Here is a 72089-nt window from a genome sequence, read left to right as displayed (position 1 = left end):
ATAAATGCCTACATCCAAAAAACAGAAAGATCACAAATAAACAATCTAATGAATCATCTCAAAGGACTGGAAAAGGATGAGCAAACCAACCCCAAACCCAGCAGAAGAAATAACAAAGATCACAGCAGAACTAAATGAAATTGATAACAAAAAATCTACACAGAAGATTAATAAAACAAAAAGTTGGTTCTTTGAAAACATAAACAAAATTGACATGCCTCTGGCTAAATTAATGAGAAGCAGAAAAGAAAGGACTCTAATAAGTTCCATCAGGAATGAAAAAGGAGTAATTAAAACTGATGCCATGGAAATACAAATTATCATCTATGAATACCGTAAGAACCTCTATGCACATAAACTTGAAAAAGAAGAGGAAATTGACCAACTCTTAGAAACACACAGCCTCCCTAGGCTCATTCAGGAAGAAATAGAAATCCTGAACAGACCAACGTCAAATACTGAAAATGAAGCAGCAATAAAAAAAAAACCTTCCTAAAAAGAAAAGCCCCAGACCAGACGGCTTCATACCCAAATTTTACCATACCTACAAAGAAGAACTGGTGCCTATCCTGCAGAAATTATTCCACAACATTGAGAAGGAAGGAATCCTCTCAAACACATTTTATGAGGCCAACATCACCCTGATACAAAACCAGGAAAGGATACAACAAAAAAAGAAAACTATAGACCAATATCTCTTATGAATATAGATGCAAAAATTCTCTACAAAATCCTAGCAAATCGAATCCAGTTGCTTAATCTTTCATGACCAAGTGGGCCTCATCCCAGAGATGCAGGGATGGTTCAACATACGCAAATCCATAAATGTAATTCACCACATAAATAGAAGCAAAAACAAAGACCATATGATTCTCTCAATAGATGTAGAAAAAGCATTTGACAAAATTCAGCACCCTTTTATGATAAGAACACTTAAGAAAATAGACATAGATGGGACTTACCTAAAAATGCTACAAGCCATATAGGACAAACCCACAGCCAACGTCATACTGAATGGGGAAAAATTGAAAGCATTCCCATATAGAACTGGAACCAGACAAGGTTGCCCTCGATCACTGCTTCTATTCAACATAGTTCTGGAAGTCCTAGCCAGAGCAATCAGATAAGAGAAGGAAATCAAGGGCATCCACATGGGGGCAGAAGAGGTCAAACTATCCCTCTTTGCTGATGATATGACCTTATACCTAGAAAACTCCAAAGATTCTGCTGTGAGACTACTGGAACTGATAAACAAATTCGGCAAAGTCTCAGGTTACAAAATCAATGTACAGAAATTAGTAGCATTCCTATATGCCAATAACAGTCAAACTGAGAACCAAATCAAAGACTCAATATCCTTCACAATAGCAACAAAGAAATATAGGGATATATTTAACTAAGGGATATATTTAACTAAGGAAGTAAAAGACTTCTACAGGGGGAACTATGAAACACTGAGGAAGGAAATAACAGAGGATGTAAACAGGTGGAAAACCATACCATGCTCATGGGTTGGCAGAATCAACATTGTTAAAATGTCTGTACTACTCAAAGTGATCTACAGATTCAATGCAATCCATGTTAATACCAACATCATTTTTCATAAATGTATAAAAAAATAATTCTATGCTTCATATAGAACCAGAGAAGACCCCGTATAGAAAAAGCAATCTTAAGCAAACAGAACAAATTGGGAGGCATCAATATACCAGACTTCAAGCTATACTACAAGGCTATAGAAACTAAAACAGCATGGGACTAGCACAAGAACAGAGACATAGACCAATGGAATAGAACTGAGAACCCAGATATAAAACCATCCTCACATAGCCATCTAATCTTTGATAAAGCAGACAAAAACATACGTTGGGGAAAAGAACCCTTATTCAATAAATTGTTCTGGGAAAATTAGATAGCCACATGTAGAAGACTGAAACAGGATCTGCACCTTTCACCTCTCACAGAAATCAACTCACAGTGGAAAACCCACTTAAACCAAACCATTTACTTAAGCTGACACCTTGTCCTCCCCACAGGACATGTCTGCAGAAAGAACTTCTTGTTTTATATAGATTTTTTTTAATTTGCTAATGTAGTATTATGAACTACTTTATGACCGTCTGAAACTAGGAATTATATGAATAAAGTACAATGTCACATTATTATTTTTATTTGCCTTTTTAAATTATTAGTGAGGTTAAATATATTTCCATATTAACTTTCAAAGTTCTATTTAATGATTTTAACTGGTTACTATCCTTCCAGTATCTTCTCCACCACACTGTGACCTTCTAGAGAATAGACCCTATGCATCACTTGTCTCTGTATCATTTGTGCAGTGCACTAAATGAGGCATCTTATACCAACTGGGTGTTGAGTAACAGCATTCCTGCCTCGTGCCAGGCACAAATGCAGGGGACAGAATGGTAGGCACCTCAAGGAGGTACATTCTAAGCCCCATGATGCCTGGATTTGCTGGGCCACTCATTGAATGGAGAACTGATTTGGTTTGGTGACTCAGGTTCGAAGCCCAGCTCTGTTGCTCACCGGCTATGTGGCCTTGGGCAATGTTGCTTCATCTCTCTGGGTCTCAGTTTCTTTCTCTGCAAAATAAGGACATTTTAGACAAGCTCCAAGATCCCTCCTAATTTTTATCATGACATGATATTTGTGCAACATTTATAAATTTTAGTTATTGTCAAAACTCTGTTTTATTATTTTATGGATTGAATTAAGCAGGGCTGTTCAACAGAAATATAATATGGGCCATGAATACAAATCATATATGGAATCTTAAATTTTCTAGTAGCCACATTTGAGTAAAAAGAAACAAGTTGAAATTAATTCAAATAACATATTTTCTTTAACCCAATATATCCAAAATATCATTTCAACATATGGCATTAGCCCCATTTCAAGTGCTCAACAACCACGCATGGTTGGAGAGGATAGTATGAGGTAGGGTGTAGGGGAGGCTGGCCTCTGCTGCTGCTGCCCTCTGGTGGATGTACAAATGAGTGGCATCTCACAAAATGGGTGGGATGGGTGCAAGGAAGCCACGAGCCTGGGTGACCTACAAACTGTTATTATAATCCCCTTTACTCCACTCTCCATACCTAAAACACTGATAGCAATTTTGATTTTTTTTTTTTTTGAAAGGGAAAAACAAAAACCCATTCACTTTCTTATGGTAAAAGAGCCACCTTTGATTTACTAGTCAAGGTTATCATATTGAATCCAGCCACAGTAGAAGGAATGAAATACCATGGGCAATTCCTTATTCGTGAGAAATACGGGCTGTTCTGCCGACACTTGCTCAGGCCAGGAATTTAACTAGGTCATCCCTCTGTCTGAGTTGAAAGTCCAGTCAATGAATGTTTATCTGGCATCCAGAAAAAAGGAAGCATAGACAACCTGAACTATTTTTGCTCTTCTTTATAATGATAATTATGCTCAGAGTCATTCAGAAAGCACACTGGAAAGCTCTGTAGGGCCTTCCGCATCATCAGGGAGAGAATTGATTGTGTCTGGTGCGTTCTGACTCTTTGTAAATTGGTACCAAGTTTACGACATATGTTGTCACCTGCTACTAAGCAGAATATTTGATTTGTCGGAACAATTCATTTTAGAACAGAAGAAAGAGCATGGATTTTGGAGTCGGACTTGGATTTGACTCTTAAATATATCATTTGCTACATGATCTTGAGTTTAAAATTTAATCTTTTTAGACTTCAGTTTTCTTATCTGAAAAATGGGAATAATGACTCAGTTTGCAGTATACTCTTAGTATTGAATGATCGTTATTTATTCAATACATATTTGGCACATATTAATGCCAACTGTTCATGGCAGGTGTGTACATACATACCCACACATACACAGCCATAAAGAAAATGGAATCCACCTTTTTTTCCATGGGACTTTTAGCCTGGGATAGAAACAAATATTTGAAAAAATGACTAATATTTGGAAAGGAAACATGCAGAACACTATGGAAGCATGAAGTTGGGAACCTTATGGGGTGCGTCTCAGGCAGGGCTTCCTGAAGTATGGGGAAGTGTGGAGAGACAGAGCAGTGTTCTAAGTACACAAAACAGCATGTGCAAAGGCCCTGAGTTAACAAAGAACACAATTATTTGAGGATCTAAAATCAGTTCAGTCTAGAACAATGAGAACAAGAGAGCAATGAAGTTGGAGGCCAGCAGGGTCAGATTCAGTAAGTTCCCATGAGGGTTTAGTCCTACATTTGGAGGACACAGAGCTGTTGGTAGATATTAAACAAGAGAGTGACATCATTGTATTTCTTTTGTAAATCTTTCCGGCTACAGAGTAAGACATAAATTCAGTTATGATGGAAAGAACAAAGTAGAGGCTATAGCATGAATGTAGGTGAAATATGATGGAGTTTGGTAGTGTGATGGAGAGAAGGGAGTTAATTTAAGCAATATTTAGGTGGAATAAGAGCATTAACCAGACTGTTTTTTCTTCATGAATTGCTCAGTGGCACATGGCTGGTAGGTTTTGCCTGGTGCTGTGCTGTTCCTAAGTAACACAGTTCATTCAGCAAATACTTAACTGATGTTCTACTACATGCTATGTATTGTTCTAGGTGTGGCGATACCATGGTGTCTTAGACCACTTTGTGTTGCTATAAAGAAATACCTAAGGCTGGGTAATTTATAAAGAAAAAAGGTTTATTTGTCTCATAGTCCTGCAGGCTGTACCAGAAGCATGGTGCCAAGCTGCTTCCACTCATGGCGGAAGGTGAAGGGGATCCGGTTTGTGCAGAGATCACACGGTCAAAGAGGAAGCAAGAGAGAAAGGGAGGAGGTGCCAGGCTGTTTTTCCCAACCAGCTATCATGGGAACTAAGAGAATGAGAACTTACTCCTGAAGAAGGGCGTTGATCTATTCACGAGGGGTCCACCCCCATGACCCACACACCTCCCATGACACAGTTCCAAAGCCACTTAAACATTTTCAGATATCTTGATAGCAACACCCCACTCTCAGTACCAATTTTCTGTATTTTTCCATTTTGTGGAAAAAGGAATACCTGAGGCTGGGTAATTTATAAAGAAGAAATCATTATTTGGCTCACAATTCTGATGTCTGGAAAAGTTCAAGATTGGGCATCTGGTGAGAGCCTCAGGCCACTTCTACTCCTGGCAGAAGGTGAAGAGGTGCTGGTGTGTGCAGAGATAACATAGCAGGAGAGGAAGTGAGGGGCAGGGGAGGTACCAGGTTCTTTTTAACAACCTGCTCTTGAGGGAACTACGGAGCGAGAACTCACTCACTGCTGGGGGCGGGGGGCATGAATCTATTCATGAGGGATCTGCCCCCAGGACCCAAACACCTCCTATTAGGCACCATCTCAGACACTGGGGATCAAATTTCAACATGAGGTTCAGAGGTGACAAATATCCAAACCAGAGCAGATGGTAACAAAAGCAGACCAAAATTCCAGCCCTCATGGAACATATATTCTCTTGGAAATATGGCTAAGAACAATATATGAAGTTCAGGGCTTGAACACATACTAGGCACCAGCGCCATGCTGGCTCCTTTACACCGCGGTTCTACGAGTGTGGCACTACCATCCCTGTATCACAGATAAAGACACTAAGTCTTATAGAGGTTCCTGGGATGAGAAGATGGTTCTGACTGGTTTGGTTATATATCAATGGTAAGTCTCTTCATACTGAATATCCTTTCACATCATTTATAAAGTTAGGGTTAAGATGTCAATTTCACTAGTCTGTTTTGTAGATCAAAAAACATGGAGTATGCAAAGTGCATGGTGCACAGAATAATTAGCAATCAATTTTAGTTGCTCGTCTTCTTCCATTTCCCTGTCAAGACAGATAACAGAGCAGCTCCTGTATCTACAATTAAGAAAAAATATTACTCATGGCTTAAAGACTCCACCAGTTATTTCCACTCCTCCACCTTTATTCCACATAATCTTATGCCATTCCTTCTTGGTCCAGTTTCTTACCTGAGCAACACAGGCCTCTTGGATTTCATGTTTCTGCCAAGAGATATGCACAGGGACACCAGATTCTCTATTTACAAGCAAGGACCACAGCATTAACAAGAAGTATTTACACTCTGGGTTGAGAAACCGGCAACTCCAATGAACTGCAATGAACGAAGGGCTGACTGTAATGCCTGGTTACAGCCAGACATAAAACCCATTATCAGCTCATTGGCTGTTTGGACATAAAACGGCTTGGTCCCACCAAGATATTTCCCCACCATGGGGATAAGTTTAATAAGAACTACGGATGACACTAAAAAGCACATTTATGTCCTATAACCTGCAGAAAGTCTTTATTGCATATAGAATAAATAATAGGCCACTGTGAATTGCTGGTCTGTAATTCCACTTAGGAGGTTTGGGGCATGGAACACAGCGGGGAGAAACTGCTGTTTTAAAAACCAGGCCCTGGCATTGGAGAGGCAAAGAGAGAAGATAAGTTTCTGTGTAAAAGCCATGACGACCTGCTGGCAAGCAATGGCCCAGCACAACCACATTCACGAGGGCGCGGGCTGCCCTTGTACTCAGCAGCAGATGGCCTAAGGCAAAATGACCAAGCAATACAAACATTATCTCGCTCAGTACTTAATGATCTTCAAAGCCACATCATTACCTGTCTTCTACTGGACCCTTGCAATCACCATAGGAGATTAACAAAATTAGGACTCTTATCCCCATTTTACAGACAGGAGAACAGCGTTAACGTGGGATGGCCGGCATCACAGCATCTGCTGTGTATCACGTAGAAGGAGGGCCTTCCTGTAACCTCTCTGACCTCACCACACTCAGTTCCCGCCAAGCCACACCCTTGCTGCTTCTTAGTTGCTGTAGGTGTGTTTTGGCCTCAGAGCCCTTGAACTTGTCCTTCTCTCTACCTGGAGCCCTCATCCCCCAGGTACCAGACTAGCTTCCTCCCTCAACTCCATTCAGATCTTTGCCCAAACACTCAACTTTTCAATGGTCCTTCTTGAGTCTGTATTTCCATTTGTATCTCCCCCCCAACCCCAGTCCTCCCTATCTCTCTTTTCTGGTTTGTTTTTATCCATAGCACTTATCACCTTCTAAAAATCTATATATCGTCTTTATTTATTTGTTTATTGTCTACTTTTCCCATCAGAATGTAAGCCCTACAAGGGCAGAGAATTTTGTTTGCTTTGCTCGCCACTAGAAGCTAGACCAGTGATGGGCATATACTAGATGCCCAGAAAATACATATTGAATAGGCGAATGTACAAATAAATGAGTTAGTGCTATAGGGAGTAAGAGTAAGTGACCACAGGCCTTCGAGAGATTCTCCACTGCAACTGGTTGCTGTTCAGTGCTGTTCATAAGAATAGCAATAGCAGTGCATGCTTACTGAGTGTTTACTGCAAGTGCCATGCACTGTGTTAGGCACTTTAGTTGTGCTGGTGTGTATAATTGTCTTAATTACCTCATGAGACAGGCATATGCCCAAAGTCACACAGCTAGACGGAGCTGGAACAAGTGACCTGCATGCACAGAGCCCACATGCATCCTCAGCGTTGGGTTCTATGGCCTTCCGCATCACAACCTGACTGTCCCATTTTCTGGCTCTCAGGCTCTGCCTTCTTATCAGTGTTCCAGTGTGAGATGCCTCCTGTCTGACCCTCCAGATCCACGCCTCAGTCTTCTCCACTCGGCTCAGGGCCTCAGGAGGTGGATCCATGTGGACTACTCTTATCCTCTGTCTTCCCCTTGGGGCCAACGAAGTCTCGACAAAAGACCAGAGGGAAGAAGTTAGGGTACTTCCTCTCCTGGCTCCCTCCCTGTGTGGTCAACGTGGGCTGTCTACCCTGTTCAACCAGAAGTCACGGCTCTGCTCCAGATGGCTTCTTCACATGCCTTTCTGGTTCTGGGTCCAGTACCTGCTCTTCCACCACATGTGCCAGGTTCAGGGGTGGTAGCAGCCTGGCACTCGGCTCTATATTGCGTGGTTTCCCCATACCCTGCTCCTTAAACAATTCCTTCATTAAACCCTCCCTGAACCACCCTAGTCTAAGTGTGCCATCTGTTTCCCTCTGGGACCCTGACTGATGACACTCTTCATAAACCCTGAGCTCTGATTCTTCCCTCTGGCCCCACTCAGCCTGGTTCTGCCTCCTTCAAAGGGAGTCTGTGTATCACACGTGTAAGTGCCTAGCACAGTTCTTGATGCACTATGAGTACTCATGAATGTTTGTTATTTTTTATTATGAATCCTTTCATAATCTGGTTTGCCTTCTTTTCACCCTCATTTCTACTCCCCTTGGCCACTCCCACTCTACGGGGCTGAATAGTATCCCTTCAAAATTCACATCTGCCCAGAACACCTCAGAATGTAACCTGATTTGGAAATAGAGTCCTTGCAAATGTAATGAATGGAGTTAAAATGAGATCATGCTGGATTAGGGTAGGTCCTAATCCAATGACAGTGTCTTACTAGAAGACAAAACAGAGACACACACAGAGAGACGACAGCCAGGTAATAACAGAGCAGAAACTGGAGTGTTGCAGCTGCAAGCCAAGGAAGGCCAGGGACTGCTGGCATCCACTAGAAGCTAGGAGAGGCAGGGAAGAAATCTTCCCTATAACTTTCAGAGAGAGCATGGCCCTGCCGATGCTTTGCTTTTGGACCTCTAGCCTCCAGAAGGGTGAGAGAATAAATTTCTGTTGCCTTATGCCCACCCCCGACCCCCACGCAGTTTGTGGTACTTTGTTACGGCAGCTTTGGGAAACTAATACATCCACTAACTGCACATTCTAGCCCAGCCTGGATTTTGAGTTCTCACAGTAGACGTGCTGTTTCCTTCCTCCAGGCCTTTGCATACCACACGCTGCTTTTACCCTCTGGCTGGGAGCATTCTCTCCCCTGCCCTCCCATTGAGCCACCTTGTCTAGGAGACCTTCCCTGACTATCCAAGTCCAGCCCAGGGAAACCCCTCCTCTGAGTTGCACGATGTTTTCCTTGTATTGCCGCCGTCACAGAACCTATCACACTGTACAGCAGCACATTGTGCTGTAGGATTTGTGAGCACAATATGACCCAGTCTAATTCTTAGTTGTATCAAGGGTGCGTAGCGTGTATTAATGCTGACTAACGCTCATTGAGTGCTTCCTATGTGCTCAGCACTGTTCTAAGTGCTTTATTTGAATTAACTCATATACTCCAACTTACTACCCTATGAGGTAGGCACTATTAATTTTCCCCTTTTATAGTTGGCCACGATGGAAAGCACGGGCGAAGTGAGCCAGTGGCCCATCTGCATTATTCTTGGCATTCTTCCAGGTGTACTTTGCAATTCCACCAGCAAACCCCACTGTATGATTTCAGTTTCCAAGTGCAAATCCATCTTTGCCTTAAACTCATTTATGCCACCCGCTCCCACTATATCACCCACGCTCGACTGTTGCATGGGCAATAACTCTCTGCCAGCCTCTGAACGGTTTTCCCCATCATCAAGAAGGCGCGATTGATTCAAAGTGTTAATATTTGCTCACCACCGAGACCATCCGGGGGCTTCATTACTCATAGCAATGCCACCCGCTGGAGCTCCAGGAGTGCAGGACTCCTGAAGGCTGTGCGTGAGCCAATGATGGGAGTAGCGGGCTTCTTGGATAAGCAAAAATCTCATCGCAGAAAGATATGCGTCCTCTCCCCTAACTTGGGCTTTCTGGCATACAGATGAGAAAAGGTTTAAAGTAACGTGAATGGGAATTGGATACCTGTCCATGCTACTGAGTCCTAGAGTTCCTGAACCCCCTTCATTCATTCGACTGCCATGGATTAAATATGCCTACTTGCCAGGCATTCCGCTAGATGCTAGGAACGCAACACAAAACAAGGCTCCCGCTCATCCGCCTTCCTGTTCTCAGGTAGGACCACACATGCTGCATCCATGGCCATCTGCTCTATCTTATTTCCTTTAAGACAACTGGACTGACTCACAGAGAAAGTAAGCAATATAGCAGGGCCATTTGCAGTAAAAGTCTCAGCCCTCCCTACTTGCTCCAAACACAGCCCTTCCCGTCCCCCTCACTCTGTCCTGCCTCTTAGCACTGTTGCTGTTTAGGACCCTCCTCTTTCTTCCCTGGGCTGTTCACTGCCATCACACCTTCCCTGGAAGTGGCATGATGGAGTGGCCATGTGCATGGACTCTGAGCCGGGTAGTCTGGGTTGAATCCAGCCTGATGTATTCTAGCCAATATAACATTCTAGTAATCATAGGGAAGTCATTGAAACCCCATGACCCTCGGTTTTCTCATCCATAAAATGGTGATGAAAACGATAGCAACAGCTTCAGAGGGTCGTTGGGATGATTTAATGCATTATCAGGCAAAGTGTTTAAAACAGTGCCTGACACACAGTAACTGCTCACTAAACATTTTAACTAATTCCATTATAAATGTTGTTATCACCTGGTTGATACCTGATACAGGCATGACAGTGCCACTGTAAATCTGGCCATTTCTTTGTGTTCTGTATGTACGTAACTTTAACTGACAGTCATCGGTCAGCCACTGGGTCCTGTGCTGAGAGGTGTGAGGGCTGCAGAGGCAAAGGCAACACAGGCTTCAACTTCATGGAGCACACAGTCCAGTGGGGCAGACCAACAAGACACAATTACAAGGCCACATGAGGTGGTTCACGCCTGTAATCCTAGCACTCTGGGAGGCTGAGGCAGGAGGATCCCTTGAACTCAAGAGTTCAAGACCAGCCTGAACAAGGGTGAGATCCTGTCTCTATTAAATATAGCTGGGTATCATGGCACATGCCTATAGTCCCAGCTACTCAGGAGGCTGAGGCAGGAGGATCACTTGAGCCCAGGAGTTTGAGGTTGCTGTGAGCTATGATGACGCCACAGCACTCTACCCCAGGCAACAGAGCAGGACTCTGTCGCAAAAAAAAAAAAAAAGAAAGAAAGAAAGAAAAGAAAAGATACACAATTACAAGTAGTCCAATGCACTAAATGTGGTGCTTTATACGCTGATCATTTTTAATCCTTCCAATAACCTAATAGAGTAAGCACTTCACCCCCATTTCACAGGAAGTCACAGGCAGGCTAAGCGATTTCCCCAAGGTCACATAGCTAGGAAGAGGTACAGAAAAGGTCCAAAGGCAGGCAGTCCGGCTCCAGACTTTTGCTCACAGTATCCATGCTATGCTACTGTCATGCACTGGAGACCCAGATAGAAATAATGGAGAGCATCAGGAAGGCGACACAAAGGAGGCTGATTTCCAGCAGATGAGAAGGGTAGTGCAGGAGGAGAGCACGCTGAGCCAGCAGGAGCAGCCTGGGCAAAGAAGTGGGGAGCACACGTCCAGGGAAGTGTGGTCTAGGGATGCTGGCACTGGCATCTGCGAGGGGAGGGCCCCGAGGAGTGGGGAAGGAGGTTGGGTAGGGAGCTAAGGAGTCTGCAGGAGGAACTTGCTAAATTTACAATGTGGTCACATCTGCAGTTTAGGAAGAAAACCCAAAGCCAAACTCTCTCCGGGGTGCTATGTGCTTTCTCGGTTCTCTGCTAGCCCTCTAAGGTAAGGAGCAGGGAGAAAGAGAGCCAGAATCATGCCCACTGCTTCGTCTTGTGGTCTGTGCTGCATGTAGACAGACCAGTCTTTCACCTTTGGTGTCCTCCTTGCTGCAGAAACCTGGAAAACTCACTTCACCTTTCTGAGCCTGTTTTCTCCCCAGAGTAACGAGTGATGGTTACGGTCACCTTGCAGGGTAGATCGATAGGAGGGTAAAGTGAGAAAATGCAGGCACTCAGGGAGGGACCATTTTTTTTCTGAGGGCCCTTCCTTCGCTGCCCTTTCCCCACCTTGGAGGGATGTGCGGGGTCTCCTGCCCAAGTGCCCATCAAGTTCTAGATTGTCAACAGAGAAATGCATCTCAGGTTTCGTAAGTAAGCGCACACAAGTCCCAGGGTAAACTGCCAATTCTCCACCACCTGGGCCAGGAGCCGTGGGCTGTTAGACAAAAGGAGACATTAGCCTGAGCAGCTTCTTTCCTGATTACCTTTGCTCACACGTCCCTTCCTGCTGTGACATCACATTCTGATGTGGAGCATCTGGTTCCTCGGCGGGGGGATGCCACCTTCTAACTGTGGGAGGCCACTGTTTGGGGAAGTTGGCCAAGTCAGAGGCTGTCTGCCTCCCCGCTGCCTTCTCCAGTGCTGCCAGAATGGAGGCAGAGGAAGAAGGAAGGGCCCTCGGTCCTCACTGACTCCATCCCTCCCTGAGGCAGGAGAGAGAACCAGCAGTGGCCAGGGGAGAGGATGCTCAAGTCAGAGATGGGCTCCAGAACACCCTCGCTGGCCCTGTCCCTTCACACACATGGGCCTGACATCCCAGGCTAGGAGACGGTGTAGGCGACAAGTCCACAGGTTGGAATGACATAGACCCATATGAGACTGCTAGCTTCATGACCGTGAGCAACTTGCTTAGCCTCTCTGTGTCAGTTTCCCAGGGCTGCCATAACCAAGTGCCATATACTGGGTGGCTTAAACAATGGCACTTATTGTCTGTCAGTTCAGGAGGCTGGAAGTCTGAGGTCAAGGTGTGGGCAGGGTTGTTTCCTTCTGAAGGCTGAGCGGGTGAATCTGTTCCAGGCCTCTCCTCCAGCTTCTGGTGGTTTGAGGGCAATCTTTGGCATTACTTGGCATGTAGAAGAATTACCCTGATCTCTGCCTTTATCTTCATATGTCTTCTCCCTGTATGTCTGTCCAAATTTCTCCTTTTTATAAGAACATTGATCGTATTGGATTAGAACCCACCGTAATGGACTCATCTTAACTATTTGCAATGACTCTATTCCCAAATAAAAGCACATTCTGAGGTACTGGAAGGTTAGGACTTCAACATATTTATTTGGAGGCGGGAGGGGGTACAATTCAACCCCTGACATTCTCTGAGGCTGTTTCCTTCCCAGTGGAGCGAGGTAATAAAGCCTGATAGAGGCTCAGCACCCCATAGGGCTGACTGTGCCTCACAGGGTGTGTGGCAGTTGAAGGAGGTAGGGAAGGTAAGTACCGACAGAGAGCAGTATCGGGAAACATGATTTCCTTTCCCAAAGATGGGGAGAGATCTCTGTTAATCTGCTATCCACAAATTAACTGAACTCAGTATCTATCCTGACATGCCCCTAGGGAATTTACAGGTCATTTAATCTAACCTCCATCTTGAATAGGAAGGAAACTGAGGCCGAAAAAAAAAAAAAAGGAAAATCATTTTGCTGATTTAATGACTAGCCTTGGGCTAGAACTAATTTTTCTCCTTGGAATAAGAAGCCATCTCATCCAGGGAAACATTCTCTATATTAGAATATCCTATATATAACTCCTCACTGCCTTGCAGTAACGCTGATGGTTTAGCTCATGGAGCATGAGTGGTCTTTTTCCAGCCTCTTCCACAGCTATCCTCTGGTTCAGACTTTACTACACACAACAAAATAAGCCCAGCAGGGACAACTTGCCCCACTGGACGGATGAGGAAACAGAGGTTCAGAGGAACAGAGGCACAGGGCTTGTTAAAGGTCACATGCCTAGTGCATGGTAAGACAAGGATTAGAATGCAAGTATCACTACTGCAAGTCCAAGCCTTCTCCTCCACTGTGTGGTTTTACATATGACTCTCAGGCACTCTCAAATGGCAGAATCCTATGCAAGGTTAGGGGAGGGCTTCTAGGGAAGGATCTAGCCACCTGCCTCCATTGTTCCAGCTTCCAAGACCTTCCGCACAACTATCCCAGATTCCTCTTTGAAATATCCACCTTCCATCATGCTGTTCTGGTGCCAACGACAGCCACAGTCACAGAGCAAAGACACAGGAAGACATGCCACGCGTTCCAGATCCTGCAGGGTGGAGGCACTTACTACGGGGCCAGGAATCCCAGCCCTGATGCTCAGGCAGGTGGGGTACTAGGGAGAGGGCCCACCTGGGCCTCCAGGTGCCTTTCTGCTCTGAGAAAGTTTCTCAGCCCTGAGACGAGTAGACGTCATGCATTATGCTCACTCTCACATGGATGGGTCCAGAAGAACCTGCACCAGCATCTGGGTGAGTCATTTGTGAGGAATGTCAGGAAAGCACACAAAGAGACACCTGCATGTGAGAATGGACGAGTGATAGAACTAAAAAGTCACAGGAAGCCAGAAAGCAAAGTCTTAGCATGTGAACTAATAATTATGATTTATCGATCAACCAACTGATTCATTCATCCCTGCAACAAGCACTGAGGATTACCCCGAGTGAGGCGCTCTGCTAGGCACTGCCCAGCAATGAGCAGGACAACACAGCGCTCACCACCAGGGAACTCAGGTCCTTGATAGCAGAATGTCAGAAGAGGCCTATTCCATTGGAATCAAAAGGCCTGTTTTAGGGATAGAAACGAGCAAAATAATTACAAGCAATAAGGTGAGCGGCAGAGCCTTTTGGCAGCTCTAGGGCCACAATGCTGTAAGTAACAGCATGTTGAAATGGCCTGGGGGTGCAATAACTGAAGAGGGGTACAAGTCATTTTGTGATTCGAGGAAAAAAATGACACCTTTACAATGGCTGCAAATTAGCCTTACCGTAGGAAAACTCAGAGGCAGTGATTCATGAGCAAGACTCCCTGCATATAACCACCTCTGAGAGAGGCTCTTAGACCAGAGTGCCTGCATCTAAAGTCCACTGTAAAGCCCAGGGCCCCACAATTGGCACAGACTCTGCCCATGGTAGCCACAATGAAGGTCACAGAGTGGAAAGAGTGTCTATTTAGGAGCCAGAGAGCCTCAAGTCTGACATGTGTCAAGCCCCTTACAAGCTAGAGATCTTGGCCAAGTAACTAGATGTCTCAGAGCCCTGAGTTCCCATCTGTAAAATGGGCATATTCACAACAACAACAAAAAATATTGAGAGCCCACTCTGTGATCTCTGTGCTTTTCCTGCATTATCTCATTTAGTCCACAATTTAATCCTGTAAAGCAGGTCCTAAGTTACCACGATATTTCACACCGGGAAAGTGACACATGGAAAGCCCAAACAAGTTTCCGTTTCCACAGCTGCTAAGTAGAAGGGATAAGATTGGTGCTCCATAGCCTGAGCTCTTGACACCTTTAATAATAACAGTAACTGCTTCTCAGTGATGAAGTGAGGAATAAATGAAATTGCACATGGGAAAGTATTTTTTAAAATCCACAAACTTATATACGTACAAGGGGGTTTATTATTTCTTCCCTCCCTGGGCATAAATAGACTTACAATAAGCCAAGGAAATTTCATTTCAAATCCTACTTTCCCTTTATTCCTCAACTGTTACAGTAAAATGAGGGCTTGGGGATTTTGGGAAACAGACAAGAGCCAAGGAACCAGCTACAGAGATATGAGACGGAAAAGAAAGAACCACGGGGCCTCGTTGTGCACACAATTTGCAAGCCGATGTGCAAACTATTTGCTGGGACCAATTACTCTCATCTTAATTAATGAACACACAAACTACAATCTGTCTGAGAAATGTGAAAAAAATATGGCACGTGTTTGGAGGTTGCAGTGTGCCAGCCACCAGATCTGGAAGCACCTTCATCAAACTGCTGGGCTGGGAGTCGCCATGGAGACCACCTTACAGCATCCTAACGATACTGGAATTGGGTTCAACACATCTCTTTGAAGTGTCTCTGTGAAGTGCTTGCTGGGTGGCTGGCATTGGGTTAGGCACTCTGCATTTCTCAGAATAAAGGCAGGTCATACCTTGCCCTAGAGCCAGGAAGGAAGGATTACTTATCAACCCACAGGCCTTGATTTTGTGCCTCCTGACTACTTGGCATGGTGTCTTATGCTGCAGGGAACTCTGAGGCTGAGGACATAGACTTGCTTTCCAAGCATTTAGCTTGGACCATTGGTAAGGACAACAAATTCATTTACTGAGTGCTTACTTTGAGCTAGGCACTGTGCTAATCAATTTGCATACATAACCTCATTTAATCCTAAGACTCCCATGAATGAATTGACTATTAGTTGCTAAAATTTATTGAGCACTTACTCTGCACTATGACATGCCCTAGGCCAAGCACTAGGTCCCAGGATTTAAAAGCTCATGTAAGACCTTTGGATAGTAAGTTGTCACACTCAGGATTTGAACCCAGGAAGTTTAGCTTCAAATGCTGGGTGAGTTTAATCATTATATTATAGTATATTCATCCAACTGATAAGAATCTTATGTTTTAGCAAATTTCAAGTATATAATACAGTATTATCAACAATAGTCACCATGCTATATAATTACACCTCGATAAAGCTGTATGGTAATTATCTATTTTTCACTTGTCCGTTTTCCACACTGCAGTCAGAGGGAGCTTTTCAAAACAGAATTGAATGTCATCTTTCCCTGTTTAAAATCCTTCAGTGACTCCCCCTTTTTAAAGGCTAAACTTCTCATTTGACGCTCATGGCTCGGCAGGGCCTGTCTCTCCAAACTCACCTTCTCCTTGGATCCCAACAACCCCCCAGGGCCTTTGCTCGGGCTCCTGCCTCCACCTGGAGTGCTCCCTACCATCTCTGTGCTCCCCTGGACTGGCTGATTCCTTCTCGCCCCGTAAGTCTCAGATGCCCTTGTCATCCTCTCTTATTACACACCCCACTTTTCCTTCATAGCACTGGATAAAATTTAATTCATTATTTGGGTGATTAACATCGCAACTGAAATTAAACCACTAATAGTGTACTTTGTTGTTTAATGTCTTCTCCGTTCTGCAGTGCAAGTGTGGCGAGCAGAGGCAGTCTGTCCTGATCATCACTGTACCTCCCACTGCCTAGCACGGTGCCTGCCACAGAGCAGGCATTCCTCCAATGCTTACATCTCGGGTTTAATACAAACATTTGTGATCTTAAAAAAAAAAAAGGAATGAATGGATGAGCTTCACAGATAAAAGCTCATCTGTTCAGAAGCAGGAGGTCAGAGTAACTACTGGCTCTGACACCTCAGATTCCACAATTCTCAAACATTTGAAGTGGGGGCCTCTACAAGGGGAGAAGGTTTCTGCTGTGAGACTCCAGAGAGCAGAGTGAGGATCAAAAAGGTAAAACTCAGGGAAAGCTGACAGTGTCTCAGTGCAGAGCCCTCGGTGCACATGAGATGCCAAATACGACATCCAGTGTCCCTCTCTGGAAGCGTGCACACAGAGGCCGGCTGCCCAGGCTGGAGGTAGAAGAAACTGGGTGGGAGGTTATGGAAGAAACCCTTATCTAAGAGTCCTTGCATCCGTGAGATTCTGCGATAGTAGGATACCATAACCCTTTCAAATTCCACGCAGGAGTGTCTTTTTCTTTAATTCACCCATACTTAGGAAAAAGAAAGGATGCATTCATTTATCATTTGTCAAGAACATAGCAAAGCTTAAAAAAATGTCTGTACATATTCCTGGGACATTTCAGAACCTGAGAAGGAGGGTTGTAGGTTAAAAAAGCACCATGAATCTCTGACTCTTGGGTTTGATGTTCTTCCAAACTGGATAGTATGAGAGTGAGTGGGAAGGAAGAAAGGCACAAGGCACCTCCAATGTGTTTACTACCATCACTTCTGCATTGTATCACACACACAACAGTCTCCCTGGCTTCACGGCCAGCCTTGGCTCTATCCCCGAGGGCTGGGTATGGGGAGTCTGTCTTTGCTGCATTAGGAAGGCACAGAAAGCCACGCTGAAAGAGGTTATTCTGGTAGGTGAGGACATGCTGTATGACTGCTCTGTCTTATAATAATATTAATAATATTCCCTTCCATGTGCAGTACTCCACAGTGTGTAATGTACTTCCTCATCCCACGTAGACTTCAAAATAACTTCATGAAAAAATTTTCATTTTTCATCCGTTCATTCATTCACTCATTAATTTATCTAATGTGTATTTATCGTGTTCTTACTCTGCTTGTATTTATTGCACTCCTACTGTATACTGGGCCCTGTTTTAGGAGGCCACCAAACTCACCCTCTTAACTTCATACTCGAGGAAACAGACACAGAGATTAAGTGACTTGTCCAAGGCTTCCAGTTGGGGCACTACCCTCTGAGAACAATATTTACTTACTGTCCTGATTTAATAAGATGAATAATTATATGTATTATTAGCATGAATAACAATAATTATAACTATCAATAGTACTTTACCGTTTACTAAGAACACATACACAATCAACTCTGTGAAATGTGTAGGGCAATTATTCCTGTTTTAAAAATAAATATGCAAAGACTCAGGTTAATTAACAAGTCATCGTTCACCCAGACAGTGAGGAGGAAGGGGGCCTGAGGAGGAAGGATACACTTCATGTCCCTAAATGCATTTGCAGCACAGCACACTTAATAGTGTGTGTCTCCATTTTGGAATAATATCTTATTAATACATTCGTTATGTAATTTGATCTTTCCATAAACCCAATGAGATAAAGAACATCATCGTCGTTTCAGAGCTGAGGAAACCGAGGCTCAGAAAGATTAGGTAACTTGTACTAGATATATGACAGTAAGGGCTCGGGCCAGACTCACACCCACATTTTCTGATTCCAACACTCACGCTTTTTCATCACCCCCCACTGCTGACTACCCACCTAAAACACCTCCTGTGGAGAGATGGGAAGCGGCTGTTCTTGCCCATAGAGTCAGTATCCCAGGAATTCCCTTTCCCTTCCTTCTAGGCATCCCAGCCAGAGGCCCAGAGTTCTTGGGGAGGCAGCACAGAGAGAAGCTCCTGCCTTGTTCAGTACTAGGCCAGGCACTTAGGGACCAAACCTTCAGGGAGCTGACACAATTTCAGATGCTCGCTGCCCTAATTGCGGGATGATTTGTCATCACGGAGATAGAACTGTGGTGGTGGGGGTTTGCGTTCAGCTTTTGCCTAGGCAAAGGAAAGGCGGGTAGACATACTGCAGAGTCAGTTTACAGAAGAGGAACCTCCACCAAAGTCTATGATCAATTCCAAATGTTGGTTCAGAAAGAAGGAAGGAAGGAAATTGGGCACTCGTTGAGTACCTACTATGTGCCAGACGTGGTGCTAGCAAATATGTCATATATGACATGGATTAGCTCATTTGATCGTCACAACAACCCTCTGAGAGAGGGGATAAATATTTGCAATTTGAAGGTGAAGAAGCTAAGGATAGAATGTCTAGATACCCAAGAGAGGCAAGACAGGGCCTGGTCAACAAACTTATTCCTGAGAAGTCACAGAAATTTTTCAGCCAGTAGCATGATATAGTTGGAATTGTGTTCTAGAAAAATTGCCCTGCTGCTGTGACGTGAATTCATTTTAGAAGGCAAAGACTGGAGGCACAGGAGTCTGAAGTGTGTGCGTGAGATGTGGCGGGCCTGTGGCTAGGACATGCCAGTGAGGAGTGGCTGGAGTCTGAGTCATCAGGACACTGCATCTCTAGAAGACTGATTGGAGGCTTAGAAGTGGGACACGAGTGAGGAGCATGGAAAAGTCACAGGCTGGCACGCAGATCTCTGGTCTGTGTGACTAGAAGGATGCAGCCTCCGTTCGCTGACTTAGGAATGCAGGCTCAAGGGCACAGATGATGAGAGATGCATGAACATGCTGGGCGTCAGGTACCTGAGGGAGTTCCAGGTGGAGATGCCCAGCTTGCAGTTGGAAGTCAGGGCCTGGAGCTCAGGAGGGAGCCTGGATTGCACAGAAGCCATCACATAGCTTTGGTGGCTGTAGCCAGGGGCATGGACAGAACTGCTATGAGAGGGAGTGCAGTGAGAGGTGGGAGTGGGGAGTAGAACAGACCTGTGGGGACACCAAGAATAAGAGCCTTTTTAGAGGCTTAGCAAGAATGGACAGAAGGGCAGGAAGAAACGAGGAGAATCTGCATTTGCTTCTAAAGGATGAAGCCTTTTCGTGTATTGTACGCTTTAAGAAACGATGGGTGCTGCTGATGCAGTTGTGAAAACTTTACCTCTGATGTGATCTGTACTATCCTGGAAGAACACACAGTGTGGAAGGGGAAAGATCCAGAATCCATGTGAGAAGCAAATTGAATAGGAACATTGTCTAGATCAAAGGAGAAAGGGGGAAGGTGGGAGCTCCTTGCTGCTGGGCTGCTAATGGAAGAGTCTGCAGGGACTGTGGGTGTGGATTCCCTCCACAAATCTGTGCTGAGAAAGGCACGTTGTCATTGCTTTCTGGCGTGGCATTGGCGTTTGACACACAGGCAATGCCTACCAAACATGGAAGTAGCCTTAAAGCATGAACCTGACCCTATAGAATGAACACGTGGGAAAAACGCTCAGGACAAGGTAAGTTTTCCACAAGGCTTGAAATTCGTGCAGGAGCTATGACTTTGCCAGCATAAAAACTGACACAGATGACTCCCCACCATCCCACACTTCAAAAGTAGGAACGGCCAAGAAATTCACAGAATCCCACAGAATCACGGGATCTCAGTGCTGGAAGGGACCTGAATTGTCATTTTTTTAATTGTTAGTTGGTACGTTAATTCACTAATTCATTCATTTACTCTACAAATATTTATTGAACACTTATTATTTCCAAGCACTGTTGTAGGCATGGGAGACACAACAAAGAACAAAACCAACTGTAATTCCCACTCTGGGCAAACTTACATCTTAACAGGGAATATGCAAAACTAAAAAGGTAAATAATTAAAATATAGTATGTTAGATGGTGAGGACACTTCTGGAGAATAGTGAAGCAGGATGAGGACAGGGAGGGCTGGAGGAGGGAGGATGTTGCCATTTTCAATAAATTAATCTTCATTAATTCTTTTTATAGTATCTCAGAGAATAGTCTCCCCTCCCTACATTTTTTCACACCCATTAGTTACTTTTGTTCTTATTAAAATCACAAGAAAGGCAAATGGCATCACCATCATCATAAAAGCTAATTTACTAAAGATTTATTTGGGGCCATAGTTCTGATTGGTTCACAAGCACTATCTTGTTTTATCTTCACACCAATATGAAGGTAGTTGCTATCATTATCCCATTTTACAAAATTTAAAACCACCCCCACAACATAAACCTAGAAGCACAAAACCCTAGCTCCCTCATCCTGGACACAAAGCACAGCAGAGCCACCTGCCATCTATATGACCACAGGTGGGTGGCTTAACTTTCCCAAACCTCAGTTTCCTGTACATGCAAAGTGGGAGTAACAAGACCTAGCTCACCGAGTTGCTGTGAGGATTAAAAGATATATACCGATGACGGGGGGAGCCAAACCAGACAGATCTGTCTGATTCCAAAGCACAAACGTTTAAGCACAAGCCTTTCTGACTCATTTTTTGAGATGAGGAAATTGCTAAGCAGGAGCAATTACAGTAAAGATAAGATTATAACATTGATATGATCATGCAAAATCTCCCAGACTCAGCAGGTTAGACCATCAATTTAGAAAAGAACAATGGCATCCTTCACAGTTCTCATGCCTTGAATTTCTGCCAGGACTTGAAACCAAAGGGAAAGCAAGACTGTGGCACATACAACATCAAATTTCCCCAGGTTTCTTATCCACTTTCCAGAATTGATTCCTTCCAAAGAGATAAGCATGCATCCCTATATATACACATAACCCCAGCCATGATAATAATCTCTAACACTTTTATAGTGCTTCTACAGTACAGCATAATCCAAGCACTTTACCCATCATAACTCATCTAATCCTCACCAACAACCTTAATGCGGTCATTACTATTATTATTATACCTACTTTATAATGGGGAAACAGAAGGCCAGCCAGGTCAAGTACCTAATCCATCACACCAGGTCTAAATAGTAGAACTGTTGGATTCCAGGAATCCCAATGTCAGAGTCCATGCTCTTGGCACCTTTGCTATACTCAACTAGCTGCATGACACAAATCACCATGCTCTCTCCCATCACTCTGCCTCTACGCATACTGTGCTCTCTGTCTGGAATACTGTTCTTCCTCTCCCCTCTTTCTCCATCCTCACCTGATTACATCCAACTTTTCCCCTATGTCTCAGCTCTGCATCATCTCCCCCTGGAAAGTCCTCTCTGACTCCAGTTGCCTCCAATCTCCAGAGTGGATGCCCTCTCTTCTTCTCTGGGCTCATGGAGCACCCCGTGTTTACCCCTATGACAGCACCTAAGGAGATAATCAAAATGTTCTGGAATTGCTCTCCACCACCTCTGCATTAGACTGTGACTTCCTTTAAGACTAAGATAAGACTGTATCTGGTAGAATACCTGGAGCATAGTAAGTTCTCTGTAAATACTGGTTGAGTATAGGGACAAGTGTCAACTGTATTAGATGTACTGAGGATTACAGCCCCAGCATGCATAGTTTTCTGGGTCCTTTCTTACAGATTTGGAAATTCCAACTAGGGAATTTTAAGGTAGGAAATTCAGGTAGAGTTTGCAACGGGGTGGGGTCACTCACTGGCCTAAATCAATGTGACTCTGTGATTTGTTCAGGAATACACATATAACCCAGGCTTGATCCATTCAATGAAACCCATTACACCAGCCAGATTAACCCAGGGTGGGCAACTACTGATAAAGGTATCATCAGATGAAGCTTAGAAATTAGTTCAGAAGATGAGTGAACAGAACACTCCCTAAGGGAAGAATGAGCCATACAGCCCATGGCGATTTTATCTTGAGACCTCAGAGAGAGAAATTTGACTCCAGAAAAGGTAGATCAAAGAGACAGAAAGAACATATCCTGTGATATTCTTGAGACAGAGTTCCAAAGCAACCTTGACTTCCCCCGTACTTCTGGACTTCTCCAATACATGATACAATAAAATACAATAAAATAAATTCCACTATCGTTTATGTCTCTTTCTTTTATATTTCTACATATTATGGGCATACAAATTTTTAGGTTACCTATGTTGCCCTTGCCCCCCCGAGTCAGAGCTTCAAGCGTGTCCATACCCCAGATGGTGCACATCGCGCTAGTTTATGTCTCTTTGAGTTGGATTTTCTATTACTTGCAATCAAATGCATTCTCAATATTTGCTATCCAGCTGATTTCAAAGGTTAGAGATGGGAGGAAGGGTATCATATGAAGGAATGACATGGGCAAAAGCAAAAAGTGGGAAAGTACAAAATATTATGAGAGATATTATTGAAATTGTACCTAAAATTTACTCTGTGGTCACTGGGGACCAACTGGTGGTTTTAGAGCAAAGGACAGCTACTCTCAGAGCTGTGGTTAGAAACATAATTATATCTCACTAGGCTTCAACTGTTATTCTATACTTACATCTTTTTGTCTTTAGTTTTACAAGTTAATACTCCTAATAATAATAGTCGGTAAAACATACACACACACACATACAAAAATGTATCTCTGAAGTTGAAAATAACATTCTTAGAGAATATTCTGAAAAAATATATATATACATGCGTATATATATATATATATATATATATATATGTATATATATATTTGAGAAACAGATGGTATCTCAAAGCCTCAAGTCTGTTGGCTTGTAACACCGAGGCAACGAACTTTGTGCCAACAAGTAAACGTGTCTTCCCAGGAAAATGGCAAACCCCTCAATCACATGGATCCCAATGATACCACCAGCATGAAGTGTTTAGATTCCCCAGGGGAAAATAAGATGAAAACTTTGCCACAGCAGTAACTAAAAAGAGAAGATTATAGTGTGAGGAGATAAGAGAAGGCAGCTCACCCTTCCTGAACATCTCGTCAGCGCCATGTAACATGCTAGGTTAAATGCTCACCATTTCTTGTCCCTAAGGAGCAGGAATGCAGACTCCAGCCTGCATGACTCCAAGTGCACCATGTTATGGGCAATTTTAAACCTTTTAAAGATGAATCGTGAAGGTGCCAGGAAAATACTCCTACCCATAGAACTCAGCTCAAATATTGCCTCTTTACATTCAGCTTCCAGAACTGTGTTCACCCTTTGGTTTGTTCCTTCTCTGGGTTCTGAAAGCACCATCAGCTTGTCCCAGTCAACTCAACACCCGAACACCTAGGAAACTAGGCGAATTTATTTTCTATGTATTTCTTTTAGTTAGGATTTTTTATTTGCTTTTTTAATAGAAAACATTTCAAGGTGGATAAAGAAGAAAAGAGTGCACTGCAGTTATTAGAGGCTGTTCAAAAATATTCTGGGGCCCCTTTTGCCACATGGTAGGTCTGTACTTCTCTATCCCCTTGAAAGATAAGTGTGGTCATGGGACCTTTTTGGCCAATGAAATTGTGATCAGAAGCAATCTGTGACACTTGCAAGAGGAAGGTTTAGAGCCAGTGCACAATTTGCCACATTCACTTTCCTACCAAAGTTACTGTGGAAGCCTATGTCAAGGCGAACCTCTATTTATGAACAAGGATGACAAGAGCTCTGTGATAAGCACAGAGGTTGGTCCATGGAATGAGCAAAACCAGTGTATTATTGAATCACTGTGATTTGGGGGATGTTTGTTACTGCAGCATAAATTAGCCTGCCCTGACTGATTTAGAAGGATTTTTTATAATGACACAGGAGTGTCCTTTGGAACCCAAGGTCAGAAATGCAGCTGGACTTCAAGAATGTATTAGGACCAGGTCTAGAAAGATTCCTGACTCTATCTCTTGCTTGCGTTCCCATTTGTGCCTGTTCACTCTCTTTTCCTCCTTCCATCTCTAACTGCCTCTCTCTGTCTCTGCCTCTCTTTGTGAATCTGTTTCTCACTCTGCTCCTCCAGTCCACACAGGTAGAAAGTAGGGGGAAGATGTTTGTCCCACAGCTCACAGCTCTTGAGCATGTCTGTCACAAGTCCCTCTGCCTTTCCTTTATTCTCCTCTCTCTCTCTCTCTCTCTCTCTCTCTAACACACACATTAACACATTACTTGGCTTCATTCCCAAATTACTAGGGAAGGGACTCTGATCAACTCAACTTAATACAGATGCCCACCCCTAGTCCAATCAAATATGGCCAAGGGATGAAAGAAAAGGAAATGGCTCTCGACAAAGGAGGCATATCGTGTCAAGAATCACAAATCAATCTATTTCCCCTCCCCCTCACTGCCTTCAAATGACACCATCGCTGATAGAGGCCCCCTTCCTGTAACGGCACTGGGAAGCTGAGAAGCCAGACACCAGGCCTGCCTCCCAGCCCACTTCCCTGGCACCAGGATTCTGCCATGTCATCTGTGCTCCGTGTCAAAGAAGAATAAGCACTGAGCTCCAGAATGCAGAGTTGGCGGGGACGTGAGACCTCACCAGGCTGGGGTTCTGGGCTGAGCTCCAATCCCAGCAGGAAGCCAGAGAGGGAACCAGGACCTGGGAGCAGGCCAGCTGGTCAGAGTCGATACACAGGGAGAGGTCAGTAAGCAAGCTGCAGCCCGGTGCTATTCATGGAGTGGAATCGGGGTTTTTTCCTGGGTCATCCTCACCTCGGCAACTGCACATCTGACTTTGCTAGACCATTTTTCTAAGAACAGAGCTCCTAATATTCCATCAAGCTGTGTCTTACTAGCTCAGGCCCTGCAAAGGAAAAGCCTTAAGGAGCAAAGATTGTCATTGTTGCTGAAATCTGGTGGGCGGAGGCAGGCAGGGACTGACCTTACCCACACCGCTTCACTATCGGCAAGAACAATAATTAATAACAATAACAACGATGATGATAATACCATCTGGGGGTCACTTGCCACTGGCCAATCACAAGTACACTCATATGCTGGTCCAATCCATATTTAAAGAGGAGGAAACAAAGGCTAAAAGATTGTTCCAAGGTCATATAGCAAATAAGTCAAAAAGCAGGATTTGAATTCACATTTGTCTGGTTCCCAAAGCTTTCTCCCACATGGTGGTATCACCCGAGTGGACAGAGGATCCACAGCAAGCCAGGAGATGGCCTTGGAATTGACCAAATGGCTCATTACTCCCTAGACGAGGAGGAAAGACAAGGAAAGAGGGAAGTCAGGAAAATAATGAGAGTGAAGACAGAGAAGGCGATGGACAGGAAGCGAGAAATAGCAGGAGGGAGAGAGATGCCAGGAGAACAAAGCTTGCCTTGACAATCTTATGTAATTCCAACAGGTCTAGAAGGACAAGGATCACAGGCTGAGTAATTGTTCTTCTGACCTTAGCTCCCCAAAGATCAAAGGGTGCACCAGCAGCCTAATTGACTAAGCACCCCTGCCATTCCTCAAAGCCAATTGCTCTTCCAGAAGGAGAAAAGGGAAAGGAGAAATCAGCAGCTTCCAAAGGCTGGGAACCACGTCCCCCTCGTGTTGCTTCTGTGCCCAGGAATCCACACTTGTCCTCTCAGTGCCCAGAGGCCACCTCAATTCTCAGAGGGCAGGGTGCCGGGAGTTGGCAATTATCGCTCCTGAAGTTCTGAGATAAGCAGCATGGGCTCTGAGTGAGGCTATGCTCGAGCCTGAGAGTTCAAATGCATGCAGCTCCATTTTTTCTCTTTAATAGTTCACTTTAGGGTTTTCTAGATATAATATCATATCATCGGCAAAGAGAGAGAGTTTGATCTCGTCTGTCCCCATTTGGACACCCTTAATATCCCTCTCTTGCCTAATTGCTGTGGCGAGGATTTCGAGCACTATGTTGAATAGAAGTGGAGATAGTGGGCAGCCTTGTCTGGTTCCGGTTCTAAGTGGGAATGGTTTCAATTTTTCCCCATTCAATATGATATTGGCAGTGGGTTTGTCATGGATGGACTTGATAATTTTAAGGAATGAGCCGTCTATGCCTATTTTGATGAGAGTTTTTATCATAAAGGTGTGTTGGACTTTGTCAAATGCTTTTTCTGCATCTATCGAAAGAATCATATGATCTTTGTTCTTGCTTTTATTTATGTGGCAAATTGCATTTATAGATTTGCATATATTAAACCAGCCTTGCATCCCTGGAATAAAGCCCACCTGGAAATAAAAAAAAAAAAAAAAATTAAAAAAAAAAAAAATAGTTCACTTTGTCTTTCTGCGGCTCCCTTCTCCAAGATCAGCAATTTACAACTGCCTGTGGACATGCCTGCCAGCCCTGGGGAAGGAAAGAGGACCACCCAAGAAGGTAAGCAGAGCTCAGGTATCAGGAGATGTCCCTCTACCACCTGCCTTCCAGCACCAGGTGCCTCCCCACGTGGGGGCTCAGATGTCCCCTGCACCTCATCTGCTCTTTCAGGCTTTGGAGAGACACAGCATGAAGAAGTCTTCCCCTTACTCTTCTTCTTTTTTTTTTTTTTTAATTTCAGCATATTATAGGGGTACAGATGTTTAGGTTACATATGTTGCCCTTGCCCCCCCGCCAAGTCCTAGTTTCAAATATGTCCATCCTTCGGGTGGTGCGCATTGCACTCTTTGTGTATGCATATACCCATCCCCTCCCCCCTCCTACCCCCTTCCCCCTCTCCCGTCCCCCCTGCCCAACATCCAATAGATGTTATTCTTATATATTCCCCTTACTCTTGATCTTAACTCCTTAAAGAGCTACTGCCTGAGTTTCTAAGTCCTTTCTTGTTCTGGGGGCTTGGGCTGAAAAACTCCTTGATTAATTAGCCTGATTACCTTAGAGAAGTTACTTAACATCACTATCCCTCAGTTTCCATACCAATAAAATGGGGTATATATGATATATGTACCTCATTGTGTTAATGTGAGGATCAAATAGGTCACTATGGATATAAAGTGATTAGAACAGAGCTTGGCATTCAGCAAAATATGCAATAAAAGTTTCTGAGAAGAAAGCAGTTAAAGAGTTTCTTTACCTTGCCCTCTCCCATGAGCTTAAAGTCCTAAGACTGTCAGCTCCCTGCAACCTCTGCTCCAACAGAACAGAGGGAAAGGGTCATTGGAAATAGGATGTGAAAGAAAAGAAAAAAAAAGGGAAGTGATATTTGTTGAGTATTAACGATATGCCAGACACACACTTGAGGCTTCCACATGTGTTTATTTTTAATATTAATAGGTATAATGATAGTAATATTATTATGGTGAACACAATGCCAGAGCACTTCACGCAGACCAAGTCCCATTAGAGGGCATTAAATGCACACACTCACTTAGTCCTGACAATAAGCTGAAAAAACAGGTTGTGTTCATTATCCCCATCGCACAGACGGACTGGGCTCAGGGAGGCTGGCAGACCAGCTTTTTGTTGGAGGGATTCAAAGTGAGTCTTTGACTTCACATTGGCACCATTAAAAGAAGGGAGAGCAAGGCACCTCGTTCAGGGACAGTTTTTCTGTTTCTTTCCATCATCAGAGGATGTGGGCAGGTAGGGCATTAAACCTCCAAAAAAGGAGAAAATGACTCAGAGAAGTCAGGTGGCTTGACCCAAGTCACAAAGCAGATGTGGGTTAGACATCCCTCTGAAGTGCCCCCACGGGACACCGTAGGTCTCACGGCCTGCTGTCATCGTAAGGCTCCCCTTGGACATCACCTTCTCAGAGGACCCTTTCCGGACCACCCTGGCAGAAACCACACCCTTCATCACACTCTCCACTTACTGTACCGTGTTTTCCATCATAGTACTTGTTACCACTTACCACCGCGTCATACAGTTATCTATTTTATTATCTGCCTACCCCATCAAACAAGTAAGCTTCATGGGGGCAGAGACATTTCTCTATTTTTCTCACTGCTATATTCACAGCACTTAAAACAAAGCTTGGCATATGATCAGCACGCAATACTGTTAAATGAATGAGTTAATTAACGACTCGATTGAACATACCATATTTTAATGGCCTTCTTGCTTTTCAAATCTCCCACTATTCAAAAGCCCGATGAGGTCAGGGATTGGATTAGAAGTCTCCCAGCACAGTGTTTGGTACATACTAGGTGCTCAACAATTGTTCTAAAATGAATGAATGAATGAATGAATGGGGTAGAACTAAGTTTTTAAGTCTTCTCCTACTCGTTATTTCTCTTGTCCAGGTACTGGAAATTTCACTGGAGAGGTTGAGTTTGGAGGCAGCTCTGTGTAAATGTGGCTCAGCCAATGGGAAGGGGAGGGGAGGTATGTCCTGGGTCAGGTGTCTGAGAAATGCAGGGTCCTACTGTTAAGAGGTACCAACCCCCGACCACTGCCCACACTTCAATGACTTAGTCAGTAGAGACCCCAAATACATCTCCAGTGACTTTGACATCCTGGAACTGAAGGACTCTGGGACACAGGTGGTTCTCTCACCTCTTCAATAAAACTTTATGATTTAATCAGGATTCCGAGAGTGAGTTTGTTAATACAGAAAAGGTCTGTGACTTCAGAGGGTGTGAACACTCTTCCTCATATCTTGACAGCACATCTCTCCATCCAAGAGAGGAAAAATAAACTCAGCCAGGTAAGCACCCGGAATAACAGATGTGTTTTTCCCAAGATTATGCCCAAGAGACAGAAAATAAAGGTTTTGCTGGATGCAGATGTCTTAAAAACAGCAAGTTTATCCTGTAACATTGCCAAGGCAATGCCTGCTGTTCTCAATGTTAAGCCAGAGTAAGAGAAAGAAGAATAATAGTCAAAGAGTAAATCAATTGGAAGCTCCAAAGTGAACAAGAATGGGAAGGTTCTCCACATTGAAGTAAATTATTAAATTTGGGCCATGCCTCTCCTTCCTCAGTGATGCAGGATTCTAGCAGAGCTAGTTTCATCTTGCAGGCTGTGAGACGTGTGGGAAGGAATCAGAGAGGTCTGTGTTTGGACTGAGGCTCTGCCACTTACTGCACGGCCACAGGCAAGTCGCTCAGCCGCTCTGATTTGAGGACTGTTGGGAAGGCAGACCCCACCTCAAAATATCTACCCATCCTGCTACGGACACTTAATACTATACCATTAGCAGTAAGCATTCCCTGTTCTTAAGGATTCCCACTCTCTGCATTCCTGGCTGATTCAGAAAACCCAGGAGACCCAACTCTAGCCATGTGCCAAGGACACTGAGCCAATAGATGGCAATGCACAGAATCAAGGTCGTATCTGCTTAGCTCCAAAGCCTGTGCTTTCATCACTATCCCTTATTACCTCCCAAAGGGACATCAAGAAAGCCAGTATCCACAGGTTGGGCCCAGATGAAATCAAGCTGAATATCTCATCTTAATTAAGACAGCAGCATGCTACAGGAAAAATAGCACTCATGTGGAGTCGGAATACCTGAGCTCAAGTCCTGGGCTTGGACGCTTACAGGTTTGTACAACCCTAAAAAGTCTATTTATTTTACTTCACTGAACCTCAGTTTCCCCATATGAAAAATGGGATAATGCCTTTGTCAATCAAGATAGGCCAAGTTGTGATGCAGTAACAAATAGCACCAAAATGTCAGTGACTTAAAACAATAAATATTTTTTTTGCTTATGCTATATGTCCCTCTCAGCTCATCAGGAGCCTCTTCTCTGCCCTAGCCTCACTCCAGAACCCAGGCTGATGGAGCAGCCAGTGATTGCCACACTTCTGGCCACACTTGCAGAGGGAACAGAAAACCTGGGATGGCCTCATACCTGCACTTACATGCTCAGTCTGAAGTTGACCATGGTTATTTCTGGAAGCTCAAAACTCCTTGGAAAGAACTGGTTGCATGGTATTCCCAACCATTACAGGCCAGGAATCATTCTCCTACCATGTTCCTAGAAGAATGGAGAACTAGGACCACGTGGTGAGTGGCACTGATGGCTACCTAGTTGCCCACCCTAGCTACCTCAAAGGGATGCCAGGAAGATGAAACGAGAAACTATATAGAAGAATGTGGTAGTAGAATAAAGTCTACATTTTTGAGCCTTAAAGAGTAGTGAATAACTCCTCATCTCTTTTTTTCTTCTACTTGAACGCACTTTCTTCTGAGAAATCTGATTGATGGGGTCTTGCAAGTTTTTCAGCTGAGGTCAGATGCTTGCATTTCCAGCCAATAGTTCAGGATATAGTAAAAGAGTATATTTTTCACTATCATAAGACACTGAAATGGTAAAGCAAACTTTGAGCCCATGAAAAAGTATATACTACATGAGAAGGATCATAGAATTGTAGGACTTTAGATCTTCAAGAGATCTTGGCAGTCCTCATCCCATGTGCTCATATTTTCAAAAGAAAGAAAGAGAAGCCCAGAAAAGGGTCATGACTTGCCCACAGTCAGACAGCAAGACAGTAGCAGGAGGGCTGGGATCAGAGTCCGGGTCTCCTAACTCCCAGCTACACCGTACTATAGATTCCTTTTCCATGGTTTCGCAATCTGATGTGGAAGGTGTGTATCAAACCCAGACTGGCTTGTGGCTAATCTGTTTTTCCTTTACGTTGAGTCACTGATCTAGCTGGACACAGAAACCATTCCTCCGAAATCAAGCATGGAAAAAGAATGGGTCGTCTATATCTAGTCTTTATCCAGTCTGCAAAAGTCTAATTCAGTAAGCATTCCATGGCTTATTGACAGGGCATTCTAGGAAAACCAAGATAAAAAAGACAAAAATAAACAAAATTCCTGCCCTCAAAGAGCACCCTGTCTAGTGAAGGAGAAGACATGAGTACAAATTACAGCATAAAGATGGCTAACTGAGAGGGACCCAGGAGTGCCCTGGGAGCCCAGAAGCAGGCATGGGGGTGGCAGAAAAGGTAAAGGGGAGAAGCATCAAGGGCAGCTTTCTGGAAGATGTTGAGCTGACCCTCAGAGGACGACAGGGTGGAGTGGGCAGACAGTCAAAGATAGAAGAACAGAAGGGCATTCCAGGCAGGAGAAGGCTGGGCAAATAACTGGAGACAGAAAACAGCACATCTCAGAGGACCGCTGTGCCAGGCAGCTGCGCAGAGGGAACAGGACGCAACAGAGAGGTGGGCAGGAGCCAGGCATTTGGACATCATCGCTGAAGGCTGGCAGGAGCGGGGATCATTGCCACTGTTGTGGCTAGACTGTAGAACGTAGGAAGATTGGCTTTCAAGGGGTTTGAAATTTACTCTTCTCTGGCGAAAACCAGTCAAGTGGCTTGGAGGAGAAAATGAACCCACTTCAAGAAAGCTCTACATTGTGATTTTTGATAAGTGGTGTTCTTGGATGTCAATAAAACAGCACAAGACCCTGCTTCTTTCTCCTCATCTCTGTGCGCAGAGGCGCAAACATGTCTTTACATCTCGTTTCCCTTTCAGCCCAGGTGTGAGGGATATTTATGGTGAAAAAAATAAAGTCACATCAGCTCATCCTTTTTTTCTTTTCTCATTCCGTGTCCCTTTCTACCTTAATCGTGGAACAAGCAAGCTCACCCTAAAGGACAAACAACAGATTTTATCTACTCGATACGAAGGCGTTGGGACAAAGGCCAAATTTGTTTCCCTGGGAGTCTCCCCACTGTCACCGTGCACTCCTGCCGCATTCTGGTCCTTCTACTTGCTCCTCTCTCCCACCGCACTCCAGTAGCATGAAGGCCGGGCTGGTCTTACCATCTGTTCTGCACCATGCCTGGGCGTGAGGGAGCTTGGTAAGTGCTGACTAACGGAAAGGACACAAGACCAATGAATGAATGCTGCAGACTCAGGACAGAGTCTGTTTTCTATTTATGAACTTAGCTGTGTGAACGTTCTTACAGTAAAATCAACCTATGATAACATTGAATTGTGCACTTAATGAATCATGTGGTCAACAAATATGTGAATGCTCATTCTGTGCCAGCTACTGTTCTAGGCATCAGTAAATAAAAATAGACAAGGTTCTTACAACAATTGTCTTCTAGAGAGGCAGCCGAGCTATAAGCAAATAGACAAAGTACAATGACAGGTAGGATAATTACTCTAATGCAAAAATTAAGCAACTTTAAAGGATTAGGGAGTAGCTGGCCGTGGCCAAGAAAAGTCTCCTTGAGGAGGTGGCATTTGAGCAGAGACCAGAAAGAAGTGAGGAAGCAAGCCATGGAACAATGTTTAAGCAGAACATTCTGGGGAGAGAGAACAGGAAGTGCAGGCCCTGGAGAAAGCTACCTGCTTGCTGTGTCCTGAACTGCAAAAATTTCCCTGTTTGCTGTGCCAGAAAGGGGGGAAGCAGGGGAGAAAACGAGGTCAGAAATATCCAAGGGCCAGAGGTGGGGCCTCCAAAATATATATTAAAAAATACATATACATATATACACACACACACAGATACACACACACACACACACACACACGCACACACACACATATATACAAACCTTAAATATTCCTTTTAAATCTCGAAGTTTTTAAGCCTGGATTTCCTCATCTGTAAAGTAGGGATAATTTTTTGTTCCTCATGGACTGTCGTGAGGATCAAATGAGATGTTTCTGGTACAAGGTAAGCTTCAGTAAATGGCAGCATTGTTATTGCTGTTATTGTTTTCACTGTTTACATTAGCACCCAGGTCCAGAGGCTTAAATGATGCTCAGGGATTCCTTCCTCTTTCTCTTCTGCTATGTCTGCTAGTGTCGCTGGGCACCACCATCTCCTTTCTGTGGCTCTGTCTTCCTTTTTGCTACAGGGAGGAAAGGAGACTGTCCCAGGATTGTTCAGAAATAATCCTGTTTCCAAAGGTGCACCACTGATGAGACAACTGTAAAAGAAATGCTGCAACAAGAGCTGTGTAGTGTAGTCCCAATCTCCAAGCAAAACTGGAGCTGAAATTAGAACTGTTCTCTCATCCAAGAATGTGTGGCAGCGTGGCACAGTGGAAAAGCCTAGGCTTGGGTTTTCCAGAGACCTGGGTTCAAGACTCAGGTTCACCAGTGACTGGCCAGCGAGTCCCTGGGCAAGGCTCTCCTGCCTGTCTGAGCCTCAGTTCCCAGCTCTGTAAGATTGAGAAATCCCCACTTCAGAGGGGGAAAAATGACATATGTGTGTATATATATGTACATGCATATATACAAATTGCATAAACACAGAATTGTATAAGAAATGTGGAACAAATGGTAACACAAACGGTAATGGTTACTTTAGGAGGAGAAGCATATTGGAGAAATCACATACCTACAAAGGCCAGCATCACACAAGCAGGTTAATAACATAAGTACACTTTGTTACGTGACTGTGAGATTGCCTTTGAAAGCAGATGGGTAGAATACCTTTGGGATTTTATATTAGGCACTTAACGAGGGCCTGTGAAATGAAAGAATGGTGTTTGATCAGGAGGAAAAAATTATTCTCTCTTTTACAGGGGATGTTAGTTTGTGACATTGCCTCTTCCTAGGAGTGGTGGGACCCAGTGAAGATAGGACAGATGGAGGAATCGGGTCTATATCCAATGCTGTTGTGGGATCTTGTTCAATCTAGAATCCCCTAAGTTAGAGTCTCCTTCTTATAAAATAAGGAAAATACCATTTATCTGCTGCCTTTTGCATAGGTAAGAGATCCAACGGCTCCAGATAATCTTGATATTTTTAGTTCTGTTAATTCAAAATACCATATAAAATCTCATATTTTATAATAAATAAAATTGGTCTCCATCATTAAAAAGTGTTAAAATCTCCCAGTAAAATGAAATAATTTCCCTCTGAAGGCTCCAACTCTTACCCACTTTTCCTACTGGGGTGTTGTTACATATTTCCAATAAAGTATTTAAATGTTTTTAATGAGACAGTAATACGGCATTGTTTTCCTAGTCTGCCCTGCATGGGGCAGAATTCTCACTTTCATTACATTCCTTTTCAAACAGGGGGTCTGGGAGAGGAATTCATTAGCAGAGCCCTAGATCGCTGGGGGCTGACCTCCCTGGAGAATGCCAGCGCCTGGAATCACGTTTCCAGCTCAACACACAACCCCTTTAAAGGAAGTTTGTCATGACATATATATGTTGTTGTTTAAAGAGCGTTCCTTAGTTTGAAGTGTCCTACCTGCAGGCATAGCAGGAGTGATTTAGAGCGCCCTACTGAGATCCCCCAGCTCATACCCTGCCTCCTGCCTAGCTGTCACTGAGCATGCAGTCCCACTGTTGGTGTAAGGGCCTGGGGAGAAGGACATCACCCAGCCACTCTGACCTGATGTTTGGAAATCTTTTGTTGCATTTCATTAACCAGGATTCAATGGTTTAAGCTTTTAAGGTTTTAACTGCCCCCCTCCCAGTCCTACCTCTGGCCATTGTGCCCCAGCCATCGATACCACGTTTTCCTGCACCACGGAACTGCTCACCACTCTTAAATGCAGCAGACACGAATCTCACACCTCTGTACTTTTGCTCCTATTGTTCCCTTGGTTTACATTTTCTTCTCTTTGTTCTCTGGTCAGCAAACTTCTGTTTACCCTCCAAAGCCCAATGAGACATCTTCTCCATTCAAAATGATTTGCCCTTCCGTCCCTTCCTCCTTTGTGCTCTGACAACACATGGCATTAGCTCTTCCATAGCTCTTCCCAGCAGAAACAGCCATTATATACTGTGAGGGTCCTTGTGGAATGGCTGCTGGAGTACCAAGAACATGGGCTGTGCAATCTGACACTGGTTCGAATTCTGACTTGATCACCTCCGTGCCATGTGACCTTAGGCAAAATGTCTACTTTTTCTAAATCTCCATTTCCTCATATATATAATGGAAACAATTGCATGAAGACAATAATAATCCCTGTATAGCATGTCTGGGGTGAGAACTAAATATTACAGCATACGTAAGGTGTTTAGCAGAGAGCAGGTATTAGTAGATAGCAGCTATCATTGTGTCCCAGCTCTGTAACGGGGACTCAATAACTATGCTCTGAGCTTTAGTCCTCCCTAGATGTTTCCTCTTAAAGGCAATTAACTTTTAAAAGAGTAGCACTTTAAAAGAGAAAATTTATCATGAATCAATCAGAAACTGAAAATAAAGGATTATTACTGTTCTGTTATTGCCTACATGTTAATTCTCATTCTATGCCTCTTAGGTCATTCTGCCAAATACAGGCTTTTAAAATAAGGCTCCAAAGGTGAGAAGACCTGGGACTGGAGGAGTTTGATCTGATATTGGGGCTCCCTGAATGCCCTTCCCATCTGCTGGGCAAATCAGCTATGAATTAGGCATGATATCCCCACCCAGAGAGGAAACTAGAATTGAATGGGAGGAACTTGAATACCAATGGATCTGAGAGTAGGATTTCAACCCACAGCAGAAGAGGAAGTTCACTCTCTCAGGAAGCACCATGGCATTTACCTGGAAACAGAAAATTAGATAGAAAAAGGGAGAGAAAGATTAAGTAGGGAAGAAAGAGAAATTTGCACAAATGTGTTAAGGCCTAAGTGACAACATCCACGGACATTAGGGACTGGTCAAGCTCTTCATTGTTTGGTTCTTTCATTCCTTTCTACGTTCATCCATTCATTCACTCAAGTCTTTATTGAAGACCCATGTGTTCCAGGTGAGGGAATAGAACATAAATAGGAATTAAGAATAATTCCTGCCTTCTTGGAGTTCACACTCTGCTGGGAAAGGCAACATACAACTAATTTTACTATTTCTATAAACCATTTCCTCCACAATTCTCCCAGCATGTGTAGTAAAGTTCTTTCTGTAAATGTCAGCCTGGCATTACTATGCTAAGGAGATCCAGAGACAAGGCTGGGCTCTGCCCACACTTAAACCAAGGTTTAAAATAGGAACAAACAGCACAGACGTCAAACCTGAGGATTCCAATCTCCCCCCTGAGGGGAGGTTCTTAGTTGCGAGTTCCTCCCTCACCCCAGAAGATTAGGGTATTGTTTGAACAAGAGCTTTGCCTTAAGATTTTTATGAAAAATATTTTGAAAGACATTGAAAAAATGAGACATGGGATAGGGACATTTGGCTGAGAGGAATCCAGGTGGTAGAGAAAGATTCACATTTACTTGGAATCTGCTGAATCTGCTGTGTGCTAGGTATTGTGGCTACTGGCCCGACTATTAAAAAATTCATCTTCTATTGAACACTATTGAAGGAAATCTTTTGGGGGTACTATTCATATCTTCTTTGACAGAACCCCTTTGGGAAATAGCTGTTGGGGATGGGGAATGTTGAGCACCCTCGACCCCATCTTAATTTAGAAAATAGGAAAGCCGGAGACACTCATTCTAGGAAAATGTGTGATTCTAGAATAACACTCTATCCAGTGTGATGGGACATACTGTGAACTAACTTTCTCAGTGGGGAGACAATAGATTGTTCACCTATTTGTTTATTTATTCACTCCATTCATTCAATAAATGTTTCCCGAGTACTGTCCAAGCACAGTGCCCAGTATTGGGATATGATGTCAAATAAGACACAATCTTTGCACTCAAGGAACCCACAGGCTGGTGGAGGTGACCGTCAGACATCAAGGCTGCAGTATAATGTGATAGCATCATGAGAGATGTTAGGAAAAGAAGCTACCACAGCGCATGGGAGGCTCTGTTTATGAGATCGGGGAGACTTCCCTGTGAAGGAACCCTGGGCAATGGAGAGGGCATTTTGGGCAGAGAGAAGAGGGATAGTGGTATTAGTAACTTGGTGTTCAAGTATTTTGTAAGCTGCAACTCAGCAAAATGGGGCAGAGGCCCCTTGCTCTACCATCTACCAAAAACGTCATTGTTTTTGATTTGACCATAACTCGTGGATCTGTGAAAGTCCACACCACCTTTCCCCACCATATGAGGAAAAATACCATCCCATGCTTAGAGAGGAACTAGGCTTCGATCCTGGCTTTGCCTCTCTCTTACCGCATAATTTTTTGGGGAAAATGTTAATTTCTCTGAGCCTTAGCATCCTCTTCTACAAAACAGCTCTAATAGCCACCCTGCAGTGCTGTTGCAAGAGTTAAATGAGATAATGCGCCTGCAAGTGCCTAGATCTGTGTGTGTTACGTGTTTACAAGTATGAGGCATCTCCTGCCACTATTGTTATGATCCCCACTGCTGCTATTATAATCCTGAACAAAGATTAAGGTTTTAAGTTAACGTCTTTGACAGCAACCGTGTCTGGAAGGAGAGATGTATTGGAAGAAGGATTGCCCCTCAATAAAAAGGTTTTCAATGTTCTCTATTAGGAATCATGAGCAATCTGACCTTGTAAAAAATAAAACGGTCTGAATTCTTTACATCCTGGCGTGGTTCCTAAAGGCAGCTCAAGTGATATTAGAGACAAAGAGAAACATTGCAGGGAAAGGCAGCAGCCTTAATTTCCGAGGTGAATGAGATGGATCGCCCCAGTGCCCAGCGGTAAACCTCTTACTATTTATGAAACTGAAATTACACCATTCCAATAAAAGGGAAAGTTAAAGAAGGGTGCACTCTACATAATGGCCTCTTGTTAGGCCTTCCTGATTACCTGGGCTCTGTTTTCATGAAAACCACCAGCACCTGGTGTTTCAGGGCCACCATCTGCTGGGGGCAGACAGGAACGGTTTATTTAGCCAAATGAAAATTTACACTTAAATAAAAAATACTAGTGGCGTTTGGGCTGGAGAAACAATTACCTTGACTCAACATCGCAGCTGCAAATTGCATCAGCAGCAAAAGCAAGTCGGGGGCAGAGATTACACCGCTGCTGCCTGACATCAAAGGCAGCCAGCCTTGTTTCTTCATCTGCAGTTTGAACAATATTTCTCTTTGATCTCGGACACCAAGAACCAGTGTGGGGGAGCCAGGGGAGGAGAGGAGGGGCCCGGGGTTGATGTGTAACAACACGCAGCCCGCCGACGGTTTGTGGCTGAAATGCCGAGCGGGGTCAGGAAAACTCTATTTAAACAAGCAGCTGAAATCTAGAAAAAGAACCCAGAGGGAATGGTTGCATTCAATCACTCAATCAACAAGTCTCTGGGGAGAGAGCCACATGCCCGTGCTGTGCTGGCCACATGGGGGAAGGGGGTGGGCTGGGAGAGGGGAGGCATGTGTCAGAGTTAGAGACCTGGCTTGGAGTCCTGCCTGCGGGATCTGCGACACGTTAACTTTGTGCATCTTATTTTTCTCCTGCAGTCCTGTGGGGCCCCTGTTCCCTTTTGCTTACTGCTCATCTCCTGCTGTGATTTAAATTTAGTCTTTGAGATCTGAGCTCTAACTCTTCCCCGTCTCCCTCTCTCTTGCCCTTAACTAAAACTCTATGACTTTCTTGGGATGGGCATAGGCATCCAGTCCTACCCTCACCCCTTAGGCCCCAGGTCCTAACTCTGAACCCTCAGGCCTAGAGCATCAGGCCACCCACTGCTCACTGAGAGGGGCACTTCAGACAAGTGCCAAGTCCCTGGCTGAGCACACAGATGCATCACACACGACCCATCTTAGAGTCAGGTGGGCAGACAGGCTAATAAGGAGGCAGTTTCTCTGGCAAAGGGGGCACAGAGAAAGGACACCTGGGGACATGTTAAGGAAGCCTTCCTGGAGGAGGTGACACTTGAACTACATTCTGAAGGATGAGTAGGAGTTCTCTAGATAAGAGACTTAAATAGTTGAGTTGAATTAGTTGATTCAGTGCTATACTCATTTATTAACCCCTCTGCTTCCTACAAAGGTGCTCTTCCTCAATATCTGACACTCTGTGACACCCTCTCCGCAGCCACAGTCCTCAGTACTTCCCAGCCGTATTAGCAATTTCCAACCTGCTTCCCCCAGAGATCCACAGACTCCTCATCCAGCTCTGGACCCCCTCAGGAATTTTTAAAATAGGAGTGGGAGAAGCTGCTCTGAGCCTCTGACCTGCACACCACCCACAATAAAGTAGCTCTATTTTGTTAAGAGTTGTATTTATTTACTCTTTTAAATAAACTTTCTTTTCAACAAAAGTGTCAAAGCCTACGGAATGTTTGCCAGCTACAGGTCTAGGCCTCAGCGGGAACAGCCCTGGCTCTCCTTTCTGCCAGGCCACAGCCCTCCCCAGCGGAAAATCACCACCCAGAGGCCGCTGTGGGTGTCCCATTCAATAATAATAGTTATGTTTAGTCATAGTAAGAGTCACTCCCTGACCTGGGGTGGGTCCTGGCCTGAGTATGTGTCTAAGCGGAGAGCAGGCACCCAAATAAAGTCAGGTCAGTGTCAGCAGGAAGACGCAGGGAGGCGGAATGGTCTGGACGACGGCCAACAGCATCTGCCACCCTCTCGCACGGCCACCCCCACGTTCCTCAGACTGCTCAACTGCCGCCCCTCACCTGGATTATTGCAACAGGTGACTAATTGCACTCTCTACTCCCAAACTGGTTTCTTCTAATCCAACAATTCTGTAGCCAGAGTAAAGTTTGCACTATACGAATACAGTTATATCTCACATCTATTTAAATATTTTAACGGCTCCCTATCGGAATAAAGTCCAAACACATTAGAACGGCACATAAACATCCCCATGCCCTGAGCTTTGTCTGCTCGCAGGCTACACGACCTCATCTCACGGAGAGCACCAGACTACGCTTCTCTGCCTGAAGAGCCCCGCTTGTCACTCAAGACCCCACTCCATAGTTTCTGTTCCATCTCCCGGACCTACGGAGGCTGGAAGACTTGAAGCTGGGAGCTGAGCAAGAGGGTATGGTGACTGTGACCCGGAGGCAGCTGAGTGTGCAATCAGGACATCTGAGAGACAGTGGCTGGGGGTAGAAGGGGATTTAGGAACCTGACAGTTTAAATAAAGGGAGCATCAAGGGGCCAAAAGGGAAAAGAAAAGCAAACTTGAGACAAAGTCCAAGAACAGAAACCTAAGGGCATCAATACAGGACATGAAAACAGTTTTGAGATATCACCTGGGTCTGGAAAAAGGACCTTGTGATAATGCCTGGGACCTTCTGGCTGGGGAGGAGATTCCAGGGCACTGGTAAGTCCCACCCTAGCCTGTTTGCTCCGTGGTCCATTGCTTGCCTTTTGCTTGACCTGCTCTATGCTGCAGAGGCCTGAACCCCACGGGCCGTGTGTTCTGGGCGCCTACATTGGCTGGTTTCTAGCTAGTGGGGAAACAGAGGCAGGAGGCAGTGCTGGCTTGGGGACTCTCATTACTCCCCTGCTTTGACCTTGGGCAGCAACCCCAGCTGCTCTGTGTCTGGACTCTCTACTGGGGACACCCAGTAGAGTGGGTGCTGGGGTGCTGCTTCCTCCAGGTCACTGGCTGCTGGGCTCCAGTGACACCACCCCTCGCTTTGTCCCTCCACCTAAGGGTGGCAGCACCTTCCTGTTGTCACTTATCTTGGGGGCCTCACGATCTCCTGATGGCTTTGCAGCCCTGCCATCACTGTGAAACCAGTTCTCTGAATTAAATTTCCTTCGTGTTACATTCTTTGAGTGGATTCTGTTTTCCTGATGGGACTCTGACTGATAGAGTCACTGAATCAATTCTGTAAGATTTCTCTGTGAAATCCTTCCTGACTCTCTCCTTTGTTTTGCTTTTGGGAAGTAGAACAGCACCACGATGAAGAGCAAATGGTTTGCAGCTGGTAGACAAGGATTCGAACTTGAGCTCTACCATTCACCAATTGAAAGCCTTGGTTAAAATCACCAGCCTCTTTGTTTTGGTGTCTTCAACTGAAGTTAAAAGTAGCAGCCTCTTCTTCACCATTGTTAGGACTAAGAAAGGTACTACTATATGTTAGACATTTAGGCCAGCCCCTGACACAAAGTAAGTGTTCAAGAAATGGTCCCTTATACATCCCTCCATCATAAAGCCTTTTCACTGCATTTCAGTGAGTGGATAATTTAAATGTCTTTGACATCCACTAAAGCAGCACTTGTTAAATTTTAGTGTGCATCCAGAGAACTCTGTGATTGCATTAAAATGCAGATTCTGATTCACTGGGTCTGGGGCGGGGCCTAAGATTTTGCACTTGTCACCACTCTCAGCTGGTACTGATGCTGTGGTCCGAAGACCACACTTAACAGTAGCAAGTCTCTAGACCAAGGCTTGGCAAACTCTTTCTGCAAAGGGCCTTACAGAAAGTAGTTTAGGCATGGGGGCCATAACCATTTCTGTTGCAACCTCTCAATTCTGCCAATGATACTTTATTTAGAAAAATAAGCACTGCTGGGATTTGGGCCCAGAGCTGGAGTTTGCTTACCCCTGCTCTGGGCTATAAGTTGTCCCAGGACCTGGCCTATTTAGTTGACCTCCTTATTCTCATCCCTCAGAACACAGAGTAGCACAGAGCAGACCCTCAATAAATGTTTGATATAGGACCGAACAAACTCTTAGCGTATACTCGGTCTCTACTATGGAATTGAGAACTCTAAAGCTAGTATTTATTGAGTGTTTACTATGTTCCAGGAAATGTTTTATGTACTTGGCAGGTGTTCTTTTCTTTAATGCTCACAACCACCTTAAGAGGCAGGTATTACTATTATCTCCTCTACAGATAAGGCCCTTGGAGGCTAGTTGACTATGCACAGCGCACAGGGGAGCCAGGTAGACAGGCAGAGTTCACAGTCATTCCTCCCCACCACTCAGCAATCCACCTGTCCCGCAGGTCCCTTCCCACCATTTTCTAAACTACTACTCTCTCCAAGATATTATAATTTCCTGGAGGGCTGGAATCTTATCAATCCTTTTCTTTTCCCTGTAACTCTGAGACCTAATAATAGTGTGTTGGGTACATGGTAAGCACTTATTGAAGGATTCTTCCTGATTGATATTTTTAAATATCCTACCCTGAACACACATTGCTGTGAATCTGGGTCACAAGGAAAATGTACCGAATGACGATCTCTATGTCCTCAGCATATACATAGAAGTTGAGCCTGAAGGTACCAATTATCATATCTAAAAATGCCTAAAAGGGTGTTAATAATTTAGGACTGACATTCATGTAGGGAAAGATTCCTGACAGTTTGTAAGTCCCTGGTGGTCAGAGATTCCCTGGTGTGTGTTCAGTGGAGACCTGGGCATGTAATGGTGTGTACTACGTATGTGTTGGCCAATAAAAGGGGAAAGCAAAGTGAGAGAGAAGAACATAGACAGACTTCCAGGTGATGGGGGCTCTGCCTGGATTTAGCTGTGGACTGGTTGGGTATATTTGCTACCCTAATCCTTAACCTTCTCATCAGAAAATAAGGGCCTTGGCCTAGAGCATCACTCTGGTCCTCGTGGTTTTAAAATGCAATGACATTAAAAAGCAATGATACAATCAAAGAGATTGTTAAAAGTGTTGTCCTTAAAGGAAATGACTCCAAACTACTAGGATTTAAACATAAATGCCATTTCTGTGTGGTTGGTATTCCTGCTTCTGGCGGTATTCTCTCTCCCCCATTGCTGCCTCCTTTTGGTCCACCGTCTCTACCAATTTCCAGTTTATTTCAAACCAAGAAACCAGATAACCAGGATTAGCATCATTGTTTGCAAAGTAGGTGTAATTGATCCTAAGCAATGGTCTCACAGACTTCTCTAGCTCATGAAGATGAGAGTCAATGCCTATGCTTTGTGACAGCTTCTTGAGCTGTGGTGTGAGATTGCTCATGCACGTGTGTGCATGTCGTGCATGCTTACTTACATATCTGTTAATGAAGTCATTAGACATTGGATAGAAGTACACAACAGGACGGTGATATTTTGTTACTGTCTCCACTTAATGAATGAGGAAACCACAAATTGAGACAGTTGAACATTTGCACCAGAACATATGTCCAGAGACTAGATCTCCTGGTTTCTAGTTCCAGTGTGAAGCCAGGCAAAGAACCTAAAAAGAATTTGAGGTCTCCAAACATGCCCCAAGTTACCAATGGTTGAAGGCAAACAGGCAATACATCTCTGCCTCTTTCTCTTCAAGGCTGTCTTGGACCAGACGTGGAGGGCTCTAAGACTACGTGTTCACACACGTTAACCACACTCCTTTCCTTAGGCTCTGGCAATCCGGGCCCCGTGGACTGGCCAGCCTTCTCCCTGCTGAGACTCCATTGTGTTTACAGAACAATGGCACATTCCCTAGTATAATAAGTGTTGCCAAGGTGCCTCCCTTGTCATGTGAATCTGCCACTATCTGTGAAGCCACAGAGAGACCACACTGAAGCAGGAAGGCCTTGCCTTAGCTCCCTCTAGCAATTTACTCTTAACCCCTTTTCATTCCACAGATACTTGCTAAGGGCCAACCGAGAATTCAGTGGCAGCTGCTAACGTTTATGTGCCAGGCGCTGTCATGTATGTGTGCTTTATATTTAGTAACACATTTAATCTTCACAATGACCCTACAAAGTAGGCTCTGTTCTTATCCTCGTTTTAGAAATGGGGAAACTAAGGCACAGAGAGTAAGTAATATGCTCAGGGTCAAACAGATGGCAAGTGATAGCGCAGCATTCACACCAGGCAGTCTGCTCTTGGGCACTACATGACTGTTACAAGGAGACACAACCCCTGCCCTCATGGAGCTTCTATCTAATGGGAACTATGAAAGATAAACCATTAATTCTAAGACAATTGTTTAATCATGACTCTAATAAATGAAGAAGTTGTTCCAGGAAGCTTGAAAACTTGTACTGGGGGATTTGATTCTCATAAGGGAGGAGGGAGAAGTTCGGGAATGGCCTTGAACTCCAAAGGATAAGCAGGAGTTCACCAGGTGGAATGGGAGTTGAGTCTCCCAGATGGGAGGAAGATGATGGCAGAGGCGGGTGAAGCGTTCAAGGAACTGCGAGAAGCCAGCGTGGTGTGGCTCAGAGGGGGGGCGGTGGCACCAGATGGGGTTGAAGAAGTGGCCAGTGTCTTCCCTCCACTGCCCCAGCTCAATGGCCCAGATGGGAAGGGACAGGCTGCTGCCACTTCTCCCTTCTGCAGATTGGGAAACAGGTGGGAAACAGAGAAGTGACCGGAAAGCCACCCAGCCAGGAGCCTGTGCGTGACCCACTCAGGTCCCTGACGCTGGACCCTGGCTATCTGTCCTCACCACCTCCCCTCAGTTAAGATTCCCACAGGCATTTCCAAAATGAAATTATAGTGGGGACTCTTCTTCACTTAGGAAAGAAAATGAAACATTTATTGGACATTTGCTCTCCCATTTAATGTAATTTAATCAATTCATCACAACAAGATGTTTGAGTTTCTATTCCATTGTACAAATATGGAATTGAAAGCATCAGAGAGGGAACAGAGGTTGCCACAGTCACACCATGGTGCAGGAAGGAGCTGGCTTCCAGTCCAGATTGTCACACTTGCATGTCTCCCTCTTCCATTACTTTATGCAGCCTCCAACCTAAGTGGACAAAACGATCAGTAGAGGATGCCACAAAATGCCCCAAGAAAACAAGGCCTAAGAAAGGACATAGAGGCCACGCGTTTTGCTTGCAAAGTTCACCATAGCATTAGAGTGAAATCATTTCTCCTTTTAAAGCCTCCCAATCCAGCCCTAGCAATCAGGATCTCAGCAGGAAACAGATGGCACACTCAACTGGATAATTTGAGGAGAGTTTAATAGAAGGCCTAGGTACAAAGGTGTAAGATGGGTAAAGGGAAATCACTGGGGACAGTAATACTGGGCTCCACCCTCACCACAGTTCTGAAGGAGCAAAAGGAGACAGTGGTTCTGGACCCTGGAGCTGGGTTGGGCTGTGTAGAGAGGGCTGATGACAGGAGCTGTGATGTTCCATCCTTGGGGACACCACTGGACAGCCGCAAGGGAATCAGTACCCCAACCCACTCTCCCCTACCCTCCAGCCTTCCACTGATGTGTCCCGTTGGCCAGACTCGACCAGAAGTCAGAGGCTATAATGGGATGAATTGTGCTTCCCCAAAATTCATATGCGAAAGTTCTAACCTCTTGTACCTAAGAATGTGTCTTTATATGAAAATAAGGTCTAGACAGAGGAAATTACGTCAGAATGAGGTCATTAGGGCGGGCCCTCATCTGATTTGACTGGTGTCCTTAGAAAAGAGGGAATTTAGACACAGACACACACACAAGGGAGATGATGTGAAGACCTGGAGAAGAGAGAGAGGCCTCAGAAGAAACCAACCCTACCCACACCTTGATCTCAGACTTCTAGCTTTCAGAATCATGAGAAAATAAATCTCTATTGTTCCTGCCACCCAGCATGTGGTGTTTTGTTGTGACAAGTCGAGCAACCTAATGCAGAAGGCAAGAAGGCTGTCCATGCAGGGCAAGCTCCAGCAGAACAGAGCCAGGTGGAGAAGGAGAGAGAGAGAATTTGGAGGGGCAGGTGGAAGCCACCCGGCAAGACTCTACCCAGACTCCTCAGAAATGGGTGTTTCAAGACGTCCTAGAGCAATATCAATAAAGCTGGGAAAATGCCAGTTGAACGAGTCTTGTCCACAGCCATACCTCCCTTTCCAACCATGGGTCTGGGCCCGTGCAGTGCCTATACTGGCTTCCTCTCCCGATCATGCACCCCGGTCCAGCCAGGCTGGAGGCTCGCCACAGTTCCAGTCCTCGGACCAGCCTTTCTATGCACTTCCGGCCATGTCCCCTCCCTCCCTGTATGCCCAGGGATGGTCTGACCCTCCCCTTTACGTGTCACTAGACTGCCTGGCTATAAGATAACAAGCATCGCAACAACAGCAACTGCATCTTATTTATTTCTGATGAATGGAAGAATGACCGATGGACTGAATGAAGAAAACTAACATTTATTGATTACCATCAATGTGCCAAGTACAAGGTTAAGTGCTTTCATGTGTTTAGCACTGCGTGAATCGAAACCAAGGAGCTAGGAAAAACTTATTACTGACCATTTATTCAGCATTTACTATGTGCCAGGCAGGGGTGAGAGTTAAATACTTAACTTGTATGGCACAGGCACCAATAAACACACAGCAGACACTGGCCATAAACTCAGGGATGGCTGGGCTGGCACTACTGGCTTAAAGATCAGCCTGGTGCCAAGCTGTGCTGAAGGGTCTCTCATGCATCATCTCACTGGCTCCTCATAATGCCAACTGAAGTAGGTACCACTCCCATTATATACACATGAAGAACTTGAGGCACAGAAAAGTTAAGTTTCTTACGCGAAGTCCCTGGGGCTCACACGCAGGACCAGCTCAGTCCAAGGAGCATGTTTTAAACACCATGCTGGTCCATCTTACCATGCTACCCTGCACGGGATGTCCCTTTCCTTGGGACACTCTTCCTCCAGAGAGCCACGTGGCTTCCTTCTTCCAGTCTTTGCTCAAGCGTCATCTCAGTGATAACTTCTATTTAAAATCAACCTACTCACTACTACTCTCCTCCTCTCTCTCTTTCCTTGTAGCATTTTTTAATGGTTTTTTAATTGTGGTAAAAAACACACAATATAAAATTTACCACTTTGAACCAATTTTAAGTATACAATTCAGGAGAATTAAGTATATTCACAATGTTGGAAAACCATCACCAATATCCATTTCCAGAACTTTTTCATCATCCCAAACAAAAACTATGTAGGTATTGAAAAAAAATAACTTCCTATTCTTTCTCCATTGATCCCTGTCAACAGTACTATTCTATTTTCTGTGTCCATGAATTTGCCTATTGTAGATTTCTCATCTAAGCAGAATCATATAATATCTGTCCTTTTGTGTCTGGCTTCTTTCACTTAGCATAATGTCTACACCGTTCATCCATGTTGTAGCATGTGTCAGAATTTTACTTCTTTTAAAGGCTGAATAATATTTCATTATATGTGTATACCTCTCTCACATTTTTTGATCCATTGATAGACATTTGGGGTATTTCAAACTTTTGGCTATTATGAATAATTCTTCCACGAACATGTGTGTACAAGTATCCATTTGAGTCCCTGCTTTCAATTCTTTTGGGTACATACACAAAAGTGAAATTTCTGGATCATAGGGTAATTCTATGTTTAACTTTTTGAGGACCTGCCAACCTGTGGTTAAGCATTCATAACCACATATCGTATTATACGTTTCACAATTTAATTTGATTATTCAATGTCACCACCTAGTATACTAGGCTCCAATGAAAGCAGGGAGTTTTCTCTATTTGGTATCCCCCATACCTAGAACATGTCTTGCACAAAGTAGGTATGCAATAAACATTCATTGAATAAATGAATATATTTGGTGTGGATCCTGTTTTTGAGGTCAAGGGTCATAGGGTCCAAAGTGTTGGGTAAGGTCTTTGCCCAGGTATCCACAGCAATAACATCAAAGGGGTAGAAAAAGCTGAGGTCAAGGAGGGAAAGAAGAGACGAGAGCAGGGGAAGCGACAGTGAGTGTGGGGTCTATGTGAGGCTGCAAACAGGATCAGCAACCATCCAGGAGGAAATGAGGTGGACAGTGCAGGCCAGAGAGTGGGAATAACACAAGGGTACCTGTGGGTCGTCAGAGTGGGGTTGGATGAACAGTGGATGAAGGGACCTGCTTGATTTAAGAAACCATGGAGGTCCCTGAACAATGTTTGGAACTTATGGCCTAAGACAGTGCCTGGCACATATTAAGCATTAACAAATATTTGTTAATTGACTGCTTTCTAATCCCAATCTATCGCTAATTTGACATATGACTTAAGGTAAGTCACTTCCCCTCTGTGCAAGCTTCTTTATCTGTAAATAGAATGGATATAGTTAGCTCAATGAATTAAACTTCTTTTAAAAGTGTAGAATCATTTCCTCCCAACAGACCCAAACACGAGAGTAAACACAAAGGGGAGTTGAAAGGGGAGTTGGAGGGCCAGGGCCCAACCCATCAGCACTCACCCTCCACACCACGGTGGCTGCAGGTTGGCTCCCCAACACTCCAGGTCCTGGGCCATCCGATCCCCAAGGTTGATTCCAGCTCTGACACGCATTCCCATCATGCTTGCCCCAGGCCCTTCTACACAGCAGTGTCAAGGATTCACCTCGTACTTACAATTTGACAGAAGTTTTTCCGAGTGCTTTTCATGTATTAACTTATTCAAAAATGAACATATTGAGGCACAGAAAGGTTAAGTCAATTCCCCAAGGCTACACAGGTAGATGGGTGTGAAGCCTGGAATCAAACCTAGTTATCAGGTTCCAAGGCCTCTGCTTTTGATGCACAACTCTGTCCTGCCTCCCTGAAGGGTACACAGCATGCACTCATGTCCTGTGGAATGGGACCAAGGAAGAGGTGGTTTGGTGGGGAGAGGGGAGGAGAGAAATGAGAAGATAAAGAGGGAGAAAGTGATCAAAGTGTACTTCAGAGTGACACAGGCTGCCGAGGTAGATACACCAACCTGGTGCCTTCTACACAGTCTAGAACCACCTCTGATGTGGTGTCTCTTGGACCCACATTTTCTAATCCAGAGATGGTCAAATCCTATTTTTACAGCAAGATCTTAGATAAGGACATTATTTAAAAGGACTTTTCCAGAAAAAATGGGAGATGCCAATTTACCAAAAATTTTCTTTTTTTTTTTACTGGAATAATAAAAATCTGTTTTGTGAATAATGATAAGAAATAGAAAGCTTCCCATATTCCCACAGACTTTTTTTAATGAATTTAATGAATTAGAATACACACAACTCAATAAAAAATTACTGAAAAGCCTGGCAAGCATCATTCAAAGCCTCTCAGCCAGTCATTTTCATATTTTCCAAAGCCAGCATTTCCATTAAAGCAGCACACCATTATGCAAAGAATAGAATTTTACCGTAACCTCAGGAAAAATGAAAAAATTGGCAACAGATGAAGGCTAAGGACAGGGGTTCCTTGCAGGGACAAAGCGTCTCTCTGTGTTTTTCAAAGAGGCTACACTGCCATTTGGTGGTAGTGGTGGGGGGTGAGGTAGTTCTTCACTGGACAGAACTGTTCTGTGTATTATGGGGTATCCAGCATCCCTGACCCCTGCCTGCTATATTCTAGCTCACAGTCCAGTTGGGGAGAGGAGAGACAGGGATGGATGTACCAATCTATCACCCAAGACCTTGTGTGGCATCTGATGTATGGTTATGCACCTCTATTAAAGTTGATCTACTATAGTACAAAATGAAATGTTTACAAAACAAAAAGTAAAATACCCTCAAAGGTTAAAGTCCATCTTACATAAAAAGTAACTAACTAAATCAACTGAAAAAACAATTTGCAAATACCAGAAGGAACTTCAGTGATTATCCAGTTCAGACAGTGGAAAAATTTTTCTGGAAAGGGCCTGTGTGTTAATATTTTAGGTTTTGTGGGCATATAGTCTCTGTTGCAACTTCTCAACCTCTGCCTTTATAGCACAAAGCCACCATAGACATGTCATATGTAAATGAATGGGCATGGCTGGGGTTCAATAAAGTCTACTTACAAAAACACTTAAATATTTAAATAAACATAGGACCTGTATTACTGATTTCTTCTTTTGCCTCAGCCTCCAATACAGCTCCACATAGCACTGTCACTGATCTTGTCACCATTTCAATTTTTGATCATTTGTTCATTCTGGAACTTTTGCAATTAATTTCGATTTTTTAACATATTGCATTAAGTATTAACTTACCTGGATTGCTGGGTTGGTGCCTCCTTGAATTTTGCACTCGAGGCTAGTGCCTCACTTGCCTTGCCCAGGTTTGGGCCCGCCCCCTGCTCCCAAACCTGCACCCCTGTCTCTGTTCTTTCTTGGGCCAGTCCCTTTGTCCACTCCCCCAATGGCTCTACTCATTGTCAAATTGAGTCCTAGTAGCTTGATTGTACATTTTCTTCCTGGGGGTCACATCTTGACTCCTGCTGCCTTTCATTGTTCCTCCCACTCAAGAGCAACAAGAAGTCCCTCCCCACATCCCATGACAGTAGTTCTCACCTTCAGATCCTTGGAGGGATCAGCTTCTGCACCAATAAGTCTTTTCTAGAAGATATCCCCCATAAAGTGGGCCTCTCTCCAGGAAGAATTCTCCAACAGCTGCTAAGGAAACTGTCCCTATTTCATGACTGTAGTGTGCCAGGCACAGAGAGGGAAATGCAACAAAGAAGTCACTCTACTGGGCTCTGATCCCCTGAGGGAAAGGACCTCCAAATCCCCAATATCTAGCACACAGTGAGCCTACAATAAGTACTTGTCAAACTGAATTGGAAAAGTCCTTTCATCTAGATTTTCAGAGTTTCAATGTCTAGGGCAGAAATAGGGAGGCTCAGGGAAGACTGATTTCATGATTGTAGAGTAAGAGAAAAGCAGTGTTATTTTGTGGATTTTATTAGTTGAAATGAAATCACTGGGAAAAATTGCCAAAGTGGGCATTGTGGACAGTGCTGGACCCAGAACATACAATAATCATCACTTGTGCCCTAACTAGCAGGTCTATGGCAGGAACATCCATGTGATTTCCCATTTTTGATTTCCAATATGCTCCTGTTCTACAGGAAGTGAGAGAGGCAGTTCAGAAATAAATCACCACTCTCAGCTAAACCCCCATTTCCCAAATCCCGAGCCTTCCTTTAACCCATTTATTTAATTTCTCTTAACATATTTAAATCCATTGGAGGGAATTATGAGGGAGACAGATGAGACAGGTCACAAACATTTGTATGCACATTAAAATAAAGAAAATTAAACGAAAGATTAATAGGGCAGACAGGTAACCATGTAACATGATTTCACTTTGAAGCAATTTATTTCCATTCAAACTGTGATAAATAACCACCAGGTGATATAATAATTACCCATTTCTTGGTGTCGAATGGGATGTGGAAATTATTCTCCGAAGTAAAAACATCCTATGGACTTTCAAAAGGGAATGTCGCACATTCAATAAAGCTACAAACCATGACCCCAAAAGAAATTGAATTGGCCTGTTTGTATTCCCATCGCTATGTCTGAAAGTATGTTCTCACCCTCTAAGGCAAATTTCCCTTCCTGTTTGATAGTCTTGTGATTTGCGACCACAAAAACTCTGAGGACTTCATAAATTTTGTGCTTTGGCACTCCCGTGTGAGATCAAACCCTGAAAAAGATGGTTGCTGAAGAAGGCAGAGCCTTAAGGTCATGGAACATTCCTAGTTTTGGTGGTTAGCAATGGTCATTTCTGAATGCCCTCTGGGCTTAAGAATAATTGAATGCATTTAAAAATTAGGTCTTGTTCAGTTAAAAGCAAGACCTCATCTGTAAACATTTATCAAAACCCATTAGAAGGATCTTCTTTGCTACAGCTTCTTACTGCAATTAATATAAAGGCTGCCATTGCTTTAGGGTGTGCAATGTGCTGGGTGCACGCATGCATCATTTCATATCAGAAACACTGCTGTCTGGGCAGACAAAGAGACTGGAGGGGAGAAGCACTGGATTAAGAGTGAGAAGACGTGGGTCCTGGTTCTGCATTGGCCCCTTCCCAGCCATGCAAACTTGGGCAGTTCTGTCAAACATCCCCGGGCCTCAGCTTCCTCATCTATAAAATGGGGGTGATGATACATACCTACTTCAACTCATTGGAAAATTATAAAATGGTGCACAAATTCACTTCAAATTCCTAAGTGTTTTTTCAAACGCCGACAAAGGCTGTGCAACACACTCAGCAGTGGTGGGAAAGTAAGAAACAGTCCCCACTTCATCAAACTATCCACAGAGGAGGAAAGAATAACATGTATATACAACACATCCCCAAAAGGTTACTCTGAGCCTCTCTGTCATTTCCTGCTTAGGCCACGTAATGCTCCAGACTTTCCCTGTCCAGTTAGTCATTCTGTTATCCATTGCTCCGTTTACTCAGCAAAACTCCATCTAGCATTTGCAATGGGCCTGGCATTGGGAATACAGAGGTGAATCACATGAAGTCCCCTCACGGAACTCACAGTCAAGCAAAGACCCTGCCTTCGCAATTTGTGAAGCATTTTTAAATAAACAGTTTCTTAATGAATCCTCAAAACAGCTATTTGGAGTAGGTATTATTAGCTCCATTTTTAAAATGAAGGCACTGAGGACCCAGAAAATGAAGTGACTTGCCAACCCCAGGGAGCTTTCAGTGACATTGAAATCGTGGCTTTATGACTCAAATCCAGTGCTCCTCTCGTATGCCATGGATGGCTTCCAGGAGAGAGACCAGCCTTAACTAAGCCATCTTGCTGAGACCATGACTCCACCTAAGTCTTGTATGTTCGTTTCTCTGTAGAGCTGGATCCTGGTCTCCATACATTCCAACACTGTCTAGGGCCCAGCTGAAATAATTTCCCTTCTTCATTCCCTTTCTTTTTTTCCTCCCTTCCCTTCTTCCTAAGCATTCACTTAGCATCTGCATCCACTATGTGCTAGACATTGTGCTGGGCCCCGAAGACTAAAGGATGTTAATGACACAGTCCCTGCCTCCTGGGACCTGATACCTAGCAGGGCACCCAAAAAGTGCCCAGGTAATTTCACTGTAGTGTGATAAGTGCTATGACAGTAGAGATCAGGAGTAACAGCATACAAAAAGGAATCCAACCTAGCATTCAGGGAGCCAGAGAGGGTTGCACAGAAGAAGAACAGCCAAGAAGAAACCTGCGGGGTTTTGGCCAGGCCAAAGGAGAACTAGCATATGTCAAGCAGAGGAAAGCGAAAGATCAAAGCCTGGGAGGAAAGTGAGTGGGAAGCCCTGGGGGACCCATGGTTTGTTCAGGGTGGCCAGACAACAAGACAGTGAGAGACGAAGTAGAGAGAAAGCTGCTGAGAGAGAGGGGCTCATGAGTCAGGCTGTACAGAGCACTGGCGAGAACCTGAGACTTCATTCTGAGAGCAAGGCAGAGCCGTGGAGGGATTTTCAGCAGAAAGTAATACTAATAGACTCGAGTTTTAGTAAAAGAACTCTGACTTCTCTTTTGAGAAAAAAACAGAGGAAACTGAAGTTAGGGAGGCCGGCTGTAGGGAGAGGTGTGGCAATGTCACAGGTGCGAGATGACAGTGAGCCTAAACTAACATAGTAGAGTGAGGATAGACAGGACTGAGAGAGACCACCCCTAGGGTTGGTTATTACTTTCAATGACTGCTCGAATCAGTCCTAGATGAGCCACTGGAAACCACATCATGAGCAAAACTAACAATGATAATGACGATTTTACTTATCAAGTCCTTGTGACAAAGCCAGTACTAGACTAAGAACTTTAAATATACTACCACATTTAAGAATGAAAATGACTTGATGATGTTGGCACTGTTATTTCCCTTATTTTTCCCAGATTCCTCAGACTCACTGGAGCTGTAATAAACCTGTATCTTTGGAGATGGTGCTCAGGAATCTGTATTTGAGATCCAGTGATCTTAACATGCACTAAATTTTTAGAGCCACTGCTGTGAACTCCAAAGCATGTGACATTTTTATTCTGGGGAATGGCTTCGATTAATAAAAAAAATAATAATTTCAATTCCAAAAATAACAATTTCAATTAACCTGTACTGCCTTATGCTTAATGACATACAAATGCCTCAAATAGGATCAAATACCCCAGTGACAAGTACACATAAAACATTAGCTGAGAGTGAGGCTGACAGCCAATCTTAAGTAGAGATACTACTTCAGAGAAAGGTGTCTTTTGGGACCCTAAATAAAACACGCTTGAGATGCAGAGAACAGTCTGGGTGAAGGAAGATGACACACCCAGGATTCAAAGGCAGCCCTGGCACGAGGTCAGGCTGTGGAACCTCAGCATTAGGAGGGACCTGAAATACCTTCGAGTCCAAAGGTTTTCAAAATGTACTCCAGAGACCACTGAGGTTCCTTAAAAGTTCTTAAGGAACAAGGTAGAACCTGAATCTTCAGGGTTTGGTCTTTCTTCACCCAAATTAACCAGATTCTCTTTTAATTATTTTATATATTAGATTTGATCTAGAATTTTCTTCAAAGAAAGGGGACAGGAGATTTGAAGAGAAATAAGTGAAAGGAGTTCATACAGTCAATAAGTCTGCCACATGTTTTCTGAGCATATGTGTGCCAGGTGTGCTCAGTGTGAGGTGTGGAAGATACTAGCATGAATAACGTAGGGCCTCTGCCTGCATCTGTTAAGGATCTTTGGTTGCAAGCAACAGAAATCCATTCCAGCAGACTTAAATGAGTAGCAGGATTTCCTAGAAGATCACTCAGGCTAGCTGTAGAATGGATCAGAGAATTGAACAGATTTCAGGTAGGAAAGAGCCATGAAGCTCTAGGGACCTTGCATGGGAAGAACTCGGGGATCGACTCCTTAAGACTGCCAGTAGAACGAGTCTTCTCTAGTCTGTGTGTCATTCCCGTCAAAAACCAGACACCCAGGGAAAAACTGGAGTCTGATTGGCCCAGCTTGCATCATGTTCACCTGGGCCAAGAATGTGGGACTATGGAAGGGATGATGACAGAGTAGACTCAAGAAAGGACGAGTTATCCCCGCAGCCAAAGTGCAAAGGAAGGAGTGGAGTAGCTCTCCAATGGCAAAGGGGGTATTGTTGATGTAGTAATGTGGAATGGAAGCTAAACAAGCAAAGAGAGCAGCTGTCCATTAGACTGTCTGCACAGAACTTAGTTTCAAAGGGGGAGCATTGAAGATACATATTCTTTATTCTGCCTAACACCCTCCATTCTTTTCTCTAGTAATCCTCTCCCACTCTGCGATATAAATAGATGCTGGTATGTTCTCATAGGCTCACCCACCCTGGCCGGGACTGATTGGTCCCGGTCTTGGAATGACCCATTGTGGGTCATTTAGAGCCAATCAGAAACTCTCCTCTGGAATTTTTAAACTTTCATCTGTCCTTAAGGACTGTTGGTGGCCATTCCCCTCCACATTCACGAACCTGATCACAGAGAAGAAAAATGCGAAGTCCAGAGAGAGAATTGGGACTTTGAGTCCTAAACTCTGTTCCTAAAGCCTAACTATACATAATGACCCTTGTCACTATGACATAAGATAATATTTTCAAAAACAAATAAGCAAAATGCAAAGCTTTTTCTTTTACCTAAGTTAGTTCAAAGTAGGGTTCCATCATTTGCATTCGAAAATGTCCTCACCAATTTAAGGGCACAAATAGCTGAAGACCAAGGTCATGTGTGGCAAATGCTATCAGAACGATCTGGTGTTTAGAAGGAGAAACTATCTGCATAATTCTAATAGCTCCCAGTTACTGAGAACCTAGCTTGAGCCAAGCGCACTAGGTACCTGATATACATTATTTGATTTACTTTTTGCATCAGCCCTGCAAGGACATCTTTACTTCCATCTCACAAGAAGAATTCAGGCCAGAGAAGTTAAGAAACTCACACACAATTTCCCAGCTAGGAGATGGCAAAAAAACTGGATTAAAGTCTGACCCTGAAACACGTTTTCTTTGTCCTGCACACGAAAAGCACAGAGGTGCTCTTTATCATTTGCAGCAATGAACAGGACTCCCACAAGCTTAACAAGAACTAGAATCAAGTTGCATCCCTGCTACCTTAAAATACAAAATCTTTCTGATTTGTTTTTGTTGTGTGTAGGCTTGACGTCGATTATCACCTCTTTATAGCCCATTTTTATTTAGGATGTTGCTGGGGAGTTGAATTTGCAAACACATTTCAATAGCACCTTGACCCCTCAGGCCACCAGACTGTTGCATTTCTCACAATGTGCACTTTTTACAACTCTCTGTTGTTCATTATGGAAAAAATTTATAAGGCTGATACCTTGGCCAGAGAACAGCGCATCACTATTTCTGAGTTAGAGCCCTTTTGGGAGGGTGTTGTGTGAGACAGAATGCTTTGTTCCTGCAGCAGGCAGTGTGTGTGGGGGCGGTGCACATTATTTGTAGTTGAAATCATATCAGTACAATAGCAAACGTCTTCTCTGCAAATGCAGATGGCACCCTAGGGTAGAAGAAGCAGTGTATTTGAAGTCAGAGAAGCTAGGATTTCTGCCAGGCTCTACCTCTACACAGTTTTGTGATCTTGGGCAAGTCACTTCTCCTTGCGGGCCACATCTTGTCATAAATCAAATAAGAGTGCTGTTCTAGAACATCCTGTCCCTCCAAACCTTCTCCATGGAATGCCAGTGTAGCACAAGATGTTCCATGAAAAAAAATCTCAGGGATCAAGTAAACTTGAGGAAAGCCGCATTGAAGTTAATTTGATTTCATTACTAATGAGTTTCCTGGAGCCTTGAATATGCTATTTGCTCATCATCCCTCTCCAACACAGGATGCAAAACTGTCCGGATTTTTTTTTTTTTTAGTGAAGAGATTTGATTGTTTTTCCAAGAACAACTTTCAACACATGGTGTTTGCTTGAAATGCATTTTGCAAACCCTAGATTAGAGGATGATTAAATACCTTTCTGTGCTTTTTTAAAATTCTGCAGTGAGTCCTGTTCACATACCACAATGCCTGCTGCTCTTATCTGAGTTCTCTCTCTCCTGTTCCATTCTGCATCTATTCACTTGTCTCCACTTTCACTGTGGTCACCATAATCCAAGCCACTGTCATCATTATTCGCTCTCTCATCCCCTGCCCCCTGCACCCCCTTGGCCTCCTAACTGTGCTTCATGACTCTCTTCTTGATCTTACTATATAATCCCTTCTCCACAAAGCAGCCAGAAGTTTTTAGGAAGTTATACTGAGTTCTTGCTGGCTTAGCATGCTACAGTCATGTCCCCTACACTTGGAATAAATTCAAAAGCCTCATAATGGCCCTGCACAAATCTGGGCCCATGCTACCCCTATGACCCTCTCATGCCATTTTCACCCTCTCTCCCTACACTCCAGCCACAGTGCCTTGGCACATACTATTGCCTCTGTCCAGCATGCTCCACCCTCACATCCCCATATCACCCTCCCTACACAGGTCTCAGCTCAGGCGTCCTCCCCTCAGGAAGCCCATCCCTGACCACTCCAACTGGAGGAGCCCCTCCAACTTCTATTCACTCTTTTATTTCTTCCAGTTGGAAAGTATTTTCCGTACATGTTACCTTATTTATTATCTTTCTCCTGTTCTGAGAAATGAAAGTTCCATACAAGCAAAAACCTTGTCTGCCTTGTCCATGGCCATATTTCAAGAATCTGCAACAGAGCCAAGCACAAAATAGGCACTCAATAAATATTTTTTGAATGAACTAATGCATGAATGAATGTTTTCCCTATTAGACTATGAGTTCTTTGAAAGCAGAGACTATGTCTCTTTCAGTTCCCATCTGTGTGATTCTAAACCTTTCTGAGACTATTTTCTCTCTAGTAAAATGGAGATAATAGGCACCTCACAGATGCATAATGAAGATTCAGTGAAACTCCTAACATGTTCCTAGCAAAAGTGCCTGGTGAATAAAGCACAAGGGTGATAGTATTGTTTTCATACCATTATTCATGGAATCCACAGTTCCTAATTCAGTGCCCAGCACATAATAGGCTCTCAATAATTATTTCCTAAATGAATGGTGAATGAATCTAATGAACAATATTTCTATAAATGCTTTAGCCAGACACATATTTGAAGCAACATGTACGTGCTTCCAAAGTCTGCCTTGATCCTTCCAAGTGAATGGAGTGATCTAAATCTGATGTCCCAAACGGAAGATGGAAGCCTTTGGAAGGTTGTGGGGACACTCTTCCCTGAAGCTTAAAAAAAAGGGGGGGGGAGCCACTGCTCTGAGATAATAGTCCTTCCTACAGGCAGAGGAATGGATGGAATGTTGATTGAATTTTGCTTAAGTAGCGGTCACCAGGCTGGGCACAGAAGATGAGTAAGACGCACTTGTTCCCTGTTCTTACAGACCCTGAAGCCCAGTGGGAGAAACAGACATGCAATGACATTATGGTAGGATGAGTGCCGTCGTGGCACAGAGGACGGTGCCTGAAACAGGACAGGAAGTCAGGAAATGCTTCCTGGAAGTTGTGGTGGCCAGACTAAAAGTAAGGAGCGAGGACTTAGCAAGGAGATGAGGGGTAGGTTTCTGGCCAGACAGGACAAAGCTGCTGATTGGTTGGAAGGGACATGGGAGAGGGACATATTAAGGATGATGCCTAGGGTACTGGTTTGTGCAATCTGGTGGCTTGTGGTACTCAGGCTAATGGTGTCTCCTGACCTCATCTGCATGACTGACATCAGACCTGTACAATTTGCCCTCAACAAACCTCCATTTCCTATAAGTTCCAGCTTTTCATCTGTATCACCCATTCTGCCATCATAAAGTGTCTGTTGTCAAAGGCTGAGGCACAAATGGCTAAAACCTCTGTCTAATGAGAGTGTGTGTATGAGCGTGTGCATGTGTTTGTGCACTGGAATCCCTGGAGTGTTCTTGTAAACGAGGAGCTCACTTCAATGACCCTATTGTGGCAATTAACACATCCTCCAAGCAGACGGTGCTGCTGCAGGAAAGATAAGCTGAGCTCAAATAGGGGCCGACTCAGTGCCAGGAAATCTGTGCAGTCCTTGGAAAGTCGATCCTTGACGGACGAGGAACATCGGCAAAGAGGAAAGCTGTTTCCTCTTTGGAGGAAACTCTTAGGAGTTTTTGTGTCCTGCTCTGGAGCTCACCAAGCACTTTCATAAGCATGATTTTATTGAATCTCCCAAGCATTATGATTGTTCTAGGTGACAATATCTGGATAATACAGGAAGGTGCCCCCACGAAGTGAAAGGCATAAGATTGCTCTCTTAAGAGTTAATTTCCACATCATTATTCATGGTAGGGATATGGCAGCAGTGTGTAGAGCCTTCTGAAGGAGAAAGAAATGGTTTTTTATCCATTTCTACCCATAGAGCAGGAAGGAGAATTATCTAGTCCAGAACAACAAGAAAAAAAGTACATTGGCAATGCCCCCTTGGATATCACTGAGAGAGAGATAGCTAGAGATAACCAACTCTGGTATTCCAGTCCCATTGCCAGGACATCCATAATGTGGGAATGAATTTACAACAGGAGTCACTAACTATGGCCCACAGGCCAAATCTGCCCTGTTTCTGCAAATAAAGTTTTATTGGAACATAGTTACACCCATTCATTCATGTATTGTGTATGGCTGCCTGCATGCAGCAATGGCAGAGCTGAATGATTGCAAACAAAGACTATAAAGACACAAAGCCTAAAATATTTACTACTGACCCTTTGCTGACCCTGATGTAGAACATGGTACAGGAGCAGACACTGTCAAGACAGTCAACACCAATTATTCACGCTCTTCCCCTGGTCACCCGCTATAATACGCAAGGCCAATGTTCCTTTAGTATGTATTGCTACAACTGTGCCAGTTGCTCATGGTTAGCATCCACTGTGATTGGTTTATGCCCCTGTCCCACTGTTAAAAAGAAATTAATATCACCCCATGCCAGAGGTTAGAAAGGTAAATACTCAGTTTCTCAATCTCTCTTGAAGTGAAGTGTGCCCAGGTGACATGGTTTTAAACAATTAAATGGAAGCAGAAGTCTGCCAAAAGGATTCTAGGAAAGATTTAGCTTTAGGTTTTTCTCCTTCCTTCCTAGAAAGTAACACAATGCCTGACACTGAGGCAGCCACTTTATGAACAAGAGGCTAAAAGCCTAAGTCCTGAAAATATCTTCAAACAACTAAACCAATGCTAACAACTGCCTATATCCAGACTTCTTCTTAGGTGAGGAAAATAAAACTTGATTTGTTTAAGCCACTATAAGTTGGGAGCCAAGATTTGTTGCTACACACACTTCTGCATGAAACAGTAGCTTAGGGCCTTAAGTATTTCAGGCTCTATTACCAAAGCCATCCCTATAGTGAGATGGCCTTATCAAGCGCTTCCAAAATACACTGGAGTCATCTAACTTCTTTCATCTGCTTCAGTGTTTACCACATAACTTTTAATTAGAACTCAGCTGGTAAGTGGGCTGTGACATCAGAGACAGGAATTCAATCCTAGTCCTGCTGCTGACTGGTTGTTAGTCACTGGGCATCCCTCTTGTTCTCGCTAGATTTTCAACTTTTACCTCTGTACAATCAAGAAGCTAGACTTCTTTATTCTTTATTCTTAGTTCTATCATTTTGTGATTCAATTATTTAATTCTAAAACTGCAGAAAGAAAGAATAAAGTAACAACTGCAAACGAGCATTAAAATAAGCTATGAGCTTGCTGGTGGCCAGGGCAAAAAAGAAAATTATGATGACGTAACTCCTGTTTTTTGATAAAATGAAAAATACAAGCTTATGTGAGTGATGGCTCTTCTTATTAATGCAAAACTTGAAATGACTTTATAAAGAAGACAAACGACAACCTAAAAGATAATGCTTTCACCGGTGGACTTCCAAGCCTTCTTTGCAGAAAGCCCAGAAAGAACAGTGTTGACACTAGCATACTTACTTCGTCTTCAAAAATGGCCAATTCAGGCCAGGTGCTGTGGCTCACACCTGTAATCCTAGCACTCTGGGAGGCCAAGACAAGAGGATCTCTTGAGCTCAGGAGTTAGAGACCATCCTGAGCAAGAGAGAGATCCTGTCTCTATTAAAAATAGAAAAAAATAGCTGTCATGGCACATGCCTATAGTCCCACCTACTTGGGAGGCTGAGGCAGGAGGATCGCTGAGCCCAGGAGTTTGAGATTGCAGTGAGCTATGTTGACAACACTGTACACTAGCCTGGGCAACAGAGCAAAACTCTGTCTCAAAAAAAAAAAAAAGGCCAATGGATATAAATATATAAATAACATGTATGTTACAACATTCTTTTTTGCTACTAACACAAAAATGATAACTATCATTTACTAAGCAATGTCAGTTACTAATGCACAGTAGATATTTCTGTTTGCCTCTCCCAAAGCTCAGAGGCTTCCCTTCCTACCAGACGAAATGTCTTGCCTGTATTACTAAGTTATTTATGTGTGCTCAGTGCTTTATAAGTGTTTTACTCTACTTTGTATTTCTTCTTCATGACAATATGTGAAAGAGACTGAGTCAGAATAATTACCCCATGTTGCAAATGATGAACCAAAGCTCACAAAGCTTAAGTGATACGACATGTTGCCTGTATTAGGTTCAGGGACGAAACTGACCGCATCCCACCAGACTCCGCTCTGAAGCTCCTGCAGTGAATGCAGCCACCTCTTCCCATATCAGACTTTGCTCATGTCCAAGTCCAGGCACTTGGACCTAATGCTTCATTCAGTGACTTCGAAGCAGCAGCTCCACTTTATTTTGGTTTCAACTGCTGTCACCCAGAATCAATGAAGTGTCAACATATTATCTCAAATATATAGTCCTGATGGCATGTTCAATGACTTACGATAGCCTCGTTATGGCTGATTTTAAGAAATTAAGATGAGAAACAGGAAAATGGAATAAAGTGGAAGTAAAAGAGATGAGCTGAGTCTTGGTCTGAAGAATCAATAAAGGACAGCCATGGTTCACTGTGGGCTTCTAGATCTGAGGCTAACCCTAAAGTCAAGGCCACCAGGCCTTGCTCTTGGCTTCTAGGTCAACGCTCTCAGACTCCCATATCCTTCCCTCACTAACTCATCCAGCAACATGGGAGTAGAGGTGATCGAGATATTTGTCTGGAGATGCTATGGTGCATTCAGCTAAAGAGCAAGGACTTGGGAGGTGAAGTTAAAACCATCTCTCTATGTTTTGACTTCCTCATCTTTAATAATAATCGTGACAAGTAATACTTATCTGGAGATGACTATATGCCAGGCACTGTTCTAAGTGTTTTATATGCATTAGCTCATTTAATCCTCACAACCACAAATGATGTAGGCACGATTTTTATCCCCTTTTTACAGATGAGAAAACTGAGGTGATAAGAGGTAAAGAAAATTGGAAAAGGCCACATATCTAGGACATGGCAGGGCTGGGCAGTACAGCTGCAGAACCCATGCTTATCACCATGACAGGGTATGACCTATAGACTGGCGCTGTCCAATAGAACTTTCTGCTCTGATGGAAGGGGTCCAACACAGTGGTTTTTCAAGCCGTTGCTGTTTAGCGCATTTGTCTCTTCTCATATTTGCCTTTTGTCATATTTGGCTTTCGCGCTCTTTATGTTTTTAGTCTCTTGCTGGTCCTTTGCCACCTGTGGCTTTTTATTTGTTGGTTGTGTTACTTTGTTGCTGTTGCTGCTCATCAACTGCTTTTTTCTTTGTCTGGTCTGTTATTTTGGTTCAATCTATGCTCGTTACTTTTTTAGCCGCGTTCCTGGTTGATTATCTTCTTTTCTTCTCTGTGAGCTCCTATTTTCTCTGCAGTTCGCATTGAGCAAGTTCTTGTGTGAGCTATAGAGTGCGAGAGGGTGTGAGAGTGAGAGAGTGTGTGTGTGTGTGTGTGTGTGTGTGTGTGTGTGTGTGTGTGTTTTTGGCCGCTTTTTGTAGCCTGGTTTGAACTGGTTTGGTGTCATTTGGTGGTGCACCCTGAGGTTGCTCCTTATGGTGTTACTTATGGTATTTTGTTTCTTACATTTTTTATTGCAGGTTTTTTAATGTGTGTGATTGTGGGTGCTACCCCAAGCCCAGGAGGCTTTACATAATGAGTAATATATGTATCGTATATTGGCTTTCTGAGATCTGAAACATCCTAAATTTGTGACACACGTCTGGCCTCTAAGGTTTCAAATAGGGGAATCGTGGACCTGAATGTGCATTTTTATACCAATTTTATAGCCATGATGGACAGAGCAGAAAGAAGGGGGCCTGGCCTGGAGACCTGGGCCCCCACTGGCACCACTGGAGTGGAAGCAGTCCTTCTCCAGGCAAGCCGGAGCCACCCCAGGTCAGGAGCAGACAGGCCTGAAGATGGGACCATGGAGCCTTTGCGTCAGCTCTCTTCCCAGGGCAGCCACGTTTCCAGCCATTGCTTTATGAATCTGTTCAACAAGTGGATTTAAACAGTCCTGAAGGAAAAGGACATGGTGCTCTTATGTATTTAGTAAGTTAGTCATGGCAGCTGCTCTTCTGGGACTCTGGGCTGATGCTGCAGAACTAGCTGTTCCCCTCCTTCTCCCCGTACACCCATGTTCCAGAAGGTTGGGATTCAGCAAAGCTGGCCTGCCTTCCAAACAGTTCTCTCATCCTGCTAGCTGCCCACTACCTGAATTGCCTTTTCTGGGCTCCTTCTTTTTTGTTCGGCCATTTTTTTTGTTGTTGTTTCCACCTTGCCGGGGATTTTGTTGGGTTGGATTTTTCCTTCCTTTTTTTTTTTGGGTTAATTCGTTTGGCTTTTTGGAGGCCTATTTGGTTCCTTCTTATTGCTTGGCAACCACCCCTTTTTCCAGGGTTTTTTTTGGGATTAATTATTGGCCCATTAGTTGCCTTGGCAAGTTGCTTGGGCCCTTGGGGACACTCGCTGAAGGGTGGTTGATGGATCCAAGTCCCTCTCAGGGGACCCTATTTGTATGCAAAGGTCGTCATCATTGACTATTACACTGGAGAAGAGAAAGCATGGGTTTGGAGGAAGTCTAGCCTGGATTCCATTCCCAGGCAGAGGACCTTACAGACTTATTATCCCTGTGAGTCTCAGTTTCCACATCTATACATGGGGATAATGCTTGCCTCCCATGGCAACACCCTGAAAGTACCAAAGGGCTACCAACGTGTCTAGAGAGCCCTGCACAACATCTGGCCCATGGAAGAGGCTTCTTTCCCCTGTCCACCCTTCCCTTCTGCTAATAAGCCAATGGCACTAAGAGACTGTGTCATTTTCCGTTCAACTTCCGCCACCTAATAATTCCTAACTGAGAATGACGGAATTCAATACCGAAATCAATGAAGAGGAGCCACGTGGTCCTTCTTAATCAAAATCTAAACCGACAAGGCCTTCGCCCGAAGCCACATCAAAGCATAAGAGGGAGAAGCAGCAATGGAGGAGGGTACTTTGCAGAGTCACCTTCTTCGGGGAAGCGGGAGCCAGGCGAAGTCAGCCTCCGTCTTTAATGATAGGATATAATTCCAATTTCACAACTTAATTATGACTGGATGAAAAGGACAGCATGAAAAACTAGGTGTAGGGTAGGGAGTTTCATCTCGTTAGGTTCACTGACACCTCATTAGGGACTTTGAAAAACATTCTGCTTCCAGGCAATTTTGCTACTATCTCGATTTTTTGCCGCGTTTATCTGGCTCCATTTATTTGACTTGACACAAGTAGGAAAATGGGATCTTTGATTTTTTTTTTTTTTCCAGCTCATCACAAGCACTCCTATTTCCCCACGTCCAGCCACAAGGTTCTTCGTCAGGTTAGGATCATCGTGATACCATAGAATGAGAGCTGCCAGGGTAATCTTTCAGAAACGTGAGCCAGATCATGTCACCCTCCTGCTCCAAATCTTTAATGGCTTCCCACTTTCTCCAGGACCAAGTTCAAACACAATAGCATAGTGTCCAAGTCCTACCTGCTTTTCAGACCTCATTTCCTGCTTCCTTATTCCAAAATGTCTCTTCGGATCGTTGACAGGGCCACTTAACATTCCCCCAGGCCCAAGAGAAAGTATTATGATGTTTGTGATTTTCCATCTTCTTTCTCTACCTCCCCTAACACCTATGAAAATATCACTCATCCCTGCAGGTTCCAGTCAAAGAATCATTTCTCTATCAAAATTTGCTTCATCTTCCCAATCAGAATACTGCCTTCACTCCTTTGTACTCGTAGCACAAAGATTCTCAGCACCAGGCCGTCCTGTCCTAAGTGACAGCCAATGGTACGTGTCTGTCTGCCCCACTCAACTGTGAGCCCTGCCACAGTGAACCTTCCATTCTTTATTAGTGCAAAAACACTACACATGTGTCCCAATCAGTTGTGAGATGTGTTCAAAGTACTTGTTATCTCTAAGGTATCAAACTTGACAAAAAATACAATATTCAAAATACATCAAAGATTTGGGGTTTTCTTCTAATAATATACTTCTCACTCTCTTCCTGGCTCTCTTGAGTAGAAAAGGGTCAAGCTAAACTTAGAACGTGGAGAATGATGCACACTCCTAAGTTCTCCCATGCATGTGTGTCTTGTGTGCCCTGAGAGAAAAATAAAAGGGTTGAGGAGTTGTGCTCTGTAACATTAACTCAAGTCATGTAACAATGTGATAAACACACAGAAGACTAATGATTGCTCTAGATCACACTCTGAGGCCCGGGATTCTTTCACTTGATTTTGATATGCAGCACAGCCCTGTTCATTGGCACCACACCATGGCCAAAGGCAGAAAGGTCTGGCAACATTTGGAACCAAAAAGAATGTCTTGGTATCCTAAGGACTGTGCAGTTTATTTATTTGGTTATTCTGCCATTATTGCATTAACACTGCATTTTAAGCTGACTGTAAACCTTAATCAAATGCTGCAACAATTGCAAAGGGGTTTGGAGTTAGTAGATGTAGATTTAATTTCCTACAAATCATTAACTGTCACAAAATAGCAGGATGACTTTGGGCAAGTTCCATCTTTGAGCCTCCATTTCCTCAACTATAAAGCGATAGACTTTAAAACTACAGAGCAACTCCCACCTTGCAGCTTTGTTTATGGATTAAATGAGATGATGCATATGCAAAAGTGCTTTGTAAATCATATAAAGCATTATGTCAATGGGAGTTAGTAGTTATTGATATTAGGAATTAGCCAAGAGTAAAATGCATCCTTACATCTGGATCTTTTGTGGTTAAAAAGGCAGTTTCATACCATGATAACAGACCCTGACTGCCTTGTGTCCAAGAATTGGCCCCATCACTTACTGGCCAGGTGATCTTGAATAAGTCACATAACCTCTCTTGAGTTTCATGTTCTTGTCTATGAAACACAGATGATAAGGCTTTTGTGATCATTATGAAAAATTAATGCATTTTTGAAACATAGAGATATAAATGATAAATCACTATAAAATAGTTTAAATATCGTACCAGCTATAGCACCAAGGAAAGGAATAAGTTTCATGCAGGAGCTGGATTTGGAGAATGAATATGAGCTTTCCAGGAAAAGAAGGTGGGGACGAATATTCCGGGAAAAAAGAAGAATAAGTGCAGAGGATAGCAGAAGTGGGAAAGTCTTAAAATCTCTTGATTTCCTGATACGTAAAATGGGAATAGAAATGTCTGCCTTTCTCCTATTTTTCTGAGATATTCTGACGGTAAATGAGATCCTGTCTTCACTACACAATGCAGGATGGAATACACCTACTCAGTTGGCCATCACGTCTTTCTAGAGCTGGTCTCCGATTGGTAACCACAAGAGCAAGTGACCGCCCAGACAACATTTAGGCCCATAGATCGAGAAAAGACTCCAAAGGATGGTAATGTTCCTATCATTCTCCCCACTGACCCCAGCTGTGCTCCCCCAGGTGAGTTAGGATATGTCAGAACATTCAGAGAGGGAAGGGACAGGGGCCATATGGTCTCATTGTCTCTCAGAGCTTTCCTGGGGCATGTTTTAAGTGCTTGCTTCACCTGAGAACATCTTTAAAACCAGAGCCACAGATAGAATGATAAACCACATCAGGGTTTTCCAAACTAAAGCAATTGCTGATGGGGTGGGGGTAGGAGGGAGATGAATAATATCTAAGTAGGTCAAAAGAAAAGTATTTTGGGAACTCTCTTGTTCTTCTATCAAAATGGAAACAGTTTACCTTGACAAAGCTCTGGAGTTTTAGGCAGCCTTGTAATTTACCCTCCAGAGAAGATGTAGTTCCCCCTTTGTTCTGTGAAATCATGTAGTGCTGAGTCACAAGACCTGCTTAGGGCTCAGGTGTGCCCTTACTAGCCGTGTGATCTCAGGCAAGGTCTTTAGTGTCTCTGGTCCTCAAATATCTCATCTGAAAAACGAGGGCATTAGACTAATTGATTTGTTAAGTCTCTTCTGGCTTTTGTTCATAAATAATGTCTTATCATTTCATGTCTGACACCCTGTGCTCAGTACTTGGGTAAGGGAAGGAGAGAGCCATTTATAAAACCTAGGCTGGGCCATGTTCTGTTTGTGGTCACAAATGGGAAAGAAAAACAGAGAGGTCTGACAGACACCAAACATCTACTGTGTATAACAAACGTGCTAGATTCTTAATACTCACAATTTAACCATCACGTCAACCCTGTGAAGTGCTGGAGTGTGAAGAGGGATACCCACCTGCTTCCACACCCCCAAGCCCATACAACTGAGAGATGCACACAAAAGTCAGAGATCAAACCCTCAGCTTTCTTACTGATAAAGCCAGATTGGAGAAACTGCCATCCCGCAACCAGAATCAAGCTTCCTGAAACTTTCCCCTTCCCTGACTCCCTTGAAAAGAGACCTTCTATATAAAGGCACGTGAAAAATGTGTGTGTCCTGGAAGCAGAGGCGAGACTGATCTCCCAGACGGCGCCGAACACCGGGACGGCTCCTTCGCTCAAACTCAGTGGGCAAGTAAGGCCTCCCTTGGTCCTTTGGGAGGCACATAGTGAAACGCAGGAGTTTTCTGCTCCACTTTTCCTTTCCTGTGGAGGAATAGAAGATTTCTCCCTCTATGGAAATATGAGCCCTTAGGCAGAATAAACAGCTCCTCCCAAACTATGATTAGCCACATTTACAGGAGCTCAGTGAGGTCAAACTGCCCAAGGTGACCCAGCTAGTGGGAGGCGGGGCCAGGGTTTGTATACAGGTCTTCCTTCTATTCCTGCTCTACTGCATGAAGCCATGTGCAAACACACACACCCACACCCCACTTTGGTGCAAGACAGTCAGTGTCATGAGTATCATAGGAATTGCAGAAATGACATAGACTATTTTAAAACATGAAGTGTAAACATCTAGGTTTTCATAGTAACTTGTCATCTCAGCATCTCAGTTACAGAGCATATACATATGTATATAGATATGTGAGTGTGCATGTGTGTTTATCTGGTATCATCCTGTAGTGGTAAGATTTGAGATGCACATAGAATAAAACAGTTACTATAAGGTTTTATATATCATTTTAGATTGTTCTATATAATACCCAAAACCTTATTTACCCAGATTTTTGAACTTAAATAGAAATGAGAAATTATAGATTTAAGCACCAGCCCTCTAAAAAGTTACATTTAAAAAATAGCATTCTTTCTACAGTATATTTTTTTCATCTTTGTTTTCTTAAACATGGTTTAAAAAGTCAAGTCATCATTATCGGCATCAGTTGCTGCACTAGGCTGCGATTCAGTAATGAACTAGGGGCTGTATCGTGTCAAGGGAATGGTGAGCTTAGCTGCCTGTCCGTGTGGCTGTGCTTTTCTAAGACGTTTGTCTAGCTGAATAACATTGGACACCGGCTTTTTTATTTCCATATTTTTGATGAATTACAGGCAATGGGCTAGATATGAAGAGCCACCAGATAAATGATTAGATATTGGACATGTGATTTCTCCCTAAAGTCTCCTCATATTTTACACGAGGAAGCAGCGTAGCCTAGCAGTTTAAGAATGTGAACTGTGGAGTCAGATGAGACCTGCCACATGTTAGCTGTGTGTTCTTGGGCAAGTGTCTTTTCCTTTCTGAGCCTTACTTGCCTTATCTAGAAAACAGGAGTAACAATGGCACATCCTTCATAGCATAGCATTCTGAAGGTTAAGTGAGATCATGCACATAAAATAATTATCAATGTGCCCAGCACATACTAAGTAGTCAGAACATGGCAACTGCTATCCTATGAGGCAAACAAAATGATGCTGACAGATTTGGGTCTGGACTCTGAGCTTCACTGTTCACTATTCTTCTTTCATTATTATTGGATTTGAATCAAGGGTGATTCAAGACCTAGCTTTCTCATTTTTCTGGTATATTTATATGGTAACAACTGACAGAAATTATAAATCAGTACAGAATGAAGCATTTTATTAGGAGCTTGAATGAAATATTAATTTGCTCAAGGCTCATTTAGAGAGAAAATCCAGTGATCTTGAAACCCAGCACAGAGGTTCAGTAGGATTAGGCACAGGTTCATTGTGTTGGATGGTTTTGCTAATTTGTTTGTTTTTTAGTACAATGTTGAAAACATGAATTTTAATTTAACTGTATTGGGAATTCAGCATACTTTACCTTGGCTTAATCGATTCTTAGTTTATGTAAGTTCCTTTCATTCTTTTAAGAAATCTCTGAATGGAGTGAGATGATAATGTTGGTATTTAATAATAACTGTGGGAATATTTATGCATCACTTTGTACTACTTTTCGTGGGACTTAAGTACATTCTCTTCTGCTGGTCACTATGGTAGAAGGCTCAGGTAAAATCAACCCATTTTATGATGGGAATACTATAGAGGTGAGGGAATACAGAGGGGTATGACTGGTTTATGACAGTACCAGCCAACCCCCAGGCTTTGGGGGAGGTCAGTCAACAACCTCAAATCTCTAGGACGGGCTCCAGGAGGAAGGAGGAGAAGACAGGCTGTTACCACAGAGGAGCCAGAGGCGGGGAGCAGGCAGGGGTGCTCACGAAACACTGGGCTGCATTATCTAAGATCCCTTCTACTCTACAACATTCTGTCTCTGTGAAAAAGAGCTTTCAAGCATCAAACTGATTAAAGTCCTGGAATAAAGTCAGCCTGGCCTTTTCCCACAGAACGTACTACCCAGAAAGAAAAGGCCTCAAAGAACCCACTTGGCACGGCTGCCCTGCTGTTCCCTTTCGCTTGGCCAGAGCCAAGATTCCTGGCGAGGTAACAAGAAATGAAGAAGGAAGCACACCAGCCCCTTGATATTTCTCGGCCTCCCCAGAGAGCCCATCCCCCAGGACTCCCCGCAGGCCGGGGGCAGGGAGAAGCCCTAGGAAGCTCAGCGTCAACCTAGGGAGACTTCCAGGGCACTGACAAGCAAAACGCTGCAGTTCTGTGACTGTTTATTGGGAAGAGGTCCATCTTTTTCAAAACATTGATCCTAGGAGCGGACTGTCTTGCTCACGCAGGCAGGGATCTGTGAGGCTCTGCCCGCAGTCTACGTGAGATGCACAACACCCATCTGTCAACTGCTGCCCTGCAGGAGCGAGTGCCTTGTCTTCTCCCCAGCAGGCGCCCTGTGACAGGGCAACGCAGGCAGGGTCCAGCACTGCTCCGAGAACCCCCGCTTCTATATGTGGGAGACCCAACCTCACCGGAGATGCCATCTGCAGGCGGCTCCCATGTGAACCCCTAGGTAGACTGTCCTGGCTCGTCTGCAGCCTAACAGGAGACTGAAGTAGCAGTTCCTGTCCTGGATAATGGCATAATTAAAGCGGATTACCATAACCTGGATATCGGCTCTGACCTCGCTGCCCTTTAATAATGTTAGCTCCATATTGTGGCCCTCACTTCAAAGTTCTCCCTGGGATTTCTTTTGTGCATTCCCGCGAGCTTACACTCTCTCGGGCATGCCTCATTTACATACAAAAAAGCTGACAGATCATTATTAGCCATTTCTTAAAAACTGAATGAGTCTCTGTCCTCCCTTTCTTCCGTTTCTGATTCTCGGCATCTAAGCTACTACAGTCTGGGAAATGGCCTAGTTTGGCACACGGGGCTTTCTGTTCTAGTTGCACAATGATTTTTTAGTCTCAGCACTCGCTTTTTCCCCACCATGAATCTTATACCCTGTCTGGTTAGTGTTGTGCTATTTCATGGTTCTGTGCTCCTCTACAGAGGCTCCATTTCCTTCACTTACCCTCCTCTTCACCTGGCTAACTCCTATTCATCCCTCAAAACCCCACTCAAAAATAGCAGTCTCCAAGACACCCTTGCTCATGCCTGCTCTGGCCTGTCTGGTTTGGATGTGCTTCCTCAGGGACCCTCCAGCACTCTGGATTCCCTTTCATAACCCCTGTCACAGGATCCAAGCTTCATTTGCCTGCACGTCTCTCTCCCACCCTCGGCTCCACATGCCTTAAGCTTGTCTTACCTCTACCTGCCAGCAGTTCGCCAGGGCCTGTTGATACTAAATGTTACATACACGTTTCTTTCATTGATTCATTTATTTACTAGTGGATCAATAAGTCGACTGATCTCTTTTACTTGTTCCAAGATCTTTTATCCTCATTCAAGGCTCTCAATTGTTTTTCAAATAGATGAAGTTACTGGACAAATAAGAAAACTTCAGTAAGCATAGGCCACTCTGTTAAATTTTCAAGTGTTCTACTTTGATCTACCTACACTTGGCAGCCAGGTACTGCAGCGTGGTGGCATCAGCGAACACAATTATTCTGCACAGGACTGGTAATGAGCAACATCGCGACGGGGCCTTTCAATTCCTCCTTTGTTCATACTCTGCCCCTCTTTCCAGGCTTAACTCCCCACCCCTAAGGCACACAGGGCCCACACGCTCAATGGGCATCTCAGAACCTTGTGGCTCTGCTTCCAGCTCCCCCACCAGCTGCATGATCTCAGGCACATCACTTCCCCTGTCTGAGCCTCGTTTTCCTTAGGTGTCAAATAGTGTCTTAGTCCATTCGTTCTGCTGTAACAAAATACCTTAGACTGGGTAATTTATAAACAATAGAAATTTATTGCTCACAGTTCTGTGAAGTCCAAGATCAAGGCACTAGCAGATTCGGTGTCTGGTGAAGGCTTGCTCTCTGCTAAGATGTG

This window comes from Propithecus coquereli, unplaced genomic scaffold, assembly GCF_000956105.1.
Source record: "Propithecus coquereli isolate 6110/MARCELLA unplaced genomic scaffold, Pcoq_1.0 Scaffold14, whole genome shotgun sequence".
Taxonomy (NCBI): domain Eukaryota; kingdom Metazoa; phylum Chordata; class Mammalia; order Primates; family Indriidae; genus Propithecus; species Propithecus coquereli.
The sequence above is the reverse complement of the archived record's forward strand: the minus strand, read 5'-3'. Positions refer to the sequence as shown.